The sequence below is a fragment of the Lytechinus pictus genome, chromosome 19 (assembly GCF_037042905.1).
Source record: "Lytechinus pictus isolate F3 Inbred chromosome 19, Lp3.0, whole genome shotgun sequence".
In the NCBI taxonomy this organism is placed as follows: Eukaryota; Metazoa; Echinodermata; class Echinoidea; order Temnopleuroida; family Toxopneustidae; genus Lytechinus; species Lytechinus pictus.
In genome coordinates this window covers 7,145,381-7,217,469 of record NC_087263.1, presented here as the reverse complement: position 1 = coordinate 7,217,469, position 72,089 = coordinate 7,145,381, and the positions used below count along the sequence as shown (strand labels likewise).

Sequence of the window (72,089 nt, the reverse complement as noted above, 5' to 3'; positions counted from 1 at the left end):
ATTTGATGTTGTCTTACTAAAGATTAACAAAAAATTATGACAATAATTTAGTGATATATTATTTTTAAAATGTAGTACATTATTATTCAATCATTTTAGATATTTTTTGTTTTTTTCATTATTTGAATCTACTATTGTTATAATATGTTAGTTTTCCTCTGTTTTGATGTTAATCTCGAGTGTATTGTGTCGGTTCATGGTTTCGTTGGCATGACTACCAAATTGTTCGCGCACTTCAATTGTATTCGCTTATCGAGTGGACCTTCCTAATAGCAACACTGTTGTGTGTTGCTGCCCTCTACGTTCGTTGCTTTATGCCATTATCACTTCATAGGATCATTTTTGGTCGTTGACATGCGACTTGCATGTAATTCATTATGACGTCATGGCGCGTAATTGCGCTCTGTGCATCGCATTATTGTTGTACGCGTTGTATATTTCACGCATTCGCGCACATGCCCTAAAATGTTGAATAAGCTCTCGTATTCAACATAATGGAATAGTCGCGTGCATTTTAGTGTCCGTAAGTCCACACACACAGCTTTAACACAGGGAACAGTGGTTTTCATGAACGTTATATTGCAGAAATCCGGCCATATCCTTATAACTATTAATAATCTCACACAAGATTGATAATAGTGTGACAATTTTATCTAATTCCATTAATTTGATGTAAATATTATTACAATTATTTCACTATTTACGCCTCGCTGTTCATTTGAAAGTGTCCATGTCACAACTCTTGCTATGACAAGCTGTCTAAAACCACCCATATTTTCGAGACACTGGCACTTTTGTTTTCCCTCTGGAATATCCTTAAGGGTAAAAAAGGTCGAGATTGATTGTCATCTCAATGCTGAAAAGATTACCTACAGTTTGATGTATAATATCTTATGACTGGTATAATGGTTACATTTCATTTTTCCCCCAAACTTTGAGATCGAGCAGTCAGAACATGGCATATTTCTGTGTACAACGTCACGGACAACGAACGTAGAGGGCAGCAACACACAAGCGTATTGCTCTAAGGAAGGTCAACTCAATACGCGCATGCAGCTGAGCTGCGCGCACATTTTATTATTCATGCCAACGAAATCAAACGCCGATCAAATACAAGTAGCGATCACGAAAACAATATGAAAGAATATGACTACAACGATATCATAGATAACATTAGAAAATTATGTAGGAGAATATACATACATTTAAAAACATACGTTGATATTTAAAAGTTTTAGAAACTAAAATCATTACCAAATCGGTGATTGTTGTTATCAGCGATTTCACCAGACGGCTGTATGAGGTGATTTGCGTCGAGACGATTTTGTGACCACTCGCAAAGCATTTCGGGATTGAATATGACCACCTTATTTTCTCTGAGCTCTTCGCTGAACCCATCGTCACAGTACAGCTGCAGCGCAGCGCGCAGCCAATGCAATGCATCCGATGCATGTTTTTTTTTTTTTCGCCGTCCATGCCATGGTCTCGGACTCGGAGTTGAAATTTAGACCCGGATTTCGGGGATACAGCGCCTTTATTTCAGATTTATAGACTTAAAAGTCAAATGACATTTAAAATTTGAAATCTAACCTTGAACAATCATCGTTGATAAACATCAGCCCTGAAGCCATTACACTTCAAATCAGGCCAGGCAAATTAGACGTCATTGTCTAAGTTGCTAGAAGATCTATGACGAGTCGCCTGAAGCCCCAGCGCATCATTAACGTCACTAGCTAGCTGCGCGACCGGCCCAGACTCGACGCACCCAGGCCAGAAAAATGACCTCGATTATTATGGTGGTGTCTATGCATTTATTAGTGGTGCAGCGAAATTCAGCAGAAGAAAATAAGAGATATGAGGTATCCTCGTCATAAACTTAATATTCCAAAATGAGGAAAAATGTCAAAATCATGATTATTTAAGCTAAATATTTTCTTTAAAAATAAAAGTAATATTTTTAATATTTATACCCAGAATAACCGATCTAATAATTGTTCATTAAAAAATATTTGAAATTAACAAATGAAAAAAAAATCAACTCGACAAATTTCCCAAAACCCCACCTTATTTTTTAGAGTGGTCACAAAATTCGAGCGGAGTTGACCTTCCTTAGAGCAACACGCTTGTGTGTTGCTGCCCTCTACGTTCGTTGGTCACGGACTAACGTATGATAGTTTCCGTTCCTAGGCCCTTTTTATTTGAAACAATTAATACAGTCCAAACAAACTTAATTAACACATTTAATGTTGAAAGTAACAATGTTCTTGTACTATAAAGCTTTGCCTACTGATATTTATAATATAGGTACAGTTTGAGGAAGCAAATATCGAGTCCGGAATTGATTTTGATTTGGAATAGGGTTTGCGTAAGTATACTATATACTAGCAGGCTATAGCATCGTTTGCTACGTAAACCAAATGAGCGAACATGACCGAAACTAACCATTATGTAGCAAATTTTGTACAGGAGCCTATGGGATATTCGTCGGATTTCGGTCCTTTTTAGGGATACGCTCTGATACTGCACGGGGAATTCGTCGGCGGTCTTCCGAACCGTCGTATCACACATACGACGACGGTGCAAACCCATTTCAGAGAAAATCGACTTCATGGTTTACTATGAATTTTACACTTATTACCCCCGCCGTACAACACATTCATTGCTAGAAAAATACATGGTTGGAAAGAACAAGACAATAATTATTGCTTGACAGTGATATCCTTATTTTTATACAAAAGCAGGGATCAGAGAAAATATCGAAAAAGAGCTACACGCTTGTAATTTTGGTTTGAGCGTTTTAGATTTCCCTCGTACAAAAACGTCATAGGGAATACAACAACCCTGACCGCGATTTCAATGCGCGCGGTCAGTCAAAACGTCGTATCGCTTTCATGTGCAAAGTCAATGGAGAGCAGGGGAGTGTTTCATCAATATTTTCATCCGACAAGTTGTCAGATCTGACATCTTTCTCTGATGTTGATTGGCTGAAAGGTACTGTTACTATGGTAACTGTCGGATAAAATGGTACTTGTCGGATAAAACGTCCGACAAGTCCTTTCATGAAACGCCCCCCTGATGGTCGATACGACAGTTTGGCTGGCGTACCGCGCGCATTGAAATCGCGGTCAGTCAAAACGTCATATCGCTCTGTTACAGTACACGTTTTCAATGGGATTTTCGCATTTCATTTAAAAAATGTATGGTATCGCCGTGAAAATCCTGTCATATCTCAGAAAATAAAATAAATTGCTGCCTACAAATGTTATGAATAGAGTAAGACTTGTACTTTGATTTTCTGCAAAAATCTCAAAATCGATTTAAAAAAAAAAAAAAATTGACTGATACGACGGTTCGGATGACCGCCGACGAATTGATGCAGACCGAAATACGGGTTTTTAATGCATCGTTGGAACACTCAATATAGATGAAAATAAACTATACAGTGCGTATACAAAACGGGACAGTTTTGAAAAGTCTATAAAAAAATTGTTTCAAATTATGATATCTGTATTTTGATGTTAATAGATGCTCTGAAATCTTATCTTTGAAATTCAATTGAAGAAAATAAAAAAATGTTCATGCTTAAGCGAACACAGGACGTTTTTGTCGGGGGTTCAAAAAGAGGCTTGCGCCAGAAGGGCAGAATATGAGTAATATGATGATCAAATTTCTTGCTAATAAGCAGACTTCCTCTTAACCTTTTCATTATCTGTGCCATAATTTTCGAATTATACAGTCAAATTTTATTTACAAATTTATTTATTTATTTGAATTATTTTGTTTTTTTTCATTCAAACTTCTTTTATCTTCATAAGTAAGAAAAGAAGACTTTTTGTCAACCCAAGCAAGAAGATTTGCATTATTAATTGGGAAAACTTGTAATTATTAAAATCCTTTTATTATGTGAAACAAATTATGTTATGGTACCTTTAAAAGACATGAATCCATTTTCAAGGGGTTATTGATTCCTTGACCAAGTTTAATTATATGCTTGACAGGACAAACAGGAAGGGATTCATGTCTTTCAATGGCAATGGTGTATTGAGTCAATTCTGAAGGAGCTAGATATGGCAGATCGGGTAAAATGTATCAAAACGTTGTAAGAAAGCGAAGCGAGCATGCAAATACTCCCACTTCTTTTTATTACAATATCAAATTTTGTGATAGATTTTGACATAATATTCAGAAAATAATATCATATTTTACTTTCTATCTTTCCTTTTATTTCCTTTCTACTTTTTTTTTTCTTGGTCATGATTTTTTTTAATTGAGGGGGGGGGGGGGGCATCACCGAGCCCCCGTCCATCTATATGGCACTGTTCAAAAGGCACCATAACCTTTGTAGCACACAATGAAAGGATGTGAAAAAAAAATACACGCTCTCCCATACTTCGGTCAATAAAAAATTGTTTTTGCTTGAAGAAGGAATATTCAAAGCTAAAAGAGAACATATTAAAAAGAAACAACAACAGGACCATTCAGGCAAATAAATATATTTGAAAATTATTTTTGACTGCATAATTTGAAAATTATGGCAATGATAATGAAAAGGTTAAGGGGATTAGCAATAAGTCCGACGATCATTTTATGCCAATTTGGCGCAAGCCTCCTTTATAACCCCAAACAAAAACATTCCGTGTTCGCTCAAACATGAACGAAACTAAATTTTTAAATGGCATTTGAAAGTTAAGACTTCAGAGCACCTATTTACACCAAAATATAGACATCATCATTTAAAACAAGAATTGTATAGACTTTTCAAATCTGTCCCGTTTTTCTTTGATTCGCACTGTATTACATTATTTTCTGAAAATTGTGTAAAAAAAAATATCCGAAAGCTCAATTTTTGTACTACAGTATTTAATAATTTTGCTCGCTCGCTTTGCTGGCACCTTTTAAGAACTTTGCTACATTTGCTATATCTGGTCCCATCAGAGTTTTTGACTCATACACCACTTCCCTGACATAACTTTTATTTTAATAAAAGGTGGAAATCAAAGAAGGTATGTTAATTAACGTTTAGTGATAATCCTTTAAGAAATGACCAAGTAAAAGCTTAAAAAAAACAGTTTGTGACGTCATGCACCTAAAAGCACCTCCCTACCCTATATGCGATATAAACCCCAAAACCCAAACATATCAAAAAGCCAATTTGTTAATGTCCAATCAATACCTGGCAATACTAAATGAATATAAATTTGACACCAAGGCCGGTATTCTGAAGTCGGGTTTAACTTAGACAACGGTCTAACTCCGTGCTAAAATTATGGCGAGCCAAAATTTCTGTTTATATTGTATCTCTCATGCTTACTATTTTGTTTCCTGTTGCTTTCATAATGAAAAATACTTCAGAATACAATTATGAACAATGAATTAATAAATAGGACGTGTACTATTAGGGATTTGGGCCCCAATTGGCTCTCTATAGTTAAACCACAACTTTAAAACAGAGTTTGATTTAAACCTGACTTGAGATTGATGTTCATGTTATAGAACCAGAGGTCATAGCATGAAATTAAGAAAGCATAGATGCAAATTGCTAATAAAGCAAACTGTTTATTCAATTAAGAGTATAAATATCTGGAATGCTTTACCAGAAATCAGCTATTGAGAGGCATATTAGTAGAGCGGATAAGCTCCAAAAAACACAACAATTGTGCAAATTTTGACTAAAGCATGAAACTTTCACACGTATTTAGTATATGCCGTAAGATTTATTTTAAAGATGGGAAGTAAATTTATAAATGCCATTTTCGGCCGTTGCCATGGCAACGGATTAATTTATCAAAAATAACATACATTCCCATGTAAATGGTAAATAAACATGATATAGATGACCGAAAATGATAATTTTCAGGCTCCCAATTGAATGCATATGACATTTAGAAATATTCAAGATCACCAAGATGGTTCCAATTGGTCCGTTGCCATGGCAACGGCTTGTTTTCCCCAAAAAATTTTGATAAAAAAAAAGTTGTAGAATATGATTTATCTTTAATTTCCCCTAATTTTACAATGGTAAACAAAGATATTTTGGTTGCTAAATGTGTATATTACATCTCAAGCCATTGCCCTGGCAAACAAATAACATCTAATTTACAAAAAATAACATGGTTGACAAAACAATGGACAGGTAGAAAATACAATTGGAATTTACTTATTCTGTATACTTAAGTTTTGACTCCCTCAGTTGAACAAAAAATACAGAGTGTTCTGCAGGAGTTCTTTATAAAGATAAATATTATGTTGCCTTGGCAATGCTTGAATTAAATATAAAAAGAAACAATTTGCAAAGGGCCCGTTGCCATGCCAACAGCTTATTCCCCTCTACAAAGGTAAACAAATAATGATAAAAATGAATAATACATGTACGATCATCATTCTATTTTCCCTAATTTTAAGGTACTAATCGATATATGTTTGTGACTAAATTTAGAAATGTAACATCTTAAGCCATTTCCATGGCAATCAGATAACATCTAATAAAAAAAAAACATGGATGACAAGGTTATCGACAGGTGGAAAATACAATGAAAATTAACTTAATGTACATGCATAAGGTTTGACCTACTCAATTAATGTACGGGAAATAAAGCAGTGAGTGTTCTGCATGAACTAATTAGAATGATAAACATTGATGTTGCCTTGGTAATACTTGAATTCAACGATAAATATCAATGTTGCAAATGGCCTGTTTCCATAGCAACGGCTCATTTACCCAAGAAAAGTACCAGTTTTGATTAAAAAAAGAGGACTGTATAATCTGATTTTTCTTTCATTTCCCCTAATTTTAGGGTAAAAATGGATAGTGAACTGAATGGATTTGTGTGCTGTTAACATGCAAATAACATCTAAAGTCATTGTTATGGCAACCAAATAACAAAAAATTTGAACAAAAATAACATGGTTGACATGATAATGGACAGGTGGAAAATGCAATTTATAACAATTAACTCAAGGTTTGACCCAGTCATTTAATTTTGAACAAAGATTAGTGTTTCGCATTAGTTAATTAGAATAATGAAATTTGAGGTTGCCTTGGTAATGCTTGAGTTTAATGATAAATATCAATGTTGCATATGGCCCATTGCCATGGCAACGCCTTTTTTTTCTCCAAGAAAAGTACCAAATCTGATCGAAAAACAGTTTACAATCTGCATTTTGTCATAGATTTCCCTTAATTTTAGGTTGCAAAGCATAAATATGTTTGCTGTTGATATACACAATATTAAACTTAAGCCATTGCCATGACAACCAACCAACATCTAATTTCAGTGACTTTGGTTTTTTATGCAATGGTTTTAAGGGTGAAGAAGTACATTGGGACTAGTTACAAGGACAGCCAGTGGTCTGATGTGTCCAAAACCCTAAGACGGTTTCCAAAAATGAGTTTCAAATGGCTGTTAAATGGACATAGCTCATTTCATACCCGTCTGGGATATATGAATTTTGTGTCTAGACCATGGTTTCAATGGTCAAATAATACACCATGACAAGTTAAACGGACAGTCAGTTGTCCAGTATATCAAAAAATCAAAGATGGCTTCCAAGAATGGAGTCAAAAATTGCACAACAGGCAGACCCAGAATTGAAAGGCTTGTCACAGAAAGCATGTTCTGAGGCTGAGGCTGATAAGGTACATGTCTGCTTTATGTCAAAGATGACATTTTGATGAGGAAGTGGAGACCTCCCCGAAGACCAGCTGATGAAGTTTGGTGTATAATTCACCAGGTAGTAGTTCCTCCCTGCTTCCGAACAGATATTCTGAAAATGGCTCATGAGTTACCTATGTCAGTTCATGTCGGTATTCGGAAGACAGAAGATGGAATTATGAGGCATTTATATTGGCCTAAGATGCACAAGGATGTGGTGCATTTCTGTAAGACATGTCATACATGTCAGATTATTGGTAAGGCACAGCCTTCTATCAAGCCTGCTCCATTGATACCCATTCCTGCATTTGATGAACCTTTTACTAGGGTTCTTGTTGATTGTGTTGTACCCTTACCCAGAACGAGGTCGGGTCACAGATTTCTCCTGACGATTATGGACCTGTCTACACGTTTTCCAGAGGCGATACCCTTGAGGAGTATCACTACAAAAACAGTGGTACATGCGTTAGTGCAGTTTTTCACTCGGTATGGTCTGCCTAAGGAAATTCAGTCTGACCAAGGGTCAAATTTCATGTCAGGAATATTTCAGCAAGTTATGAAGGAGTTGGAATTAAAGCAGATCAAGTCCTATGCTTATCACCCACAGTCCCAAGGAGCGTTAGAACGCTATCATCAGACCTTGAAGACCATGATTAGGGCTTAATGTGAAGACTATCCCGATGACTGAGATAATAGACGGGTCAATATACGACCCAAAATACCCTTACCCGGAACAAATTGCAACAAATGATTTTTCAACGGTTTTTTGTACTATTTGACCTCAGGAATAACATACTAAAAATCTGCCAAAATCCGCATCCAGTCAAGTGGTTATTTTTAAGATGGCATCCAAGATAGCCGCCATTCACTGAAAATAAAGCGCTTAGAGAAATTTTGTTAGGCGCTATATAAGTATTGAATTATGAATTATTAAATGGATACAACTGACTCATTATCCACCCTAGAATCCTATTTCGGTTCATATTCCATGGTCTAGGGGGTAAAAAAATTGATGATACAGGCTAGAGTTAATTATAAGCCCTCCAGTGTACCTGGCAAATCCAAGATGGCGCCCAAAATGGCTGTCGTAGGCTGAAAAACAACAATTCATATAAGTGGCTTTAATTTGGTTTTTATTCAATTGTTTAAAAGTGAAGTAGTAAATTGGAACAACTTACAAGGACAGTCAGTAGTCCAATCCAAGATGTGTCAAAAAATCCAAGATGGCTTCCAGACATGGAGTTTAAAATGGCTGTTGATAATTAAAATGGACACAGTACATTTCATATCCACCTGGGACATAATGATTTTGGTGTCTTAAATAAGACATTGGGTGATTTTAAGTACGGTGTTGAAATCTGGTGTTGGTGTTGTGACAACACCAACACCAGCCACAACACCGTACTTGAAATCAGGCTGGTGTTGGGATTGACCTCGGAAAATATGACGTATTTCCGGCAGTTCGTGTTGAATGCTGGTGTTGAATGTCGTGTGCTGAACCCAGCACTACGGCTGGTGTTGACGATCTACGTGCAATTTCCCCATTCACCAACACCAACCCCCAGGGATTGGGAAAATCATGATTTCAAGTTCGGTGTTGGTGTTGGTGTTGGCAATCTCAAGCTCGTGAACAGGCGGCGAACACGATGAAACATCCCCGTAAAATTAGCTTTTACAGTTAAGATGAGTACAAATCATTTGAGCTGTATATATTTTGATGAAGAATAATGTTCACTCTTTCGAATTCTTGAATTAATTAAAACATTGGTATTCTGTACGATGAGAATTTAATGCATTCCTCTCCGATTTCATTTTCGTCGTCGAGACTTCTTGCGTGAACTTGAGATGATTTAGCAGCGCAGCGCAGAGGCGTGACGTCATGTGCTTATCATTCCTCTGAACCCAGCTCGGCGTTGGAGCTCGGTTCAGCGGCCTTTTTACGCTCTCAACACCAACACCAACACCGAACTTGAAATCACCCATTGGGACAAGTTACAAGGACAGTCAGTGGTCCAGTATGTTAAAAAATCCAAGATGCCTTCCAAAAATGGAGTCTAATTGCTGTTGCTATTTAAAAAAAACCTGACATAGTTTGCTCTATATCCGGAAATATGATTTCTGTGTCTATACCATGGTTAAATGGCTCAAATAATACATTGGGACAAGTTACATGGAAAGCCAGTGGTCTGGTATGTGAAAAAATCCGCAATGGATTCCAATAATTGATTCTAAAATGGCTGATAATACTTAAAGCGGACTTTGTTCATTCCATTTTGGCCTGGGAGATGTGATTTAAATTAATGTCTAAACCACTGGTTTCAAGGGTCAAATAATATATTAGGATATATTACAAGGACAGTCAGTGATCTGATATGTCAAAAAACCGAAGATGGCTTCCAAAAATTGATCTTAAAATTAGGCTGCTGATACTTAAAGCGGATATAGCTTTTCTCATATCGGCCTGAAAGATGTGATTTTGGTGTCTAAACCACTGGTTTCAGGGGTCAATTAATACATTAGAGCAAGTTACAATGACAGTTAGTGGCCTGGTTGTCAAAAAATCTAAGTTGGCTTCCAAAAATTGATTCTAAATTAACTGCTGTTACTATAAGCGGACAAAGCTTATTTCATATTGGCCTGGGAGATGCGATTTTGGTGTCTAAACCACTGGTTGAAAGGGTCAAATAATACATTAAGACAAGTTTTAAGGACAGTCAGTGGTCTGGTATGACCAAAAATCTAATATGGCTTCCAAAAATTGATTCTAAAATGGCTGCTGATATTAAAAGTGGCATAGCTCATTTTATATATCCGCCTGTGAGATATGATGTCGGTGTCTAAACTATCGTTTCATGGGTCAAATTATATATAAGGACAAGTTACAATGACAGTCAGTGATCTAGTATGTCCAATTCCAAGATGGCTTCCAAAAATGGGGTAAAAAATTTCTGATGTTACTTATAAAAGGACATAGTTTGTTCAATATCTGTCTGGGGAATATGAGTTTGGTGTCTAAACGACGGTTTAAAGGGTCAAATAATACACTAGGGTAAGTTACCAGACCAGTCAGTTGTCTGTATGTTAAAAAATCCAAGATAACTTTTTTTTTAAATGGGGTGTAAATTGACTGTTGTTACTTAAAATTATACACAGTTTATTAGAAATACACTTTGTAGGTATGATTTTGCTGTCTACACTAGGGTTTAAAGGGTCAAGTAATACATTGGGTTAAGTTGAAAGGACAGTCAAGTGTCAGGTACATGTATGTCCAAAAAATCAAAGATGGCTTCAAAAATGGGGGTCTTAAATGACTGTTGTTACTTAAAAGTAGACACAGAACAGTACAAATACACCTTGGGGATATTATTTTGCTGTCTACACTAGGGTTTCAATGGTAAAAAAAAACTTTGGGTCTGGTTACCATGATATGCAGTTATCCATTTTGCCTTAAAATCCAAGTTGGCTTTAAAAAAAATGGGTTCTAAAGTGACTGCTGATACTTAAAAATTGACAAAGTTCATACAATATCCACCTGTGAGAAATAATCTTGGTGTCTACACTTTAATGTATGGGGATAATTTATCATATTGTTTCATGAGTTGGTGAAATTTTAGAATCCGCCATGGATTTTTTTTACCGTGCAATACTAACTATCCTTGTTACTCGATCGTATTATTGACCGAATGTATTATTTGACCCTTCATACCACAATTTAAACACCACCATTATTTCTTACAGATATACATTGTAGAACTCTGACCATTATTGAGTGATACGAGTCATTTTAGATGCCTTTTTTTGAAAACCCTCTTTGATTTTTAGGCAAACTGGTCAACTGCATATCAATGTAACCAGTCCAAACGTATTCTTTTAACCATGAAACCATAGTGTGGACACCGAAATCATATCTCCTTACTGGATTTTAAATGAACTGTGTCCATTTTTAAAGTAACAGCAGTCATTTTAGATTCCGATTGTTTGGAAGCCATCTTGGATTTTCGACAAACTGGACCACTGAATGTCCTTGTAACTAATTTTCTTACTTATAAAACTATGGTATAAACATCAAAATCACATGCCCTTGACGGTTATTACATGAACGATGTCTATTTGTAAATACCAGCGGCTAATTCATACTATTTTGTAAGCCACTATGGACTTTTGTACATACTTGACCACCCATCGTCCTTGTTACTTATCCCAATGTATTATTTGACCCATTTAACCCTGGTATAGACACAGAAATCATATTTTTCGGATATAGAGCAAACTATGTCAGGTTTTTTTTAAATAGCAACAGCAATTAGACTCCATTTTTGGAAGGCATCTTGGATTTTTTAACATACTGGACCACTGACTGTCCTTGTAACTTGTCCCAATGGGTGATTTCAAGTTCGGTGTTCGGTGTTGGTGTTGGTGTTGAGAGCGTAAAAAGGCCGCTGAACCGAGCTCCAACACCGAGCTGGGTTCAGAGGAATGATACCGATTGCGTTATCGATAGCACATGACGTCACGCCTCTGCGCTGCGCTGCTAAATCATCTCAAGTTCACGCGAGAAGCCTCGACCACGAAAATGAAATCGGAGAGGAATGCATTAAATTCTCATCGTACAGAATACCAATGTTTTAATTAATTCAAGAATTCGAAAGAGTGAACATTATTCTTCATCAAAATATATACAGCTCAAATGATTTGTACTCATCTTAACTGTAAAAGCTAATTTTACGGGGATGTTTCATCGTGTTCGCCGCCTGTTCACGAGCTTGAGATTGCCAACACCAACACCGAACTTGAAATCATGATTTTATTTTAGAAGGAACAGCATGTTTTTACTCCATTTTTGGAAGCAATCTTGGATTTTTGAACATACTGGACCACTGACTGTCCTTGTAATTTGTCCCAATGTATTATTTGACCATTGAAAATATGGTCTAGACACAAAAATCATATCTCCCAGGTGGATATGACATGAGCTATGAACATTTTAAGTATCAATAGCCATTTTAAACTCAATTTTTGGAAGCCATCTTGGATTTTTGGACATACCAGACCTCTGGCTGTCCTTGTAAATTTTCCCGATGTACTACTTCACCATTAAAATTTAGTATGTTATTCCTGAGGTCAAATACTACCAGGAACAGTTAAAAATCATTTGTTGCAATTTGTTCCGGGTCAAACCATATATTGACCCGTCTATAAAGGGATCTCATTCCTACTGTTTGCAACTAGGGATTCCCCTAATGAGTCCACAGGTTTCAGTCCATTCGAATTGGTATATGGTCATGAGGTTAGGGGCATCCTAAAGCTTATCAAAGAGAGGTTTATGGTTCAGGATGATGATGTAAACCTTCTAGACTATGTGTCAAAGTTTAGAGAAAGGCGCTCAAAAGCTTGCGATGTGGCTTAGGAACACTTGAAAGTGTCGCAGGGAAAAATGAAAGCTCAAGCTGACAAAAATGCAAAAGAGCGAAGTTTCAAGCCTGGAGACAAAGTGTTGGTGTTGTTGCCTTCGCAAGGTGAGCCATTAAAAGCTAGGTTTAGTGGTCCCTACATAGTAAAAAAGACATTGAATGATGTCAGCTATGTGATCAGTACCCCTGATCGAAGAAAGTCTCAAAGAGTTTGTCATGTAAACATGTTGAAAGAATACTTTGAACGAGAGGCTAGTCAGCCAATAGGTAAACACAGATCAGGTTTTTGTTCAAATGAGGGGGTCAAAACTTAAGCATACAGATTAGGTCAATTCCAATTGAATATTCCACCTGTTCATTGTATTGTCAACCATTTTTTGTTTCGTATTTTTGTAAATTAGAAGTTATTTGGTTGCCATGGCAATAGCGTGAAATGTAATTTATACATTTAGCAACCAAAATATCTTTGTTTAGCACTGTAAAATTAGGGGGAAGTAAAAATAAATCATATTCTACAACGTTTTTTAATCAAAATTTCAATTTTTCTGGGGAAAAAAACATCTTTAAAATAAATCTTACGGCATATACTAATATTTGTGAAAGTTTCATGCTTTAGTCATAATTTGCACAATTGACAGAGACTTTCCAACTTGACTAGCTTTACGTCTCTACATCCAAATAAATCCAAGTTAGTAAATGACGTTTTGATTCTGTATTGAAGTTTACAGGCCGAATATTGACAATGTATCAACTGTTTGTACATGTTTAAGGTATACAAACTTCCGTTTTACACCAAGCAAAGGGAAATGTATTCTGCTTAGGTCTGGATATGCTGGACAGTGGGAGGAGACCTCATGTACTGATACTCGTCGATCTATCTGCCAACGTCCTAAAGGTATTAAAATATGTTTATTTAAAATTTGCATTCAACTTTTGCCAATCATTCTTATGAAGAAAATAGACCAATTACAATTCCTCTAATTCTTTGAATTAAAATGCTTAGGCTATTATATCGCATCGTACCATATTATTATTAAACATTATTAACATCATTATTATTTTTCTTTAATATTATATTATCATTATCGTTATAATGATATTAGTTATTATCATTATTATAATAATGATAAAAATGATAAATAATAATAATTACTATTATTATAATTGTCAGTATTTACATATATGTCAGGTTTCGTTTACATAATCTGTTTAATTTAACTGTTTAATTTATTTACAAAACGGTTTATCGGTTTTGAACTTTAGGCCTAAAGCTTTTTATTTCATAGATCCCCAATGTTTCTGGCATCAGTACGGGCGATCATTCTATCGCTTCATGGGGGATAGTCAAACTTTTGATGCAGCCGAGACTAATTGTATGAGCAGCGGTGGTAGATTGGCAATTATCAGATCAACCGAATTGAATGTAAGTGCAATCATCTCCACACGTGCCCTTATTTCATTATTATAATGGTCTTAAGTTCCTTTGATTTTTAAGAAACAATAAATATATAACCTATGTCAACCAACTTGCTCCTGTTCCATATGCTGTTTTTCACATCGCTGTAAAAAAAATAAAAATGCCTGAGAAAGTACAATAAAATCATGCTGTGTAAAATGTATACGTTACTTTTAATTTGGTGTTCATGTACATCATCACAGACACTCCTCACATCGATTGTATCACCCGCCCTTTCATCTCCTCATTGTTACTGGTTTGGGCTGAGTCGATTATCAGACAACGACCAATTTATATGGAGCGATGGTACGCAATTAAGGTGGGTATACATTTATTTTACAGTATGTTCGTGTGTAACGTCAGAATGATTTGGTGCATTCTGTAGAGAAGATGAATTCGGTTAAATTCAGTTCTATACAACTTCTGTAAAAAAAAAAAATACCCCCCCCCCAAAAAAAAAAAAAAAATAAATAAAATTGAAATCAGTATACACATTTTTATCAGAACCAGTAAAATGCTCGTAGTTACAGTGATATACATAATGATTATTTTTACAAGCAAAGGTATCTGTATGTAGCTTTTACTGCCGATCTCCCCAACATTGTTCACATGGCAAGCTAGACACTGCTGCTGCAATGGTTGACGATGGCAGAATCTTTCTTCCATTAAAACCTATTTTACATTTTTTGTGAATTGATCTTTGAACCATTGTCATTTATTTTGATAATCATTCTTTTATTGGAGAAAAAAAACTAAAACACGTGAACATGTTGGCATCTACATTTTTCATTAAGGCCTTTTTCATGCAAAATAAAAGAGCATTGTGTCAGACAAAAATGCATTGCTCAAGGGCCGTACCGGGAATCGAAGCCCGGACGTCAGCTCGGCCATGGCACCTCGCTATGGCCAAGGTGAAAATTATCAACACACTTGCTAAGATACTAAAGGCGACCGCACACCTTACGATTGGTCTGCGACCCGATTTCAGAATAAAATGTAGTAGAATTTGATGCTAATATTGAGACTTGGAATATCTTACTGTGTAATGTTCTAAATCACCTTACGAATACATATGTTCAAATCTTTGACTATCATCTGGCTATCATCCTTTTAGAATAAAAACGAATTTAATATCTAGTCGTAATGACGTCATAGCAGTCGTACGATTTAAAACTAATTTGGCCTTTACTCCAAAATAAAAGCTCGCAATCTTTCAAAATTGTTATAATAGCATTCTTTTAACTAATTTTAACCTCAAATAAAATGATATGTTCTATTCACATTTTCAGAAAATGATCAAAATTCGATTTGTTCCAAAATCGGATCGCAAACAGTCGTAAAGTGTGCGGTGGCCTTAACACATACCATGGAGCTATTAATAGCTCCATACCCACACCCTCCGGACCTCATGACACGTGCTCGCACACCCACCATTGCATCTACAGTCAGAAGGGAACCGATATGGTAAAATGACACAAACACACTCTGTATAAAATGTGGGGACATTCGTGTGTGTTGAAAATTCACCGGTGACCAGGGAACTTGAGTTTTTTTTAATTTAAAATACGTTTTATAAGGTACTCACTAAAGATGTTTAGGTTTGTCCCCCTTTTGTCTACTTCATCCTGAATGACCGAATAAATTCTGTCATTTCCTTCCTCAAACAATCAAGTAACTCCATGTGGATTCCCGGTGAGCCATCAAGGTTTACAGGACGGTCTTGTGGATGTTTGGGGTCTGATGGAAACAATGCTGACAATCACGGTCGATGGGACAGTCGGACTTGTCTAGACGCACTGCCTTACATCTGCGAAAGACCACAAGGTATAAATTGTAATGATTTTGGTTAAAAGTGGTATCATTTTTTTAAAGATTGCAACAGTAGCGTAATAAGCCAGAAAAGGCGAAAGAATGTCGACCCTTTTAATATTAAAATATAATTCTGCGACAAAGTTAGATGTAATGTTACAAAATAATACATCTCGCCCCTTTTCCTTTTTTTCTTGGTTTTAATTTTTTGGTGGCCCATGACCCCAAACCCCCTTATCTTTACTTCAGTAGAATGTAGCTCTATTAAATCCAGGTTAAATGTAAATAGGTTTACATGAAAAATTGATAAACATTTTGTGATAAATCAATATCGAAACAAAATAGGCCTACATCATGTAAGCGGGTTTATCGCTTATCGTTTAGACGAATTTCACTAGGGTAATATGTTCATGCTTGAATGTTTGTCTACTAAAAACTAATTATGTGAATTAAACAAAAGTTTTGCCAAATTCAGTGTGTTTTGGAACTACTTATACCGCTTTCAGTAACTCGCTGGTCCAGGCCAGCTCCGGGCCTAAGTTGTAAAATTATTAGTTTCTGAATGCTGCGTGCTATAATAGCTAGAGCCAGACCGGTGTTATTTTGATGCTGCTATCAGCAGGGGCGTACGCAAGATTTTTGAAAGGAGGGGGGGGGGGTCAAGTTGAATGAAAATTTGATGAGCAAAAAAAAAGGGTTTCACCAGTCGTTTCGTACCACAAATTTTTGGACAAGCCAAAAAAAGAAAGAAAAGGTTTTCGACCAAAATTGAGGTCGATTCATACCAAAAAAAAAATGTTGGGGGTGGGGGGGGGGGGGGGGGGGTGAACCTCCGTGACCAACTCCCTGCATATAAAATGGGTTTAAAACAAAAAGGGGGGGTTGAACCTCTGTAATACCCCCCCCCCTGCGTACGCCCCTGAATATCAACAGCACGAGACCAGCCCACCATTATCTGTCCAAGTATTTGAATGGGTGACCGTAGCGCCGCTCCTGAATGCTTGTGAGGTGCGGATTATTTTAGCGCGAGCCTGGTACAAACCAAAATGTCGGTTACCAAAAACGATATAAATTGTTCACGCCACAATAGATTATGTCACTCAGTGTGTCCTTCGAAACGTCCTTGGCTTTTAGACCAAAGAAATTAAGAAAGGAGGTTTCATCATGATTTAAAAGACATTTTACAAAGAACGCTTTCACGTGCAGTCAATTTACAAGCATTTGATTTGATTAAGACTGTTGGGTTTTGACCCGGGGTTTTGACTATTTTTTGAGGTTCGAAGTCAAAATAATAACCTTTTTAACAACCAATTTCCCTCTGAATGTCTAAATTGGGTGTAAGCTCACCATAATAATAAAATAAGAAAAAAAAAACATTTACTGCGCAGCAAAAATATTAATGTTTTCTACTGCGCATACATTGTGGGCGCGTTGTGGTCTAGTGGTTCTGACTCTCGCCTTTCTAACAGAAATGACAGAGGGTCGTGAGTTCGAATCCTAGCCATCGCATGTTTTCCTTCAGCAAGAAATTTGTCCCCATTGTGCTGCACTCGACCCAGGTGAGGTGAATGGGTACCCGGTAGGATTTATTCCATGACGCTTTAGCGCCGATATGGCGGCTCAGCTACGACCGGGGTAATAATAATGATACCATCAAAGCGCAGTTGAGTACGTGCACATAGTAACAGCGCTATATAAATGGACATATCATTATTATACAATTTTGCATATCAAAGCTCAACATGGTCATGTATGAAGAAAACAAAAACAATCTTTAGAATCGAAGATTAATATTGATATGCTGGTTTCATCACCTTTCCTGTCAGAATTCATTATTATTTCACTTTCTATTTCGTTTACAGTCCAAATCACAGGCCAATGGATATACTTTCCAGAAATACCAAACGTTCAGTATTACTTTTCAACATTTACAACCAGCTATTTCATCGCAAGTGAATATTGTCAGCAAATAGGTGGACGGCTCGCACAGATAAAAACAAAAGCCATATATGTACGTATTCTACAACTACCGTAGAAATAGTCACGTAAATTTCTACAATGATTATTGTACAGATAGCAATTTTGATAGAATAAGGAAAAGCGTAGAAATTACTACTACGATGTTCCTTATTCTACTAAAATTGCCATTTCTTCAATATCATCTGAACCTCTTCGATTTTTGCTTCTATATTACTACCATTACTTCTACAGTGCGTCTCAAAAAAACTATACACTTTTGAAAGGGCGACCAAACAAAAAATATGTCACTTTTGGGGAATATACCTATATATATGGAAAGCCAATGAAGTCAACTTTCAGATGACACCAAAAAGTTGGAAAATTATTCAAGCTTGAGTGAGCACTACCAGCTTAAACAAAGGGTATGAAAATAAGGGTTGGCAGGAATTAGCCTTTCGATTTCTGTCAGTTTTAGAGAGGCGAGTCCATTGGAACTTGCAAATTCAAATTGATTTAAATTAAGGACGTTCCACAGTTATGTTTGTGCGCATTATGATCTGCGCATAGTTTACACTCCGCGCACTGACGTCACAATGGATGAACAGGTGATTAATTAGCTGCGGGTATGAGCTGATTTGTCTCATCTTCTGCACTTTAACTGCAGATCCGATGCGTTATTTCATGAAGCTAACAAATTGAATAGTTCCATGGACCATTCAAAAAAATTCTCTACAATTTCAAAATACTTTACTCTGCAGTGCTGCCAAGAATCACGAATATTATCCCAAGTTTGAATAAATGGTAGAGTGGTTTTGACTTTTTCTTCACATAGATACAAAGTGTTCGGCGCATTTTTGGTGTTTTAAAAGGCACATTTGCTCTAATAAAAATTATAATAATACCTTGTACCTCTTAGGTATACCTTCCTCTACAACATTGCAAATTTTGGTGAAAATGACATGGATTTTGAATAAAGTGCATCAGTTATTGTACTTTTGTAGTTTGTTACTGAAATTTCACATTTCTTAGTTTGGGATTTTGTTATCTTTTACACCATTTTTAAAATTGACAGTGCTGTTAAACTAAAAATTTCAAACAAATAGCACTATAAATAGATTCTCCATTCTAACAATACAATTATTAACTCACTTGCTAAATTTGATGACTTTTTCATGTAGTTTGACCGAGTAATAAAGGTTTAAACTCATTGTAGTAATCCTGGGTTGTCTAAAAATGCCAAATTCTTTTGAATGCGCAATTCTTAAGAACATCAATTTGGGTGAACTTTGAAGCTCTGTAGCAAAAAACCAAGCACATGGACCTATGTTAATTTTTGCATATTTCGAATTTTAAGGTTCTAAAGTATCTGTGTGCAAAGTTTGGTGAAAATGACATGGATTTCACTTTAACTGTGGAACGTCCTTAAATCAATGGTCATTCATGATCGATTTAAATTGTTGGAGCAAATTTCATTAATTATCAATTTGAAATTTCATCCATAAGTGAGCGTGAATTGCAATCTTTAGTGCAGCATTTTAACTTTACAATGTGGATCTCAGCAGTTTGTTCATTGGAGTCAGGAGAATAGGGGTAAGATAGGACTTCAGTGGGTGAAGTAAGCTGATGGGAAAGGGTCAACAGAAAGTTTAGCCTCCCTCTAGGTCTGCCCCTCCCCCCTCCTGTGAGATTGAGACTGATTGATATTAAATGCACGCATTAAGTCCAGAGTGGACTGTCAATTTGGTTATAAATTCTGAAAATTAGGTCATCAACTTTCACTTATCAATCATTCAATCAACAATTTGTTAGTAAATCAACTCAATCAATGTGATCAATCAAATATTCACCTTTTTCAATAAATTATCAATCAAACATTCTGCGTTTTCAATAAATTATTTCATAAATCACCATAATTAGTCAAGTTCTTAATAATCATTCAATGGAAAATAAAGACCCATCGACCATAAGTCACGAGGCATTTACGTTTTTAATACCATCCAGGAGAAAGAAATGGATGGAGGGCGGGGGTGAGTACATGACATGTAATTTGTAACAGAACACAAAGAAGAATGCCCCTTTAACCCAGTCTTACCCTATCTCACCCCCTTGCATGTATGAGGTACAATCACATTACTCTGACTCTCACAAGCACACTTGCTAAGATCCACATAATAAACTAAAAATGCTACACTAAAATTAAAATTCCTGTTTACTCATGTATTACATTTCCATTTTGTAACTCATGAAATTTGCGTAAGAAACCAAAACTGATCTCAATTCATCAGTAATTTAGCATAACACCCTACCCTTAACTTTGCAAGTTCCAAAGGACTCACCTCAGTAGCGGACCGTGACCCGGAGGAGACAAAGCATTGGGGGGGGGGGCACTGCATTGTCTGTGAACAATGCTGTGCCCCCCCATGCTTTGTCTCCTCCGAGTCACGGTCCGCCACTGACTCACCTCTACAAAAAACCTGGAAGGCTAATTCCTGCCCCCCTAGCAAAGGCTTGTCTCTCAGGAGGGGTGAAAGGGGTAGAGAGAGGGAGGGGGGTTAAGTGATTTGTTGACCCTTATCCCATCCACCTATATCTCCCACCTCAGTCCTATCCCTTCCATGATCACATTGCTGAGATCCAAGTGAAAAAGTAAAAAATTGTATTTCATGTTCTGTCCTGCATTAATTTCAATTTAATTATTCTTGAAATTTGCTCTAAAAACCTAAATTCATAAATGTTTTATCATTGATTTATCAGAACACCCTCAACTTTGCAAGTTCCAAGGGACTCGCATTTCAAAAACTGAAAGAAATTGGAAGGCAAATTCCTGCCCAGCCTAATTTCCATACCCTTTGTTTAAGTAGGTAGTGCTCACTCAAGCATGAATAGTTTTCCGACTTTTTGGTGTCATCTGAAAATTGACTTTATTGGCTTTCCATATATATAGGTATTCTTCCCATTAGTGACATATTTTGTGTTTGGTAGCCATTTCAAAAGTGTAGAGTTTTTTTGAGACGCACTGTACTACTACTACTACTACTACTACTACTACTACTACTACTACTGCTGCTGCTGCTGCTGCTACTGCTGCTGCTACTGCTGCTACTGCTGCTGCTGCACTAGTAGTGGAGGTGGTGGTAGCATGGTAGTAGTACTATTAGTAGTCAGCACTTTATCCCAATTTTAAACTCGGTTTCCTCGTGTCAAAAGTATTTCATAGCAACATTTCAGGGTTACACGAGATATTTTAAAGTTTACATGCCATTGTATCACTTCAGAACTGTTCTTTAGATCTATAAATAAAAGGATAAGCTATTTTTTTCATTTGATTCGATTCTGTGTCATTGCTTGTGTAGACAGCAGTGACGGATCATTTTGTAGTAGCCTATTGGTTTGGCCTTGATGATTTGAGCAAGGAGGGTGATTTTCGATGGAGTGACGGAACATTCTTGCAAGAAACAGGGTAAGATAAAAGCAGTCCATGCAATTTTGCCTTTCTATATTTAATATAGAAAGGCAAAATTGCACTTTCCAAGTGAGAAGAAGTATTTTAAATTCTATACGCTTCCGGATTGGAAACCAATGTAACTTTTGGAGAATTCTATATCCATATAGAACATGAATCAACAACAACAAAAACCTTGTACCTGTACTTAACTATTCTTGTATATCGCCCATGAGACCATTGAATAATTTATTCAATGGTCTCATGGGCGATATACAAGAATAGTTGTTGAGTACAGGTACAAGGTTTTTGTTGTTGATGATTCATGTTCTATATGGATATAGAATTCTCCAAAAGTTACATTGGTTTCCAATCCGGAAGCGTATAGAATTTAAAATACTTCTTCTCACTTGGAAAGTGCTAAATGGTTTGGCACCAAAATATCTACAAGACCTTGTCATGCCTTATACACCAGCTCGTAGCCTAAGATCATCACACCAGCAACTTCTGAAGGCTCCCAAGATACGTGTAGCATATGGTGTGCGAGCTTTCTCTGCCTCAGCACCTTCTCTCTGGAATAATTGGCCGTTAAATTTAAGAATTATACCATCACTGGAGACCTTCAAATCTAAACTGAAGTATTACCTTATCTAACAATATTAGTTATTGGCACTTTGACACTCATCCAAACTTTATCATTCTTTCTTTTCTTGTGCGCCTCGGAATATAATATTTATAGATAGATGGCGCTATATAAATGCCTATTATTATTATTATTATTATTATTATGATCAAGTCCATTCAAGTTCTAATAATAATATGAACATTTGTAATGCGCCGGTATCCATCATAAAAAGATGCTCATGGCGCAATAAAGAAAAGAAAAGAAAAAAAAAGGAAAAAGAAAAAGAAAGGAAGAAAGAAAGAAAACCTACTAAAAAGAGGGGTAGAATAACAATTACCTAAAAGCTTGCGTGAATAACCAGGTTTTAAGAGAACTTTTGAAAGTGGTGAGACAAGAAATATTGCGGATTTTTATTGGCAGTTTATTCCATAGGAAAGGCCCAGCATGTTGAAATGATCGATCCCCCCATGAATTATGAGATTGTGGTACAGCGAGTAAGAATGAACTAGAAGACCTAAGGTTGCGAGAGGGATTGTATGGAGTAATCAAGGAAGAGTTGTATTGAGGTGCAGTTCTGTGAATAGAATGGAAAACAAGTAGGAGGATTGTAAATGTAATGCGCTGTACAACAGGTAACCAGTGAAGAGATTTGAGAATGAGGGTTATGTGATTCCTCTTGGGGGACATGGTGACGATACGGGCAGCATTATGTTGGATTTTCCGAAGGCGATCTAACTGAGATTGTGAAACATTTATACTAAAGCATTGCAAAAATCAAGACGGCTCGTAGAGAGATCTGTGATTCTCCGTCCTGAAAGCCCATGGTACACGGACACCCTCCGTGAGGCCATATGGGTGTTCAAGTACATTCAGCTTGGTTGCCACATTGGCAACCTTGAATATATATTTTATTTTCTTCTAATTAGCCTAATCAGCATAATCATCTAATTAATGTGTTTACTATATGTAATCGACATGGACAAATTTCTCCCGGAGATATTTACTGTGTCTTCTGCTGTGCTTAGTGAGCATCCAGATGTCGACAGCTTTGCTGACATGTTACGCTTGAAACTCCGCGAAACACTCGATGTTCATGCTCCGCTTGTAGAGAGATCTGTGATTCTCCGTCCTGAAAGCCCATGGTACACGGACACCCTCCGTGAGGCCAAACGTGATAGGGGATGCAGTGAAAGAAGGATGCTCAGAAGTGGTCTCCAGATGCATAGGGATGTATTTCGTGCTCACTCAAAGATATCATAAGCTTTTATCGAAGGCAAAGAGAGACTTTTACCTTGAGAAAATTGAAGCTAGCAGTCACCGGGCTTGTATAAGATGGTAAAAACATTGTCATCACCAACAGAGAGCAAGGTTCTTCCACCAGCATCTTCAGTAGAATTAGCCAATTTTTTTGCAGACTACTTCAAGGAGAAGCTTGCTAATTTACGAGCCAAGTTGATGCAAACTCCTGGTGGAAAACTATCCACTGAACTCAATGACCAGTGCCATTCTAATCTAGATACTTACCATGAGGTTTTTGAGAATGAAGTCAATCGTATTATCAAGTCATCATCTTCTTCGACATGCGAATTTGATCCCATGCCAACGGTAGTGACAAAGAGCTACATCAACAAACTACTCCCAGTCATTACTGCTTCGGTAAATACCAGCTTATATTCAGGATTTTTGCCATCTCAATTAAAAAATTCAATTGTTACCCCCCCCCCCCCTTATCAAGAAAGCCGGGTTTTCACAGGAAGATCTTAGGAACTACCGGCTGTATCTCACCTGGGTTTGTTGTCACCAAAAGGTGACAACAACTCAGATTATGGACTATCTAACGTAAAACGATTTGCTTGTTCCTGCCCAGTCAGCCTACAAAAAGCATCATAGTATTGGGACTGCTATTGTCAAGGTGCAGAATGATATCGCGCTTTCCCTAGATCAGCGGAATGAACACTCTTGGTGTTGTTAGATTTCACTTCTGCTTTCGATACCATTGATTATTCGATAATGCTGGACAGATTAAGCAAACGTTATGGATTCAAGAGTTCTGGCTATGAATGGTTGTCATCGTACCTGATGGGAAGATCGCATGCAGTAAAGATTGGAAATGACTACTCCTATGAAGCAGGAGATGACTCTGGTGTGCCTCAGGGTTCGGTAATGGGGCCCATTCTGTTCACCTTGTATAGTGCTCCAATCTATAACATCATCAAGGCTCATGATCTCAACTGCATTATATATGCGGATGATATTCAGGTTTATCTTTCTTTTCCTTCGAATTTACTTCAAGATTTGTCTCCAATACACTACCTGCTCTAAATATCATTGTGGATGTAGTTAACCCACCTGCAGTCCAAAAAGCCCGTAACCTTAATTGATGTTATCATGGACAAGCATCTGTCAATGGTAGATCATATCACCAAGACCTGTCAGTCAGCTATTGGTATTCGTACAATTGGTCAGATGATGCATTTTCTACAGAAATCAGAAATCGGATGGACTACTTGTTCACTCACTAATTATATCTTATGTTGATATATAATTCTCTGTTATGGCGTACCCAAAACCCAGTTGAACCGTCTACAAAGAATCCAGAATACCGATCAGGACCAAAATTCAATTGAAACCAGTTGGATTTCCAACTGGTTTCAATTGGTTTTAACATGGAATATAACAAATTCCAATTGGAACCAGTCTAGCAACTGGAAATCTCAACTGGAACCAGTTGAGTAACTGGAAGTTTCTTCCAACAGGAAATTACTTCTAGCTGGAACCAGTTGGGTAACTGGAAATCCTAACTGGAACCAGTTGGGTATTACTTGAAATGAATTCCTACTTGAAATGACTTGTAACCGGAAAGTTGGGTAACTGGAAATGACTTCTAATTGGAACCAGTGGGATAACTGGAAATCCTTACTGAAACCAGTTGGGTAACTGAAAATCCTACGTGGATCCAGTTGGGTAACTGAAAATCCTACGTGGATCCAGTTGGGTAACTGGAAATTACTTCCATTTGGTTTTCATTTGGATTTTTTTCCAGTTACCCAACTGTATCCAATTGAAACAAGTTGATTTGCATATTATCTTCCAATGTGTACAGATCAATGTTTTATGGGAACCATCATCATTTACAATGTATCTATTCATTTCTTTTCATTCTCAAGTGCCGCACTTGTTAAAGATAAATACTTACCATGTTCATAAATTGTGTAGATTATAATTAAAACAGATTAAAAGATAACTAATACACCACTAACTGTTACTAAATTATATCAAATACAAATACATATATTCGAAGCTCCTCCATATAAATATATACATCTAATTGATTGCAAGGCTACACATTTATAATAATTGAATCAACAGCAAATTTGCTTAATTTTTGAAGATTTGCTACATGGGCTGCCGGAGAACCTAATAATAATGAAGGAGCGGAACACTGTGTAGAATACTGGGATCGATCTGGTGGTTTGAATGAGGAGCTCATTGGTTGGAATGACCGACTGTGCGACTATCCACATCGGTTTATCTGCGAGAAATCAGAAGGTACGTCACATTAAACACAATACAAAACGTCACTTGTGGACGAATCGGCCAGTATGCGTCAACACAGATTTTCATATGACCATCCGTAAAAAACGGATATTAGGTATACATGTATATCGTGTTTGTTAACCAATCAATCTACATGTATGGCAACATCCAAATATTATACAATGCTATCAAATAAGGAAACCTGTTTATTGTCGGCTATATCAAGAAATATGTACAAATGATATTATGAACAAAATAAGGCTTGCCATGCATACACGCTTGATAAGGTCTGAGAATGTACGTGTTTAACGTCTGCAAAAAAAATTAATTACACAAGCATGCTCGCCCACACCCTCACACACACGTTAATATCTTGACACGAGGGGCGTAGATCGATTTTTCAGATAGGGGGCGGGGGGATGGGAACGGAACCATTAATCAACATTCCGAAGGCCGATGACATAAAACAAACACACACATATATAATGTAGGAAAATTGTGAAGTGGATACACATCGCACTTACAATAGATGGTGCGATTTGATTTAAAAAAAATTATCATTTTGACCTAGGACCGGGACATTTAAAGGAAATATGGTCATCATTTTTTTCCATGAAAACTATCTTACTATCCCTCTTCCTAAGCTCGAGATGAAACCTGTCGAAATTTCATCCTGAAAAGGGACAATTTAATAATTAGGAATTCATGGATATGTTATTATCTTTAAGCCTAATGAGAGCGCGGCCTGAAAACTATACATGTTATACACTTTTAATAGTGAATATATTTGTAACAATTAATACGAGTGCAAATTGCGAGGCAAAATTTTAGATAAACTGTCATGAAAAGGGAATTTTAAGTAGTTTGTTAGAATTAATATACTCACTTGGATCCGCCTATGAAAAAAGAGTTTTGCCATTTTCTTGTTTATTCATAGGCAGAAAATAATTTTATATTGAAATTCCTGGGTAAATGTTCTGTTACGATACTGAAACAAATAACAACGAAATTTTATTTTAAATTTTACTTCTTTTTTATTACAGGAAATATATAAATTATACACTAAACAAAATAAAACCAAACATCCTACATGTTTTGAAGAGTTAGATGTGCAATACAAAGTTATGATAGTCCTGTATTAAATCCAGATAAAATCCAAGTTGGTTGGCGTAGATTCCTTACATTAAAGTTCACAATAATGGCGATGACAAAATTGATGTTGAAGCACGATGAATGACAACAGTCACTGTAACGAGTTCAAATGTCTGTGAAGACGATGTTGATGATGATTAACAGTTAATTTCAGCAATCCATGGGTTGAAAAGCGTTCATTAAAATAGGTTGATGATCTCGATGAGAACTGAGAATTCCTTTCTCAAAGTAACTGCAAACGGTTCATTGATGGCGTGCAAACAATTCCACTGAAGATAAATGTTGTATTTCAGTTGGAAATATACTGCTCTGACATAAAGTCTGGTGTGAAACTCCGATTTCTGATCTAATATGAAGAAACTGCCAGCTTTTATATATATATATATACACAACAAAAAAAGTAAGTCCCCCCTAAATCAACTTTTGAACGGAATTATTTTGAGATATGATATTTCGTAGGTGGTTTTCTACACTCATTAAGCAACTCATATGGGAAAATGAGATTGATCGGTTGAGTCATGCATGAGTAATTAAAGATTTAATTAAAAATGACCATTTTTGAAAGTCACAAGAGTCGTTTTTCAGATTGTGCAAATACAAAGTTGGGCAAAAGTTGTTGTTAGGTGAATTTTATGGTGTTAATGCTGTTTTACTATCCATCATTTAGCCACTCCACACACAATTTTGATATCGTATGTTCATGGTTGAGTGAGCACAATATTGCAGGTGCCGCAGAAGCGGGATGGGGGGCTAAGGGCCCCCACTTTTTTTTCCAAAAGCATGTACAAAAATGTAACAATGACCATACGATTGTGATTTTTTTTGCATGGTCAGCCCCCCACTTTTGGCTAAGCCCCTCCCCCACACTTTGAAAACCGTTCCGCGGCCCCTGTATTGTGACGTATCATCATAGGAGTTTTTGGTAGTATCCTCTACAACTTGTTTGGTCATATTAAAATTTGAAAATGTTGGTGGCTCTCCCGATTATAGGCCCCTCCCTCATTTTTAAATTCTGGATCCACCCCTGATTTGTTCATAAATCATACTGATCATGAGAAATTGTTAGGAAAAGAATACATTTATGCAGTATAAAGAGTATTCATTCCTAAGTTTTCGAATGTGCTCGCTCATCCATGAAAATGTAAAAAGTTCGGAAACTTCTAGTATTGTCTTTAAGAAAAAGAACATTATCCTTCTTTCTAGAATCGTCCACTTTTAGAATACTCTTGAATTACCTCAGTGAAATTAACAATGTAAACAACATTAGGTAATTATATTGTTCTTTTCACTGCAGGCAGGCTCTATTGTCTGCATTCCATAAATAACAAAGATTACTCAGCCTATTAAATAGACATGCCCAACAAAGCTTTACTGAGACATTCTGGAATATGCTTAATCATTATATGCTATGAATATCCTTAAAGAGGAAATAACTAAATGAATGTAATTGCTCTTACAATTCTTTCATATAACAGTTCTTTTACAAAAGTTCCAATGATAGATCATTTTCCGCGATGTGCGCGCGTTGGAACTATAACGTACGCCTACTATAGATGTAAGAACTAAAAGTTTATATTGTGTTTGATTAATTTGTCAATTTCTGTGTAAATTCTATATTTCCTTTTTTTGCCCTTCCGGAATTATTATTTCATTGGTGGGCATGGTGGGGCGATCGCCTCCTCCCCCCCCCCCCCTCCTCCAGGATCGACGCCTCTGCTTGACATATAACCAAAACCATAATGCTCTCATTTATTCATTTTGGGTTTTTTTATTCTTCATTTTTAAATCTTGACAGTAAAACCGAAATATCTTCTTGCCATGACTTCCTCCCCTTTCGGGAGTACCGAGACGCCCCCAAGTTTCTCTTGTGTACTCTCACCGGACAACATACAGGATACCATAACCTACACGGAGAGAGAAGTTAGACCAAGCCTCACTACTGAAGGGTATTCACTGGACGTACCGGGGACGAACACGTCTCGGATTGGTGGCTTTACACAGAACCTACCTGGTGGTACGACGTCCGTTGGCGTTTACAAGTGTTCCAGTACATCTACAATCACCGGTACTTCAACATCTGTGGATGTAACGATTCTCTCACAAGGCAGTACGTATACAACATAAATGATTCATTAATGGTGATATCAGTCTTCAAGTAGTAAATGTAGTAGGCCTACGAAGTTCAAGAGCCAAGGCAACATAAGCAATTTCAATAAGTCATTTGCAGACGTTTGTAGCCGGCCTTGACTTTAAGGGTGGCAATTATATCAAAATAAGTCGTTGTCCTCATCAACGCCATTGCTATCACATCATTATTAATCCATTAAATTCTAGGACATTTTCAACCAAGTGACGGTCGCCTCACCAAAACAGTTTATCCCGGTGATGACATCACACTCTCAGTGTCTACCACTGATAGGTATTCATCGGGATCGGATGAAATCCGTTGGAGCACCTTCTCAAACCTTGCTGAAGGATCATTGTCTCCAAATGGAGATGGAACTCTAACCTATACTATTCTTTCAGCAACTAAGAGGAATGCAGATGTCTACGGAACATTCCAAAACAATGCAGTGGACAACCGTCTTTACAGCTTGATTCGCGTCATAGTTAGTGGTAAGATCTGTTTTTTTTTTTTTTTTTTTTTTTTTTGCCTTCCTTTCTTTTTGCTATACAGAAATTACTGGAAACTGTGCCGGACGTTAATATACGTTGTTAGCGCTACAGAGGCCCTGTTACAACCGTCGACCGGTAACACTGGCGTACAGATTGGGTGGGGTCTTGCCCCCTCCCCCAATCTTTCACAACCTAGAAAAAAAAAGGAAAGGGATAAGGGTAAAAATTTTATCAAAATCTATCACAAACCTGTATTTTCGAAATAGAAACGTCGAAATTTTTGCTCTCTTGGAACTTTAAAACTAAAATTTATATTGCGTGATGCGCCAGATCGGGCCCCATAATTTTTTTTTTTAGCTCATTACGCCTCTGACCGATGAGGTCTCAACAACACGTTATGTGATTGGGCCTACTTCGGGGCTCTGTTAGCACTAACAATATTTCTGTGTTTTGACATGACAAAAATCAATCTCGCGAACATATCGCAGGGTTTTTTCGATAAGGGAGCGAGACAACCTAATAAGGATAGTGTATCTTTTTGATTGGGTAGACGTATCGAGTTCTTTTCGAAAGTTGTTTCTGTTATGGTAACTCCCGAAAGAACTTGGCAGGCCAGGGTTTTGGCTCTGCTTGATAACCTACTTTCATATAATATAACTTAATTGAATAATAATATTCTCTGCGTGCTTTTGCTACCTATAAGTTAGACCACACAAAATGTTCTTGTCCTAATTAAATCTTATTAAAGTATTTGTGGCTTATATAGGTATAACACCTAATACATAATGATTCATACATGTATATCATAAATACTCCTGCACATTTTTTCTTAATTTTCAAGCAATAATGTTTTTAAGATTGACTGTATGGTATAGCTTTTTATTTTATTTTTTTCTAAGAGAATTATAAATGCATAAAATGAGGGAACTCCCTTTTCCCACATTTAATCTACTAAAAGACTGTCCCCGTGGCAGATGGAACCTACCGTTATGTGATCGTCTGTGTGATAACTGCTACAATGGAGGAATCTGCCATCCTCAATCAGGAACGTGTATCTGTCCTCCAGGATTCATCGGAAAAAATTGTCTCACCGGTGCGTATTTCCGTTATGGTTTTGTATACGCTTTATAAATCTCCACCTTCACTTTTTCTGTATATGCCATTATGGTCGAGGAACAAATAAACCGATTTTGGTATGGCTTGGTCACAATCCACCGTGCTTCTTCAACGTGTGATCTGCGTAGTATGCATAGGTCCGAATTTTTCATCAAATGCGAAAGAGCACGTAGAACATACAAGGTGGCTTTGACCAAAAAACAGTGCATGTGGTGACCTGTTCTTATAGGGGCAAGTGATACGCACGGTCACCGTGTATTGTAACACAAATTGTCACCCCTGACAATCGGGCGACAATTTGTGCAAAAACTGACACTACAAATTGTCACCCCTGCACAAATTGTCGTCTAATATGTAGGCCACAATTTGTGGAGAAGGGAACACAACAATCGTAACCCAATTTCACTTACACTTAACTTATTTGTCTGAATGAACACACACACACACAAACAAAATGGGTCATTTAGAGTTCGTATGAAACTGTGAATGTTTCTTTGGGTGTGAGTGTGTGTGTGTTAATTAACAACATTTTGACATGTTTGAGTGAAACCGATGGTGGTATCTCACTGAGACGGATTTTGGACTACTTTTAAACGGTTTTAAGACGATTTTGAAACTTGTCGCAGAGCTGTCTTCTTAGGCTCTCAGTAACAAACTCGGAATAGACTAAATATTCATTTTGGCATTATCCGAAAATGCAGTTAGACCATTTGGCTATCAGACGAATCGTTCATTTGACCAAATGAAAATTAGACGTATAATTAGAAGTATATTTTATAACAATTGCAAATTAGACCAAATGGGTTTAGCCCATGTGTTAATAGAAAAAACGGAGTCCAATAATAGTCCAAGTGTTGTTAGACCAAGTGGATAAAAACCGAATTTTCAACGGGCTCTACTGCTGTTCTATATTAACCTCCCCAAAGGTTAATTGCCAGTTTATCTTAACCCGATTTCAGTAAAATCTCACCTCTAACACAACGCACACAACCTTACCACAAACAACGACACACACCAGGACGCACATACACTACACACCAGACTGATGGTTGAAGACAATTTGTGTAATGGGCGACAATGGTTCTAGGTTTCTTTTTGCCGACCCTTACGGGCACAATGTGCTTAAATAATTGAGACCGGCATGTGCAGCACAAATAGGGCGACAATTTATGCAGGGGTGACAATTTGTGGTGTCAGTTTTTGCACAAATTGTCGCGGGGTGACAATTTGTGCAACAGCGTGCATCATGCACGTATGTTTTAAGTGAAAACATCTGAGCAGCCCTAGCTCATGGCTAAAGTTCAAATCGTGACCATGTACTTTAATTAGTTAGTTGCGCGCTGTAAGATCGCTACACGATAAAATGGATCTTTACGGTTGATAAAATGGTTAAGAGTAAACTGAAGTCGCGGACAGGTATACGGTTGGATGTGACCACGACAACGTGGGTGTACGAATCGCCGAGATTTGTTCAGGTTCGAATTATGGCTGCGATGGAGGTTTGTACAAACGCACGCAGACCATCTGTGCCCACAGCATTACACATACAGAATGAATACAGCTTGAAAAATAAAGGTATCCCGTCTAAAAGATCCATTCTTGATTAAATGTTACCCACTTGTAAACCTAATGAAAATAATCGATCTGTGCGCGGCGGGGGGGGGGGGGGGTTGATTGGACCAGAAAACGGGTGATAAAGACTCCATTTGGGGCCTTTTTTCTTACATTTTCGGATAAACGAACCTTCGGATTAACGAACCTCATTTCGTTTTAGGACTAACGAACTATAGAACTGTAAAATGTATACTTATTATTTATTATGAATAATTGTTATTGGCCAGCATGCGGTAAGCATCGTTTTGGATGGGGCTGTGAACTTGAATGTGGTGCTGGTAATGCTCTGGATGCTTGCAGCGAAAGTCAAGTCTGTCTACCCGATCCCTATGGTTGCAACTGTCTCTCTGGTTACACAGGAATATACTGCGATGAACGTAAGAATGATAATTAATTGATACCAATAATCCTACGCTTTAAAATATATTGTTCATCTAATAGCTCAATCGCATTACAGACCTTCACAAACATGACAAATACTACTACTAATAATGATTACAGCTAAAATGTTGAATGCACATGTATATGTTTGTGTGTGGGGGAGCGCGCGCGCGCTTGTTTGAAGTTGTGTATGAGGAAGGAAGCTGATGAAGCAGAGATGTAATATTAATATAGATATATGGGTGGTGTTTTATAAAGCTGTTCGTAGGTTAAGGGTCACTTTAAGAACGACTGGTGATCCTTTATACGCTACCATTTACCATCTACCATCTACCATTCACCACAAGAAAGGATCACCAGTCGTTCTGAAAGTCGCTTTTAACTTACGTCTTTACGAACAGCATTATGAATCGGACCCATTGACTGCTTTGAGAGGCATGGTTGTTTCCAGATGCTCAAGCATAGGTGACCGCAAGGCGAGTGTGCCCGAGGGCATGGTCTGGCCGGGTGCGGTAGGCCCTACCCGCGAGCCGAAAGAAACCATGTCTCGAATATCAAAGCAGTCCATATATATTTCACGAACCGATTCAAACGTTAGATTTAGGGACTAGTCTAAACGGTTAGGCCTAGCCCTGACGTTAGGTCTCAAATATCAAAGCAGTCGGAGCAGTCCATATATACCTGTAGATCTGACAATAGGCCTAGATATTTTAGGAACCAAATTAGGCCAGGTTCTGATAATTAATATATCTAGGGCCTAGGTAACGTTACACTTAACGTTACAGTAGACTACTGCGGAACTAGATCTCCAATAGATAGATCTAACCTTACATTACTAACAGCCCTAGACCCTCGGTTACGTCAGATCAAAGATTAAACGGAACATTAGGTCTAACCTAACTTTATATCTAACGTACGTTACAAATCTAACATTAGAGTCTAGAACCTAGGCCTATGGCTACTCTACTAGACTAAGCTAACGTTTGAAGTAGGTCTAGACTTAGTGACAACATTAATTTTCATTAGGTAGAGCTAGGCTAAAGCCCGGACCTAACGTCGTCGTTTGCCACAGAGTCTTAAGTTAGTCCCTAACTGTTAATTATAAAGTTAATTAGATCTAGATCTAGTTTAGCGACAGTACTCTTATCTTTTTAGCCGACTCACCTTTTGCGAACATGCACTTGAACACCTGTAACAGATTTGATGATTGATTAGATCTACATCCGTCATGTCCTTAACTAAATACGTTAGTCATTTCGATTATGCCTAGATTCTTTAACAGGAATAAACAAGCAAAGTCATAGATCGGCATCGTTTCATGCATTGATATGTCATATCCGCTGCGCACTTTTGCGCATGAATGCGCGTATTGTCTAAACGTTCGATCAAATTGCGCGGATATTTATGGTATCCGCAAACACTGCAGGAAACAACATTTTGCACGCATTTAAATGGGGATATCAGCCAAATATTGCTATGCCCGTCGTTGAGGGGCGGGTCAGGGGCAACGGGCAGAAATCTTGTTAACTATGCCCTGGGTTACCACCTTAGTTTTTTTGTTTTGCAGGCATGGTGGATTACATGAACCCACTTTTGACCAATCAGAGGAACAGATTATTCGATATTCTCAAAGAGAGATTGATAATGTTATTTTGATTCATGAACTTCTCTTCCCCAGAATGTCCTCCAGAAAAGTTTGGTGTTGACTGCCTTCAAGATTGTCACTGTGCCGAAGGGATACCATGTGATGCTTTCACTGGAAGATGTGAAGGAAGCTGCGAGGATGGTTGGTCAGGAGTCGGATGCCAAGGTAATAATGATAAAAACAACAGCAATAATAATGATACTGATAATGAAATAGTTATGATAACAATAGTAATAATAATAATAATATTAATAATGATAATGATGATAATGTACTCAATCGTAAAAAATACAAACGGTAGGGGGGAAAGAAAGTAATGAAAACGCAACAACAAACAAATGAGGTAAAAAGTCTTGTTCTTATTCTTGTTTTCCATATTTCAGAACAATTTCCCCCCCAATCATTAGGAGATACAAAGAACAGTGACATAATATCACTTCATTGAAAATCGTGAATTTTGTTGTTTTTCAGTACCGAGTGTCTGCCCTACTGGTTATACCGGAATTACTTGCACAGAGTTCTGTAATTGCCCAGATCACTCAAAATGTGAGAAGAAATCAGGGTTTTGTACGTCAACACAAGGTCAATGTAAGATTGGATATGTTGCTGAATTTCCAGAAACACCTGACCGATGTTCCACTTGTAAGTCAATATCTGTCGGCTTTTCAACAGTGTTTGTTTTCAGAAAACAACAATATGGAATATAACAAAATTAATGTAATCCGAGTAATTTAAAGTGACTCCAAGAGGTATATATAAATAAATAAATAAATAAATGAATAAATAAATATATATATGTGTGTGTGTGTGTGAGAGAGAGAGAGAGAGAGAGAGAGAGAAAGGGAAATTATACATGTACAGCAGCTTTGGCAACTCTTGTACTTAAATATGTTGTGAAAGAAATGAATGAAGAGAACAGTGGTACATTTAGCTTAAATCAACGTTCCAAGGAGCTTTTTGAAAATATTATATATATATATATATATATATATATATATATATATATATATATATATATATATAATAATTTTTTTTCTTCCAAAAAGCCGTTAGCTGAACGGTTTTTATTATCTTGAATATAATAGTTACGGTGTTTGGTTCGTATCTGGGGTTCGTGTGGTGTCAAATCATTCTCATATTCGAATACCTTACATATTTATTCTTACCTTATTAATTATATAAATATGAATATATATATATATATATATATATATATATATATATATATATATATATATATATATATATATATACATACATACAAATTTTTAGACATAAGACTCCCCGACCTCCCTTGAACCCGCGCCTTCCACATAATTATTTATTCATTTTGGATATTCTCTGCCTACTTCCATCTGGTAGATTCTGGATGTTTTGAGTCATGTTCGAAAACGTGCCATTGTGCTGGTGGTTTTGAAGACTGCGACCAAGAGACCGGGATGTGTTCATCATGCCATCCACGCTGGATGGGAGACAATTGTCAAATAGGTTAGTATGGAATATATATATAAATCGTACCATTTTCTACCTTCATGCCTTGTGTAAATATTCTATGAGAAATCTCTATGAGATATCAAATCAAATTAACATACCTGAACGGTTTTTATTATCTTGAAAATAATAGGTACGATGTTTGGTTCGTATTTAGGGTTCGTTAGGTGTCAAATCATTCTCATATTCGAATACCTTAAAGATTTATTCTTTCCCTTCCTTTTTATTTTTGTGCAAACCTTTTCTGGAATCAATAAGGTAACCCATTTATTTCCATTTGCCATGTCATATATCATTCAACATTCATTTGCAAAATGTTTGATATCTTTTTGAAAGATCGTTTTACCGTCACAAGAGAGAAGGCGAACCCAGGAGTTGCGATCTTTTCCTGTGCATTTACCCCTGATTCACCGGACAGTACCCTCGTCGTCAGAGCTAGTATAGGAGACTTATCTAGCAATAGTTTGATGAACGAACAGGGGGGTCAAACTCCAGCTGAACAGCCTTCAGTACAGTCGAACTTTACCTTGTTCTCTGACGACATTGAAACTCAACCCATATATTGTTTTGTGGGGGATTCAACAAGTGACGGTGGATTCGCTTACGCCAGGTTGTCACCTTCGGGTACATTCGGTATGTCTTTTCATTTCTCTCAATATGATTTCCTTCTTGCAATTGTCGATGTGAAAAGGAAGAAAAAGTGTGATTAATGTCAAATAGAGGACATAAATTTAATATATTGGGCCATCGTCCTTAATTCGTTGATGTGTGATGTGAATGGGGGGTGGGGGTGTAGGGTGTGTAAGAATGTGCGCGTGTTGAGTGTGTGTTACATAACTTCAAAATGATACATAATACTGTCTTTACTCAGCACTTCCAGTGATCAGAAATCAGCCTCGGATTGCAGAGCTGGGTTTTAACCATGCCGCCATTGCTTGGGACCCCTGGAACCCTTCAGTTGATGTCGGTGATGGTCCTGTCGTTGGATACAAAGTATACGTTACTTCTTCTGATGGGAACGAAACAAACACGTTTATAACGGCATCAGGTGTTCCATCAGCATCGCCAGGATCTGTGCCTTCAAGGAAAAGACGAGGGTATGAAGGATCGATTAAATTTTCCTACGAAATGTTTACAACGGTAAGGGAAGGTCGAGACGGAAGGCAGATAAAACAACTTCAGGTGGAACACTTACCCAATGAGACTTCTAGGAAGAAGAGGCAGGGGGACTTAGACATCCTGATGTACAACATCACAGACCTAGACCAAGGTCAGTCGTATGAAATTCGGATTTCAGCAGTTCGTGAAGGGCTAAGCGGTGAAGGAGAAAAGAGTCCTGCTTTGAGTTTGACAACTCGCGAAATATCTGTAGGTGAGTGCATAATGAATGTGACATCTGAGTCATGTAAAGTATGGTGTGTGTGCGCGTGTGCTTGTGCAGGGGTATGTGCACGGGGAGGTGCCGTGACCGAGTGGTCTAAGGCGCCGACTATACATTTGAAAGTCTGCCGGGGTTCGATCCTCAGCCACGGCACCTATGCCCGTGACAAAGCAATTAATCGACATTGCTCTTTTATCCTGTATTCAAATAAATGGAAAATGCTATATGCATTCTTGAAACTAGGTGTGGACTTGTTTTAATAAGCTACATCAATATGACATTTCCCATTAATACAACGATTTTCACATTTTACAACTTTTAATATCTCTAGCTATCTTATTGTTAATCGGATTTATGCAAACTTTAAAAGTGGTCTTTCCCCTTATTTTTCTTCATTTGTTATTGTTGAACGAGATTCGATTTGTTTGAGCTATTTTGAAGTGTCTCCTTGGACTGTGTAGGCAGATTCGAATTTAAATTCCTTGACATTGGAATAATATTTTTTTACGATTCAAAGTAACCCAGGAGTTCAGCTGATCCATAGCAGATAATGTTTCAGTTTATGGGGTGTGAAAAATGAAGGCCTATGTTTAAAGGACAAGTCCACCCCAACAAAAAGTTGATTTGAATAAAAAGAGAAAAATCCCTCAAGCGCAACACTGAAAATTTCATCAAAGTCGGATGTGTAATAAGAGAGTTATGACATTTTAAAGTTTTGCTTAATTTCACAAAACCGTTATATGCACATCCTGATCAGTATGCAAATGAGGAGACTGATGACGTCATCCACACACTATTTCTTTTGTATTTTATTATATGAAATATGAAATATTCAAATTTTCTCCTCATTGTCAAGTGATACAACGATTAATTCCTCCCTGAACATGTGGAATTAGCATTGTTTAATACTATAATGTTCAGTCAAGTTGGTCCTTATTGTCTATAAATCTATAAAAAATGAATATTGTATAATTCAAACAATAAAAAACAAAAGAAATAGTGAGTGAAGGACATCATCGAATTTCTCATTTGAGTTGTGCATATCACTGTTTTGTGAAAAATAAGCGAAACTTTAAAGAGTCATAACTTTCTTATTTTATATCCGATTTTGATGAAATTTCAGCGTTTTGCTAGTTTCATTTGTCTCTATTTATTCAAATCAACATTTTTCTGGGGTGGACTAGACCTTTAACTGGTAAATGCATTTTGGGTTGTTGGGCCCCGACGCAACAAATAGTTGATGAATACAATAATTCGAGAACAAAATGATACACTGTACGTACTGTATATACTTTCCTGATTATGCACATTTCTGTCTTCAATAGATCCGCTTTCTTGCTCTTCTACCATTGGTCGAATCATTGGTGGCGCTATAGGTGGAATAATTATCCTTCTACTGATTGCCGGCCTGGTGATCATGATAGTTAAAAAAAGAAGGTAAGTCAACGGTTTCTATTCCTTTAAATCATACATAAGCAATAAATCCTTCTAAAACAGATCAAAATAAATTCTAAATATCCGGAATCATGATGATTCCTGTCAATGGCGTACCGTGGGTCACGGCATTGTAGCCGCGGAACAAGCAGAAAATTTGAGTCTGACAATGGGCGCGCGAAGCGCACCCAATTGCCAGGTATACTGACCTAATAGAGACATTTTTAGGTTTGTACAACAGACATGTAACATATTGATCAAATAATGCGAAGCGAGAGCTGACTTTTTTTTATATTCAGAACTTAAAATGGAACATTATAAGCAAATTTTTGCAATCATGATGCGTATCTGTCTCATTAAACAATGCGAGCGCGAAGCGCGAGCTGAAATTTTGTATATATTGGCCCTATACAGGGACATTTAAAGAGCTATTTTTTCCAGGAATTCATAAAGAGCACACATATCTCACCATGGTCATCTAATACGAGCGCCAAGCGCTTGCTGATTTTGATAGAATTACACCAAAACACATGAAACATGTTTAGAACTTATAATCATGAACAAAATGCGTATCTCACTAATCAACTATTGCGAGAGCAAAACGCAAGCAAAAAACTTTGGAATTCCGACCTGAAAAAGGTATTTTTTGGGCTTATTTGTATAAGTTCACTAGAACATTCGTATTTCACTAACCAAATTATGCGACATTATGCGAAATTATGAAAACAAAAGTTTCTTACGTAATACAATAACGTAAAATAACACCATGTAATATAATATATCATAATTTCTTCTTCCCCACTACGTTTCTCTTTTTTCTTTCTCCTTCTTTTCTCCTTTACCCCTTTTTTGGCCAGCCGATAGGGGGTGGGGGCACATGCCCCCCCCCCCCCCCGTACATGTAGCTACGCCAGTGATCCCTCTACATCCAAAGTATGAAGACTCAAAAGTATTTTATGATTACGTTGTTTCATCATGGTAAAAGGGGAAGTATTACTAATCACATAAATACCTTTCCTCTTCCAAATAGTGCATGAGACTTGCAGAAGTCAGCGCCTAAGAATTATTTATTTTCAGTCCATATTTCCCCCTTTATTCGGTCCTCCATCGAGCACAGTATATAAGTTTTGTCACACAATGCACAGCTGTCAGCAGCTAATATTTGTGTCATTCAGTCTGCACATACTTGCGTCTTATCTCAATTAACCGATGTCTCTATGATGGGGTGTCGAAACCTTGGAAATTGAAAAAAAATGTTCATCAGGCTAACATTCATTCACAAAAAATATAAGATATTATACCTAGCTGACAAAGAGACTGTAAACTAAACAAATTTGACATTCAAGTAGATCAAGTATGATAATCCCAAAATTAAATCCCAATGTAATTATACAATATTTCATTTTGTACAGATTTTTAAATAAGGACCAAATTGACTGAAATATAACTATTAAACCAAGCTAATTCCACACGTTCAGGGAGAAATTAATCGTTTTTTTCACTTGAAAATGGGGAGAAAATTAGAATATTTCCTTTTTCACAAAATAAAAAACAAAGGAAATAGTGAGTGGGTGACGTCATCCGTCTCCTCATTTGCATACCGACCAGGATGTGCATATAACAATTTTGTGAAATTAAGCGAAATTTCAAAATTCTTATTTTACATCTGATTTTTATGTAATTTTCAGCGTTATGTTTTTTTGATTTTTCTCTTTTTATTTAAATAAACTTTTCGTTAGGGTGGACTTGTCCTTTAAGTTATTTGTTATTTTCACGGTCTATTTTTTTTTTTTTTTTTTTTATCTAGAGGTCGATCCGAAGAAGTTTCCGAATCTGTGACTTACAAAAACGATGGATTTATCGAAGTCATTTCCACTGGTATGTTAACGCTGGGTCAGCTGTTGTTATCAAGATTTTTCGCAATTTGTATTAAGCATCAGTACACCTCACTGTAATATCTCAACCAAAATCACGTCAACTCTATTTAGGTAAAATCCCGGGGGCCACTTACATTGACGAGAGGATATCATGCGCGACCCCAAAACCCGTAAAAAAGATGTCTTTTCAAGGTAGGGCACGTTACGTACGCAACGTAATAAGGGTGTCAAAAACACTAAAATAATGAAAATAGCGGGGTATCTACACTACTCAAAAAAAGTTAAGGACCACTTTTTAAAACGTACATAAAGATTTTATACAAGGTGTTTTATTTCTGGAAATACCTCAGTACAACTGTCCTAAATGTCCTTAAACACGCTGTAATCAATTTCACGCATGGGTGGTATCAGTTGTTGCACAATGTCTCTCGCATCACTGCATATCCTGAAAAGTGGGCCCCGAGGGGTATCAGCTACCGACATGAAGAGGTAAAAACGAATGTCTGAGTGTCTTTCAGGCAGTTCAGTAACGAGTGTGACCACCTCCTGCAGCAATAACGGCTTCACAGCGCTGTCTCATGGAGCTGATGAGGCGATTGATGTCTCTGACGTCCAGTGCATCCCATGCAGCCTCCAGAGCCACACCCAGCTGCTGCAGTCCAAGTGGATGGGCTTCGAGCTGCTCGAGACTCCTCCCCATCATGTCCCAGACGTGCTCTATCGGGTTTAAGTCCGGGGACCTCGCTGGCCACTCCATACGCTCAATCCCCTGGCCCTCAAGGAACTCGGTCACCACCCTAGCTCGGTGGGCACGGGCATTGTCATCCATGAAAATGATGTTTTGTCCCACATTTTCTGCAAATGGCACCACTATAGGTTCAAGGACCTCATCCCTGTACCTCACTCCTGTCATTGCTCCCCCTGGGACCACGTAGAGACGAGTACGGTTGGCGTAGGTGATGCCTCCCCACACCATGACGCTGCCTCCCCCATAACGGTCATGTTCTGCAATACAGGGGTCTGCAAATCTCTCTCCTGGTCGCCTCCAGACTCTCGAACGTCCATCATTGTGGTCAAGGGAAAATCTGCTCTCATCTGTGAACAGAACTCTACGCCATTGCTGTCTGGTCCATCTGACATGCTCCCGGGCCCAGTTGAGACGAATTCTTCTGTGAGCAGGGGTGAGTGGGACACACTGAGCTGGCCGTCTGGCATGCATATTGGCTCTGTGAAGTCGGTTACGGATTGTTTGAGTGGAAACAATCACTCCAGTTGCTGCAGCGAAGTCATTGTTGAGGGCGTGCACTGTGAAAGCGGTTGCAGAGGCTGAGATTCGTCAAGTAGCGATCATCTCTAGGGGTTGTCGAAACTGGTCGGCCACTGCGGGGTCTCTCGGAGTATAGCCCTGTCTCTCGGTGTCTTTGATTTGCTCTGCTAATGACACTGTGTGACACGCCCATCATTCTGGCTACTCTTCGCTGACTGAGGCCAGCTTCCAGCATCCCTAGGGCTCTGGCTGTGGATTCAAATGCATTTTATGTCTTTAGTCTCTACAATCAACAAATTGCTGACAACAGCAATGCCAAGATACAGCTGTCCAGGATGCCATCAAACACAATGAAATCAATTTCACACATGCAGTTCTTTCATGTCTCTTGCATCATTGCAATGTGCCCGTACAAAAGTGGCTTCCAAAGCATTTTCTGTCTTTAGTCTCTACAATCAACAACTTGCTGACAATAGCAATGCCAAGATACAGCTGTCCAGAATGCCATCAAACACAATGACATCAATTTCACACATGCAGTTCTTTCATGATGTCTCTGGCATCATTGCAGTGGGCCATAAGACAAGTGTCTTCCAAAGCATTTTCCGTCTTTAGTCTGTACAATCAACAACTTGCCTACAACAGCAATGCCAAGACACCACCTAAGTGAAACAGATGTAGCCAGAGCCCTAGGGATGCTGGAAGCTGGCCTCAGTCAGCGAAGAGTAGCCAGAATGATGGGCGTGTCACACAGTGTCATTAGCAGAGCAAATCAAAGACACCGAGAGACAGGGCTATACTCCGAGAGACCCCGCAGTGGCCGACCAGTTTCGACAACCCCTAGAGATGATCGCTACTTGACGAATCTCAGCCTCCGCAACCGCTTTCACAGTGCACGCCGCCTCAACAATGACTTCGCTGCAGCAACTGGAGTGATTGTTTCCACTCAAACAATCTGTAACCGACTTCACAGAGCCAATATGCATGCCAGACGGCCAGCTCAGTGTGTCCCACTCACCCCTGCTCACAGAAGAATTCGTCTCAACTGGGCCCGGGAGCATGTCAGATGGACCAGACAGCAATGGCGTAGAGTTCTGTTCACAGATGAGAGCAGATTTTCCCTTGACCACAATGATGGACGTTCGAGAGTCTGGAGGCGACCAGGAGAGAGATTTGCAGACCCCTGTATTGCAGAACATGACCGTTATGGGGGAGGCAGCGTCATGGTGTGGGGAGGCATCACCTACGCCAACCGTACTCGTCTCTACGTGGTCCCAGGGGGAGCAATGACAGGAGTGAGGTACAGGGATGAGGTCCTTGAACCTATAGTGGTGCCATTTGCAGAAAATGTGGGACAAAACATCATTTTCATGGATGAAAATGCCCGTGCCCACCGAGCTAGGGTGGTGACCGAGTTCCTTGAGGGCCAGGGGATTGAGCGTATGGAGTGGCCAGCGAGGTCCCCGGACTTAAACCCGATAGAGCACGTCTGGGACATGATGGGGAGGAGTCTCGAGCAGCTCGAAGCCCATCCACTTGGACTGCAGCAGCTGGGTGTGGCTCTGGAGGCTGCATGGGATGCACTGGACGTCAGAGACATCAATCGCCTCATCAGCTCCATGAGACAGCGCTGTGAAGCCGTTATTGCTGCAGGAGGTGGTCACACTCGTTACTGAACTGCCTGAAAGACACTCAGACATTCGTTTTTACCACTTCATGTCGGTAGCTGATACCCCTCGGGGCCCACTTTTCAGGATGTGCAGTGATGCGAGAGACATTGTGCAACAACTGAAACCACCCATGCGTGAAATTGATTACAGCGTGTTTAAGGACATTTAGGACAGTTGTACTGAGGTATTTCCAGAAATAAAACACATTGTATAAAATCTTTATGTACGTTTTAAAAAGTGGTCCTTAACTTTTTTTGAGTAGTGTATTTCGCTAGGAAAGCTATGTGTTTAAGGTCAAATTTGCAAGGGAATCTTGTTTGGGGTTCAGATCAGAGAATACTTGCCAACAGTATCATTTTGTTTCCAATACTCGTTAAGGGTAGGGTTTCACACGCCAGTACATGTTAACGGGTGCATTTTCAGAATATGGAAAATACTTGTTTAGGTTGCTTTTCGATACCCCATGGTAGCACGGTATCAACTCGTCAATGGAAGCCATTTGTATTTTCTCACCTAAAGATATTAATCATGTTTATGTTGTTTTCATGCTCTCGTTATGGACACCCGGGGGGCCACTTACATTGACGAGTGGATACCATGCGCGACCAAAAAACAAAAAAACACGTAAAAATGATGTCTTTTTCAAGATAGGGCACGTTACGTACGTAGCGTGATAAGGGTGTAAAAAACACTAAAATAATGAAAAAAGGTAGCTATTTTCGCTGGGTAAGCTACGTGTTTAGGGTCAAATTTGCGAGGGTGTAAAAAATTAAGACTGAAATGTTTTATAAAGGATGTACTTTTGCCCAAGAGTCAGCACTACGTGTTTAGAGTACGATTTGGGCGAGATGGGAGGTGGGGCTGTACTGAACCCAATGATGTGGGTGAAGGTGGGCCGACGACCGACGTCCGGGACATAACAATAAAAATATCGCTGTACTTGTTTAGGGGGTCAATTTAGGGAACTTGCCAAGAGTATCGTTTTGTTTCCGATACTTGTTAAGGGTATGGTTTCACACGCCTATACTTGTTAAGGGGTGCATTTTCAGAAAATTGAAAATACGTGTTTAGGGTGCTTTTCGAGACCCCATGGTCGCGCATGGTATCCACTCGTGAATGAAAGTGTCCCCCCCCCCCCGGTATATACAAGAGAGTATAAAGCATCATAACATTTCAATGCGATTAATAACGCGTTGGTTCAATCTTCAAAACATCTTTTTTCTATTCCAATCCCTTTCACGAGATAAAGGACAAGAAACAGACCAACCATCTCAGCGGTATGAAAACCTGGGACATCGGAAACCGATGGACCCTTCAAACCAAATCCCTATGCCCGACCTACCAACTAGGCCTACTCGTTTAGACGAGGGTTGCAAACCTACACAGGTTACAGTAGAGGGATCTCCAAAGGATCGTCGCCTCATACCTGTCTCAAAGTTCGCAACCTTTGTTGACAACATTAAGCACACTGACTCGTTCTATGAGGATTTCCGCGTGAGTAAATGCTTTAGTAATACCTGATCCAGGGAAGGTGGTCCCAGCATCCCTGTTCCATAGCCTACCCATTTTAAGGGAAGGTAGATGTATTATTGTGTTTTCCTTAATCAGCTAGTTGGGCATGTTGGGTAAGCTAGGGCCAACGAGGGGGGGGGGGGGCACTCAAATATATTGGTGGTATGGGGACGTGCCGCTTTGATCACCACCTTTTTCAGACCCAATTTTTGACAAAATATTTATTTTCTTGATATTCAAAATGAAAAGAAATTTATTATTGAACATGCCATGTATCTGGTAAATCCTGTATTTTGATATTTAAAATGGCCACCAAAGGCCATTAAACTATAATTTACGATGTTAGAGAAGACAAAAGCACGCACAAGGTGAGCGCTAAAATGCATGTTTTTGTGGTAAGTTAGTGGAATACTGCCTTAAAATATGATTTTCAACGAAATATATTATTCGGGTTTCATGTTTGTGTTAAATATTGTATTTTGACTCTCAAAATGGCCGCCGAGACATGGACTGTATTATGTACAATCGATCTGGGAAACCAATTTTCACATGAGTCAGCACGCTAAAATGCATCTAATTGTGATCTAAGAGTAAATATTGTCTGAAAACATAATTTCTAACAAGATAAATCATTTATTCTGCCAGGTAGGTGATAAATAATGTATTCTCAAAGTCAAAATGGCCGCTACAGGCCCTAACGGTAGGCCTATTGCACGTATGTACTATGTGAATGGGAACATACATTTTTAACAGAGTTTGGCTTTGCTTGACTAAATGGTGTTGCATGTATGAATGAAATATTTTCTGAAAATATGATTTCTAACGAAATAGATAATTTCTTATGTTCTTCGCAAGGTGATAAATGCTATATTTTAACGTTCAAAACGGCTGCAATATGCTTTTTTGTAGAAATTATCTTTCCCCATTAAAGTCTTACATATTACGATAAAGGACTATGGCGGCCATTTTCAATTTCAAAATGCAGCATTCATCATCTTTAAGCTAGGATATATTTCGCAAGAAATCATTGGGTTTTGACAATATTTTACACTTACATCAAAATTAAGCAATTTTTATAGTAAAAATTCTGTCAAAATTATATGTCCTCAGTTACAATGTGCATACTATTTTTGGGTCCCATGGTAGTCATTTTGAATGTCAAAGTAAGGCATTTATCACCTTCTCGACCAAAATATGATGTATTTAGTTAGCAATCATGTTCAAGACAATATTTTACTTATACATCACACAGTTACGTGCGTTTTGGGTTTTCATTCTGGTGAAAATTAGTTTCCCTAAACGGATGTTACATAATTTAGTACGGGCCTGTAGCGGCCATTTTGAAAGTCAAAATACATTATTTATCACATACATGGGAGAGGAAAGGCTATGTTTCAGACAAATCACGTTTTCAAACAATATTTTCCCCATACAACAGAATTATATGGATTTCATAGTCAGGCAAATCCTAATTCTTACAAAATTATTTGTCCCCACTTTATACATTGTAGATAATACTGCAAGGGCCCATAGGGGCCATTTTGAATTTCACAATACAACATTTATCTCATGCATGACAAAGGAAATCATATGTTACGCTAGGAAACTTGTTTTCAGACAATATTTTACTCGTAGATTACAATTACATTTATTTTATTGCTCTTACTCTTGTGAAAATAAGTTTCTTCATTCGCTTTATTCATAGTAAAGATAGGGCCTATGGCAGCCATTTTTAATGTAAAAAATACAGATACGATTACTGAAATGGTAAGGGAAATGGTGTGTCTCGTTAAAAATGTTGTCAGACATTGTTACCCCAATATTTCGCAATTATTGGCATTTTATTATGAATTCAAATGTGAAAATTATTTGTCCTCTTTTATATATTGTACACAGTGTAAGGGGTCTATGACAGCCATTTTGAATGCAATACATTAGATAGTATACAAATGACATAGTTTTGTTAATAATCATGTTTTCAGACAGTAGTCCACTCGGAGGTCACAATCACATGCAATAATAGACACTTATTTTGTCTGACATGTCTAACAAAATGGGAAACAGAAGTTTGGCGTATTCTTTAGGTCGCAAAACGATCAGTAAACGGTTTCTAATTTTATCTGTATTATTAATTTCAATTGTATAATTTATGCACGATGAAAATGTAGAAATAAGGTAAATTAAAAGAAATCAAAATCAAACTCGGGTGATCTACATTTGTGTTCTTTCCCCATTGCTCTCGTTTATAGACCTTGGCAAGGATTTGCCCTGACCCTCCAGCATCGTTGATAAAAACTGCTTTGAAGAAAGAAAACCGGTCAAAGAGTAGGAGTGCTAACAGCCACCCACGTAATTAAATCTCATATCTATATTGATCTTCATAAGAATACTGTTTTATATAAAGCAAACTAACGCACAGATCGTATATATAATAACAGTATTTTTGTTCAGAGTACATGTATCAGAATTCTATACAGAACAGTTACTGTTGTAAACCCTGAAAAGTGTTAGCCTCGTTCCATGTGTTAAATGATCACTTTTTCTTTTTAAAAGCCCCCTCACACCTGACCGAATGTAGGCGGACGATGGGTGACGAATGGGAAAAATCAACGAAATGCACGCAAATTCAACGAATTCAAATAAAATTTCCGTCAAATCATGCGATCAATCAAATTTTATCAACGACCGGTAAGCAAAGGAAAAATATGCGAAGGGTGTATTTGAGTAAATTGCAGCCGAAGGCGAGCGAAGGGTTGATATAACAAGACGAATGAAATGAGCAATGGTTTGATATGGCGTGCAATTAGAAACAAAGAAAAAGGAATAGATCGGGCGTTCTTGTACGTTTGTGTCATCGAGTCGTTAAGGGTTCTTTCGAGATCGGTCCACTTTGGCAAAAGCGCGATGAGGGACTATGCGCGACAATAACACACGAACGATAAACGACCGATTACAGCATACTAAATAAGAGATGCGAATTCAAACGATGACCAACGATTTTTCAATTCGTCGGGAAATTTTAAACATGTTCAAAATTTCCACGCGAATTTGAATAATCGCAGATGTTAGTTCAGGAAGTGTACGAACCCAAACACGAAGGGTAAATATGATTTACGATCAGTTGCCATTAAAAACGAAAAAAAAAAGTCTTTTGCCAGCCATCGCATATTTCAGGCATTTGGTTATGTATGAGAGGGCCTTTAGTTTGGATGTGAACAAATTCTATGACCATCGTTATGTAACGGGGAAATGTGAGTCTTGCATTTTCCTGTTTATGGTATTGCCTTTTACTCTTCAGTTTTGGCGGCAAGGCATTGTTTGTATGCAATTATCCCTGTAAAATAACATGCCAGCATGTCAGGAGGGTGTATACCACTAGCGTACCTACGGGGGGGAGCCTGCCCCCCTCCCCTGACGAGTCACAACCCATGCAAAGGACGTATCCCTGCCCCCCTGACGAGCTTGAAGACTTTTTTTTTTTTTTTTTTTTTTTTGTCGATTTTTTTTCTTGTACGAAATCTTATATTTGTGTTCGAAGACGGACGAATTTGCGGCCCCTGTGGAAAATCCTAGGTACGCCACTGCACTGGTGTATAAGAAACTAAAAGGCCATAATTTCTTGCTTTGTTTTATTAATAAAAAAGAAGAGAGTGATTTAACAGAATTTCCGAATTCAAGAGGCCTTCTAACTTCAACATTCAAATCGAAAAACTCTCTTTTTATCGTGATATTCCATGACAAAGTAATTTTACCTTCATACAATTTCTCTGATCCACATATTGATAAACTTTCAGTGGATAGGAACCGAGTCATCCTCGAGTCTTTGGGCTCCGTAGATTCAGATTTTATCGATGCCAGCTACGTTAAGGTGAGTTTAACTGTTCAAATCTGTAGTTTTCGGAGAGGACATAAGCAGCTCTCCATCGATTGCGCCTAGTCATGGTTTCAAAAGCTCCTAATTAGGAACCATTAAATTATTCGATGCAATGTCTGCACCACGTTTATTTGGCAAAGTGTACTGTTATACGAGAGCGAGAGGCAATATTTCTGTCAAAGTACTGCGTCATGGAAGTTACTTTACATCTAGAATCCAAAGCCGTTCATCGAATATCAATGGAAACCCGTCGACATGCAACCGTCATGGCCATTGAGCATGTTGAGCGCCACATATGAGAACGCTCTAGATGCAGAGACTTAAATCCAAGATCATTTGATTTATAGTTTTAATTAATGTATATATTAATATATTTATTGAAATACAATTTTAATCATCAAAATCTAGTGATCTTTCATGAGATAAAGCCAAATACTTACATACTTTGCATCCAACAAGAAAAAAAAAACAACAACGTAACAAGAGTCAAAATGAAAACTCTAGGAATACATTACACGGAGTTCTGTCGTTTACATGTTCGAAGGGCCACACCTTTGTCCTAACGTTTCTGAATATATGCATACCTGTGTACGTTCGTTGGCTACCCGGGGTTTCACGCTCTTCTTCGAGGCCATCTTCAGGCAGCCTTAGGTGAAGGGGTTGATAACCGGGCCATATTTGGTATGGGTGTGGTGATTCTTCAGGTGCGTGTGAGACTTTCTTTGAACAGAAGTGTAGATTGTATTGTAACTTTCTTGTTTATTGATTTAACATATAACTTTATAGTGTGGTTTGTGCCACTCCTATACACAGGGCATTCGATACAGGTTTATAACCACACAGATGCCTATGCCTAACACAATCGCTGATTTCTGGAACATGGTGTTTCACAATCAACCCTCCGTGATCATCATGCTGAACGATGATGACAGACGTAACAAGGTGAGAAGTCTGTTGTAAAGAATAAAGTGTCCACAGCTAATCCCAAAGTGTTCACAGTGTGTACACAATTTGTCCTTAGTGTGTTCATAGTGTGTCCACAATGTATCTAAAAGTGTGTCCATAGTGTGGAATAATAAATATGAAATTATACTGGTCAAAAATTAACCCTCACATTTCACGGTGCCAATATTGTGAACACACCCTTGAGAAACTTTAACAAATTAAATCGCTTTCCCCACATATTCCAGTATATATATGAACATACTGTTAGCAAACTTTGAAACACATTTTGTTTACAGCTTTCACAGATGTATGACACTTTTGGAGGTGGTATGTTGTTACGATACTGCAACAAATAACAATAAAATAATATGAAATTTAATTTACCTTTTTTTTATTACAGGAAATAATTAACCATAAAAACAAGTCATAAATGATAATGGTCTTACGTCTCTTGAAATCAGCTCTGGCAATTATTCCAAATGATAGTATCCAGATAAAAGTCCAAGTTGGCTGGCGAAAATTCCTTAAGTTAAAGTTCACATTGATGGCGATGATGAAACTGATGTTGAAGCACGATGAATAACAAGAGTCACTGTATTGAGTTGAAATGTCCGTGAAGACGATGTTGATGATGATAAACAGTCAATTTCAGCAATCCATGGGTTGAAAAGCGTTCATTAAACAGGTTGATGATCTCGATGAGAACTGAGAATTCCTCTCTCAAAATAACTGCAAACACTTCATTGATGGCGTGCAAATAATTCCACAGAAGATAAATATTCCAGGTGGAAAAAAGTCTGCTCTGACATAAAGTCTGGAGTGAAAACTCTGAGTTATGATCTGATATGATGAAGTGATCTGTTATGATATTGAAGAAACTGCAGCTTATATACCAATTTAATTATTCTATAAGTTTCTAGTATTGTCTTTAACCCTAAAATGGCCGGGGGGGGGGTTGAATCAACCCCCCCTCAACATATTCTGCGATCATTCCGCCGCGCAAATTTTTCTCACCGCGCCACTCGCAGAGTTTATACTTTTAAGTCTCGCGCATCTTTTGAGACCAAATTTACGACGCCCGGGTACGCGGTTCCGAAATTACGCATTATTTTGTAAGTGCATGTCAGACTAAAAATTGTTCCAAAACGTGATTTTGTGTACAAAGTCAATGCAAATTGAGTTTTCTCATCTTATTCATAAAGATATTATTATTTTTACTTCAAACAGCTGAAAGCAATTGATTTTTAGCATAATTATGCTTCAAAAAAGGTTGTGCAATAAATCTGGTGAAAAAAACAAAGAAAAACAAAAGGTTGAAAAACAAAGAAATACATAAGAAATTCATAAACCAATAAAATACATAAGAAATTGATTTCCAAACCGAAGTTTTTTTCAATTGCCATTGTTAAAAATGCTACAAAGAATATTTTTACCAAAAATTAGCATTCTAGGAGCTTTATTTAGTGAATTAGAGCAAATGTATGATTTATGCATAAATTAGCACAATTAATTCATAAAAAATAAAATCTCATTATTTTGGACAAGTTTACCATACAGCCTTGTAGATTACATCGCACACTACCAGCGTGCAAATTTTTGCGGCGCTCGCGCGATCGGCGGTCGAGATCTCAGGGGGGGGGGGGTGAATCAACCCCCCCCCCCCCCCGGCCACAGAACAGCCAAAAAAGCCCGGCCTAGTTAGGGTTAAAAAGAACGTTCTCCTTCTTTCTGGAGCAATCACATTCTGGAAGACTCTTGAATGACCTCAGTGAAATTAACATGTCAATAACATAGCTAATCCTATTGTTATTTTCACTGCAGGCTGGCTATTGTGTAGCAATCTATTGTCTGCCTTAAACAACAATATTCATTGGCCTTTAAATAGGAAAGAGGCCTGCATAACAAAAGCTTTTACAAAACGTTCTGGAACGTTCTTGATCATTCTATGTTATAAATATCCTTAAATAGGAAATAACTAAATAAATGAATGTAATTGCTCTTACAATTCGTCTTATACATAAAAATGTCGAAACTCTATGGTATTATCTTATGACGTTACGGTTTTTCCTCAAGGGGCATATCAACTGATGTTAGTTTTGGCACCGCTGTCTTACATTTATTATGGTCTATATTGACTATTTAATAAAGTCGGCCGGTATGTCGATTTATTCAGTTACATATTTTAACTGATGACTGTTCCGATCCCTTTAGAGTTGTGCCCAATACTGGTTGGACAAAGGCGTTGCAACTTTCGGATCCTTTTCTATCACTACGGTATCTGTCTCTGAGAACGAAGGACTGATCGAGAGGGAGATGCAAGTCACGAGAAATAATTCAAAGGTACAAATAATTATATTTGTATAAACAAGTTAAGATAATCAGAATGTAGGGACTGGTAATTGTTAACAAAAACCTTGTTGAAAGCAGCAGCCAACAACGTACAACACAACTTGGTGAATGCCATTGATTGTAAGATTTTACAATCCCCTCTCGGGGTATGAGAGTACAAATTTATTTACAATTCATGAATACATAAAGCATAAGTGATAATATCTACAACCTACATGTCAAGGCGTTTAGGGCGTTTGATTAATCTACCACTGCGTGTAAACAAATTATCATATACTTTCTATAAAACTACTGTCTGTCAATTCAATTCAATTCTTTATTTCATTTTCCATTCAAAACATAATAAAAAGTAATATAAAGTAATACAAATCAAGTACAATTTTACAGTAGGGCATTCTTCTAAAAAAAAAAAGAAAACAGTATAATATAGAGCATAAATGGAAATGAGGGGGGTCCACTAAAAAGCAAAGCTTGTTACGTGTGAATCCCTCTTGGAAATGAAGAAAATATAGTCAACTTATTCATATATGCGTATGAATGTCTTCTTTGGTTTTGAAGAAAAATGAAACGTAATTATTCTAACAAATTTGCCTAGTTTTGAGTCTCGCTTGCATAGCAGAGCGAGACTATAGTCGCCGCTTTTCCGACGACGGCGGAGGCGTCGTCAACATCAAATCTTAACCTAAGGTTAAGTTTTTTAAATGTCATCATAACTTATAAAGTATATGGACCTACTTCATGAAACTTGGACATAAGGATAATCAAGTAATATTCGGCTCGAGTTTAAAGTCACGTGAGCAAGATCAAACGTCATTTAGGGTCAATGAACTTATACCATGTTGGGGGAATCAATATCAAAATCTTAACCGAGGGTTAATTTTTTGAAATGTTGTCATAACCTAGAAAGTATATGAACGTACTTCATAAAACTTGCACATACTGTAAGACCAATCAAGTATCCCTAAAAATCATGTGCAAGTTCCAGGTCACGTGGCCAAATCAATGGACATTTAGGGTCAACAAACTTGGTAATGTTGGAGGTATTTGTGGAATTGTCATCACAACTTTAAAAGTTTATGGATCTAGTTCATGCAACTTTGGCATATAGCGATCAAGTATCACTGAACATCCCGTGTGAGTTTCAGGTCTCATTGCAACGGTTAAATATTATTAAATGGATGCTCCTGGCTGAAAATATATCAAAATAAATAGAATAAAATTCACAAAGCAAAATGCTGAAAATTTCATCAAAATCGGATGAAAAATAATGAAGTTATTGAATTTTTAAGTTAATAAATAGTTTGTAAAAAAAAACAGTTATATGCTCGCCGTCATGAATATTCATTAGGTGAGCTGATGATGTCACATCCCCACTTTCCTTTTTCTTTTGTTATTACATGAAATCATACATGTATAAATGATGTGTCTCCATTTTGATAAAATAAGTTGATACATAACTAATGCACTTAATCAGTTGCCAATCCAATTGTCTTTATGTCTTGGTAGAACATTTTTGAATAAACCCAATTTCATATAATAAAATACAAAAAAGTGGGGATATGACATCATCAGCCAACCTAATGAATATTCATGAAGAAATGCCTAGAACAGTTTTAATGGAATAATTCAAATCTTTAAAATTCATTGTTATTTGTTATCCAATTTTGATCATATTTTCGGCATTTTGCTTTGTGAATTTTACTCTATTTATTGAGATATAAATATCTTCAGCCTGGAGTTAACATAGTATTTCAAATCAATAATATATGAATGGTGCTTTTTGTGAATAATAGCACGTACTGCTGCTATGTTGAATCGCGTAATGCAGGCGTGACAGCCAGAGGCATTCCACTTGTTTCGAGTGGCAAGCATTAGCTGAATTAAAAAGTTTGGCTATATGTGCAATGCATTTTGACCTACTGACCGTTAGATTACTGGGTAAATACACAAAATCTCTTTTTGTGAAAAAAGGGACAAACAAATATGTAACGTCTAGTCAGGTCCAGATTTGAGAAAAGTAGACTGCCTTAGGCAAATCGTGTTAATGCTGAATTGAGAAGTGTTTTAGCATAATTAGAGGACGTTGAGTCCAAATTTGCTGTTTGCCATCCTTGATTTTGATGTTAAAATCCTCAAATTGGCAAAAACAATATGGCCGCCATTCTACACCAATTTTTACTCTATTCTGACCCCCAAAACTTGTAACAAAAATGTTTGTTAACGATTTTTGGTACTATTCGACCTCAGGAGTAACATACTAAAAATCCACCAAAATCCGGATCCGGGAAAGTGGTTATTTTTGAGATGGCGTCTAAGATGGCCGCCATCAACTGAAAATTAAAATAACCGGCATTTTTTCTACCCTAGACACCTTTTTTCGGTGCATACATGTATTCAATGGTGTAGGGGATGAAATGAAAGAGTGAACATAAGCACTCCAGGGTACCTGAAAATCAAAGATTGCGTAAAAATGGCTGCCATGGCCTAAAAATTCACAATTAATCTATTATCTATTTTAGTGTATTTTATTTCGGTTTTATTCATCGGTGATTTTCAAGGGTCAAGAAGTAAACCGGGACAAGTTACAAGGACAGCCAACGGTCCACTATGTCAAAAAATCCAGGATGGCTTTAAAAATTGGAGTCTAAAATAGCTGTTATCTAAAAACCCTAAAACCCGACATAGTTTGTTTAATATCTGCCTTGGGGATATGATGTTGGTGTCTAACCCATCATTTAATGGGTCAATAAATACGTTGGGACAAGTAACAAAGATAGTCTATGGTCCTCCATGTCCAAATATCCAAGATGGTTTGCAAAAATGGAGTATAAAATGTTTGTCGTTAATTACAAACCGACATAGTTTGTTTAATATTTAATCGCCTGGAGAATATGATCTTTTAGTATAAAGCATGGTTTAAAGGGTCAAGTATTAGACTGGGACAAGTTACAAGGCCAGTTAGTGGTTCCAGTATGTCCAAAAATCCATGATGGCTCAAAAAATGGAGTCTATATAGGCCGTTCTTACCGAAAAAATGACATAGTTTGTTTAATATCAGCCTGGGGTATATGATTTTGGGGTTTAACCCATGGTTTAAAGGGTCAAGTAATAAATTAGGACAAGTTACATGGACAGCCAGAGGTCCAGCATGTCCAGGAATTCAAAAAGGCTTCCAAAATTGGAGTCTAAAATGGCTATTGTTACCTAAAAACTGACATAGTTTGTTTAATATCCGCCTGGGGTGTATGATTATGTTGTCTAAACCTTGGTTTAAATGGTCAAGTAATACATAAGGATAAGTTACAAGGGCAATCAATGGTCCCGTATGTCTAAAGATCCAAGATGGCTTCCAATTAAGGAGTCTTAAATGGCTGAGCTGTACTTAAAAATTGACATAATCTATTTAGAATCCATCTGGGAGATATGATTTTGGTGTCTACACTACGGTTTCAAGGGTTAAATAAGTTTTGATTAGTTACAATGGCATGAAGCTGCCTATTTTACCTATTATTTAAAGATCGCTTTCAAAATGAGTCTAAAAAGACTTCCATCACCTAAACATAGTCATAATTAGGTGAACAAAATCTACACATTTGTGGTTTGGAGGCTGAAATAATAAATCGGGACAAATAAAAAGAAGGGTCAGTTTTTCTTTTTGTCGTAAAAAGTCCAAAGCGACTTCTAAAATTGCGTAAAAATGACTTATGTCCCCTAATCTTGAAACCATAGGATGGTCCTAAGCACATAAATGACATGTTTTGAAATACTTATAGTGAATTATGGAACTTTTTAGGCGAAGTGTACCTTAGTTTTTAAGGTTTGTGTTTCGGATGAGTCTTAAAAACAGAGACACCAAAATAGTGGCACTAGATGGGATATGAAGTACTGTCATTTTTGTATTAATGGTGGCCAATTCGAATGTAATTTTTGGAGCGTTCTTCATTTTTTTTTACAAAATGACGGTGTATCCATGTAATTAGTTTTCTCCTATATCATTTGAACTTTGAAACCTTGAGGAAGACACAAAAATGTTTCTAGGTAGATAGTATATGCACTCAGTGCAGCTAGATTTTTAAGATATAACTATTTTTAGGCCATCATCACTTTTTTTGCAAAACTGCACCACTGATAAACCTTGAAAATTTTCCGATGTAATTTTTTCCCTTTGGAACCATGATTTTTTTCATGTTTTATATCATTCTCGGTAGACCCCAAAGGTATTTCTACCAGGTGTATATATTATGAATTTGGACCATTTCAAAGATACAATGTCCAGACGTCCATTATAGACGTCAGTCTGGAAGGTCATCTTGGATTCACTGACACACTCACTATCTTGTAAACCTGTCTTCATTCATTATTTGCCTTGAAAGCTTTTTGGTGGTTTTGATTTTAAGGATTTACTTTATTTTTGGAGTTGATGGTACAACGGCTGCCGTTGTGGACGTCATGCTGGATTTCCATGTAACCTTGACGACCTTTTTTAACTATACTACCTGTCTCAATAGATTATTTTAATCCTAACATGCCTAAGTTTCATGAAAAAGACATCTATACCCTACAAGTTATGACATTTCAAAAACTTAACCCCGGTTAAGATTTGATGTTGATTTCACCGCCGCCATGGTCATCGCCGCCGTCGGAAAAGCGACGTCCATGTCATGATTCTGCTTTGCAGGCAAGGAAAAGATGGCGGACACGTTAAAGATATCACAATGTGAGTATGCCAGCATCGCCCCCAAATTATCAAACATTTGGCCATATTATTTATCAATCAGCAGCTGTGAATCATGGCAGCCATCTTGAAATTAAAGATGGCTGACGAATCATTTAATCGGAACCATTATGTTTGCAACCCTGGGTATTGAAAATTTCGCATAGATCCCAATTTCTGAAATACAATCACCCATAAAAATCGTTTAATATGGGAAATTGCTTTAAAAAATACCGCCATTTTGTTTTTTTGCCGATTTGAGGATGAAAACGTCGGAATCAAGTTTGGCAAACAGCATTTTTGGATTCAGCACCCCTGAATTACCTTAAAACGATTGATAAATCAGCATTAACACAAAATGCCTAAAGCACTTTTTCTGAGCATATTATTTAAAATCTGGACCTGACTAGTCTATAACATATACGTCTATAATTTGTACACATTCTATCTCACGATATTACCCTCCACTAGTGGGTAAACATATAAAGTCTAACTTTAGCAGTGTTTTTTTTAATGTTTATTTTAGTGTGTGTTTATTTATTTCAAAATGGTTAAGAAAACTTGCTTCATTTTTTTTGCCTTGACCACCATGCAATGAAGAGCTTTTCTAGCCTGTGTAACTTGTTTAGAAATAACCCTTTGAAACTACCATAATAATTACCGCTTTCAACCCCAAGGTAACCAGAGTTATCTACAACCTCTTGTGATCACCACCATGAATGAATTCATGAATTCTCCTTACCTTCCCACGGAAGAATATAATTATTTTAGTTTAGCTAGCATTAACATTTAAGTGCCATGTCTGACAATATCTATCCGCAGAATCAAGAGCAAGAAAGATTAAAGGCTATTTTCTCATCATATTTCAGACAGTCAGAAATCTCACTTTCTAAATATTTCAGTCCCCCTTATGAGTTTCCAATGTATTCTTGGAAATCATTAAGATAAATGTCAAATAAAAGTGGGGGAGGTTTCCTCCCTGACGTACACCTGTGTTACAAGTAAAGAAAAATATTACATCTCTCCCTAGACGCTACAAATGATTAGCATTGTTATAAATGTTTTTGATAAAAGTAAGCGCCATCTTCAACAGTTTTACAAAAAAGATGATCTATGAATTAGATCAAATGCTCTTCTAATCAATGACTGCACAGTATGAACTTTTCTTGTATTTCAGATAAAATAAATTATAGTCTTCAAAAAAAAGAATATCAGTTGTAGAATAAGTTAAACGAAAGCATGCCTGTCCTACGCCTAACAAACTTCCAGCTTCGACAACTTCTGATATTTGATAATTCAAAATGGAAATAAAGTTTGCCTAGACAACTGAGAAGTGTATTATTGTCTACACCGTTATAATCCCTATGCATCCTTCAGCTGGAACAATACCACTGTCCAGTACCACATTAAAGAACTTTACCAACACATTAAGCATCTCTACAGGACAACTCTCAAGAAACTCATTTTTTATGACTTGGTGAATGATATTGACACATGACATTCTGAAAATCGAGTCTGTGGAGTTTTGTTTCGTGAACTAAAAATGTCAGTACCAATGATTCCTGATGAATCAAATAGTGCGGAATGCATGTACCTTTCAGATTTACATATATCATGAATATGATTACCCATTCTAGGCTCATCATATCGTGAAGCAATACCAGTTCTTAGACTGGCCAAACGAGACCGAGCAGCAAGAGAATCGAGCTCCTCAACTAATCGATCTGATGACAAAAGTTCAGGAAACTTTGAAACGATCCCCAGAAGGGTTCCCAGTTCTTGTTCATTGCATGTGAGTAAGGGAAGATAAGAGAGATATGCCTGCGCATCGTCGTAATACGACTGTATTCCTCGTTCCTTAAAAGTATTTTACCACTGTACTGCTTTCCCTGTACTTGTATCGGTGTATGGTGATTTTTTTTAAATATCAAATTATCAATTGAGTGGATCCGATAAATGGGTTGTCTAATCTCACATGTGTGCATTGTTTACGCTAATGTATGCAATCACCCTAACGACAATCTCGTTTTTTTCTTAGGATAGCCAGGGAAATAAGTAAAACATTAAAATCGTATTCATAGTCCTTGCTTGTAATCTGAGCAATCTTTGAAGACCAGATTACAGTACGATTAATTCTGGTAAAATTTGAACAAATGCAGGCTAGGTATAACTTTTTAAAAACACATTTACATATTCATAGGAATGGAGTCGGCCGAACAGGTGTGTTCTGTAGCACGCTTGAGTGCATCGCACAAGTAAACGAAGAGGACGCTGTTGATGTATTTCACGTGGTGAAGATGCTTAGGAACGAAAGGATGAATTTCGTGCAAACCGAGGTAACATTCAGCAGTAATATGCGTATGCATTTCGATGTATATATGTGTGGAAGTGTGGTTCAGTGTTTTTTTTTTTTTATAGCTAGGGTGCATATTGAGGGTGTGTTTGTACGTCTGCCTGTGTGAGAACGTATACGTAGGTACATGCAAACGTGAAACGTAGTCGCAATAATATGGTCATATGCCCAGCGGTTGCGAGGTCCATGTGAGTGGGCCCACTATGACTGGCTTTCTTGATTGTTTGTGAAAGTTGCCGCCATTTGATGCTCGTTTCCTTTTTTACGTCTGGTAATACAGGAAGAATATTCGTTCATCCATGAGCTGATCAAAGAATATATTCGAGAACATGAGTACGAGGAACCGCTGCCTGAGGTCTCGCCGAACGATCACACTTACACGTACGTATGCTGAATCACCTCTGGCCCCAGGTTCCGGTGAGAGCGAGCATGTCTATACGCACAACTCGTCGGCGGTCTTCCGAACCGTCGTATCACACATACGACGGTGCGAACCCATTTCAGAGAAAATCGACTTCAAAGTTTACTATAATTTTCACATCTAGTTCCCCAGCCGTAAAACATATTCATTGCTCGAAAAATACATGGTTGGAAAGACCAAGACAATAACTTTTTTGATTTTGATTTGAATTTATTTTTCTTCTACATAACAATATAATATAACATAAATGTAACAAACATACATTGACAATAAATCAGGTATAAATCATTTAGCATAAAATTAATAGCAGAAGATGGATTGCCATAGTAAGCAAAAAAATGCTTGAAAATTATGACAAACCGAAACATATTTTAACCATATAATCATATTATGAGCAGAATGGACAATAACAAATTATTAAAGTATCAATTAAGTATAATATAAAAAGAGAAGAACAAAATCTAACAAGCCAAAACTTGCTATAATATATATAATCAAGTAAAAAAAAATAAAAAATAATAATGATAATGACAAATGAAGATGATGATGATGATGATGATGATGATGATAGTGGTGACGGTGGTGGTGGTGGTGGAAATAATGTTAATGATGATGGAAACGGAATATTAGAACATGATTATGACACAAGAAATTTTATTTTACATATTCCGATAGTAACATGACCTTAACTTTAGCTTTGAATGAGTGTAGGGAGCAAGAGGATTTAATTGAGTCTGGGAGAGGATTCCAAAGATCAGGACCATGATGTCTTACGGATCTCTGGGCAATACGTAGTTTTGGATTGACTAAATGTAAATTAGAGGAAATACGGGTGGGGTAATCATGAATGGTTTTATTCAAAGTGTAAAAATTTTGAAATGAATTTGGTAGCATCCCATTTAAATACTTGAAAATGAACAATAAACTTTGTAGTGTATTAATGTCAAATACTGTCAGAGTTTTTAATTGGTAAAATAATGGTTTGGAGTGAGATAAATATTGTGAACCGGTACAAATGCGAAGCGCTTTCTTTTGCAATAAGTGAATAGAATTTATTTTTGTTTTGTTTGTTGTGGCCCATACTAAATTGCTATACGTTATATACGGTAAAATCAATGAATTATAAAGCAACGCAAGTGTTTTGCAAGGAATACATTTCTTTAATTTATATAGTATACCAACATTCCTAGAAATAGAAGTTATTATATGGCGTATATGTTCGTTCCAATTTAAATTTTCGTCAATGACGACACCCAAAAACTTCGTTTGATGCTTTCTATCAAGAGGAACATTATCTATAAATATGTTGTAATGTACGTCATTTATATGAGATTGTATGTGTTTAAAATACATGAAATTAGTTTTGTTGATATTGAGAGACAATTTGTTACATTTAAACCATAATGATAATTTCAGTAACTCATTATTTAGTGTGTCAACTAGAGTGTTAAGGTTGTAATGTGAGTAAAATATGTTAGTATCATCTGCAAATAATATAAACGATAGAAGAGAAGTTGTATTAGTTAAGTCATTGATATATAATAAAAAAAGTAATGGGCCTAATATCGATCCTTGTGGGACACCGCATCGGATTGGTAGAAAAGTTGAAGAAACATCATTAAATACAACATATTGTTTTCTATTGGTTAAATAGCTTTGAAACCAGGAAAGAGCAACACCACGAATTCCATAAGAGTAAAGTTTTTGAAGTAAAATTTGGTGGTCAATGGTATCAAAGGCCTTTGATAGATCCATAAATACCCCTATTACATGTTCTTTATTGGCTATAGAATCTGTTATTTTATCATATAATCTAATCAGCGCAAGGTCAGTTGAATGACTTTTTCTGAAACCATATTGATTTGAATTTAATAAATTATGTGTATCCAAAAACTTGTATAGCCTCTTGTAAATAATCTTTTCAATGATTTTAGATATACTAGGGAGAATCGATATAGGTCTATAATTACTTATTTCATGAGGGTTTTCTTTCTTAAAAATAGGATTTACTTTAGCAATTTTTAAGCACTCTGGACATTTCCCAGTATTGAGTGAGAGATTAAAAATATGAGTCAGAGGGGGTGCAATAAAATGTATAATTTGTTTAAGGAGAAAATTACTAATTCTATCGTGGCCCTGTGCTTTACTGGACTTAAGAGTTTTTGTTATTTCTATTATTTCATTATCATTTGTGGGATTCAAAAACAGTGAAGCTATTGCAGGTTCCGGGAGAAACTTAGTAAAGCTTTCATTTGGTTTACTAAGGTTTTTTGCTAATTTAGGTCCGATATTTACAAAAAAAGAATTAAAAGAGTGAGCTATGTCTTGGGAATTTATATTCACATTATCCAATGTAAAATTATCAGTGAGTGATTCTTTTCTTTTCTTACCAATTATATCATTTATAACCCCCCATGTAGACTTCATATTTGATTTTACTCTGTCAATTTTTTCAGAATAATAGCTTTTACGAGAGGAGCGAATTATATTAGTTAATCTATTTCGGTATGTTTTATATTTATTTTTATTATCATCAGTTGGGTTTCTCAAATATTTTTTATATAGCTTATTCCTTTTATGTATAGATCGTAATATCGATTTCGATATCCATGGCATTTTACCAGTCTTATTATTTTCATTTATAGGTACAAGAGGGAAATTTTTCTCGTAATACTTCTGTAATTTTTTATGAAAATTTTCATACGAAATATTTGCATCTAATTCACTAAAAACATCCAACCATTCTTCATTCGTTAGATCACTTTTAAAAGATTCAATATTTTGGGCTGTTACTTTTCTGTACATATTCGATTTGTCTGACTTCTTAATTGATATATCATTATTACACATTACAAAAATTGGAAGATGGTCAGATATATCAGAGTATAGAAGTCCACTGGTAACTTCTTTATCGAAAATATTGGAAAAAATATTGTCTATAAGAGTAGAAGAATGACTATCAATCCTTGTTGGTTTATTTATATGTGGATAACAGCTATTAGCATATATAGTGTGAAGAAGGGTATCATGATAATTACTTTGCGATAACAAATCAATATTGAAATCACCCATTAAATATAAATGTTTACCTTCCCCCGTAAAAGAATGTAGGCATTTATCAAGATCTTCGCAAAAGGAATTAATAGCACAATGAGGTGGTCTGTAAATTAATCCAATTATTATGTTTTTGTTATTGGAATTGATGATTTCTAAAAATAAGGATTCAGATTGTTCTAATGATATTTCTTTACGGAGTTTGAATTGCAATTGATCATTAATATAAAACGCAATGCCCCCTCCTCTCTTTTCTTCACGATCTTTCCTAATTAATGTATAGTTTTTCAAGTTGAATAGATTAGGCGAGGTATTATGAAGCCATGTTTCCGAAACACCAATAACTGAAAAGGGGAAATCATTGAGGGTAAAAATCATTGTTTCGAGAGAATCAAAATTTTTACTAAGACTTCTAGAATTCACATGAAGTAAACTAAATCTTTGGTCAGTTTTATGAAAATTAGAGTTAAATTCAGAAGCGGAATAATAGTTACTATCAGATGATAAATTGTTGGTATTGTAAATCGAAAACAAGTCGAGGTCAGTATTCACAGAAAATTTGTACTAAAACCAATATTTTGTGATTAAACGCATAACAAATATTACGCAAACAAATCATCTGTGTCATTATAGTATAGTGATAATGTTCATGAGATGAAAGGAGAATGGAGCAAAGATATAATGGTGAAGAATGACATGGTGGTGAGGGGGAATGAAGATGGGGATGATGAAAATGATAAAAAGCTTTTAAGGAGTACATTGAAATATTATTTGGCATAACGTCAAAATCAATGCTTTTGAGCATCTCAACCATAGAAAAAAAAGAAACTGTTGGAACCCTTTTACATACAAATACTATGTCTCAGCACGGCTGTATCACATCATGGCATGAAAATGTATTGTTTATTTTGAATCTATATATAATTGATTGATAGTGTCATAATTAATATATTAAGATTTAACATGTCTATTGGATTTTTTTACAAGAAATGAATTTAACCCGGCATTAGAGGGAGGCTGATAATGATAACGAAAGAGAGCAGTGCAGAGACAAAGATTGTACATGTTATGTATGAAGGATATAATAAATACATGGCATAAAGTAATATCCTACTATACATAACATAATCAGCTATAGCAACATAATCGTATTAAACAGGAGAAAAATCCATTCAGAGCAGTATATCGATTCATGATGAAATAATTATTATTGCATGCTAGGCAATTGTCATAGGCAAAATGTAATAAGCTCCTATTTTGTTCATATAAAGTATTGTAGGACAATCTGTGCTAGTTGCAGTAAGAGACTATATATGTTGTAAGAATGTTTTTATAATCATATGCAATGTCTTTTGATAATATATTTGCAATATATTTTTTTTAACATTAATAAAATTAATGGTTCAAAAATCAATTGTATATTAAAGAAAAATCAAGTTTTTATTACTCATGTGATATAAAATGTTAAAAAATACATTTTCTATACGCTATCAACATGCACTAGAAGAAAACAAGTAGTTATATCATCATAGCAATATAAACACTTGTGAAAGTAAAGAAAAAATGTCAATAATCGATTCATACTGAATCCATAAAGACTCATCAAAAAGAAAAATAAATTTAAAAATATTGTTCTAACAGCTTACACCTTACAATCGATATTATACTTCGAATCAATATATTCCTTCTTCTTTAAAAGAAAAAAAAAACAGCAACAACAAATGATAAATACTATCGGAGCAAGAAAACTCAACATCACCTGTACACGGCGTCAAATCGTACATTGGATTCATTAAGTAAGATTGTATTTAATGAATCGATGTAATATGGAGAAAAAAAATGATTTGATGCAATAAAATAGAAATTATTTTTTTCTTTCGGGTCCAATATTCAAATATTGTATGTATATCTAAGTCCAATTTCCAACATTTATATTTTTATCCAAAAAAGTGTAATTTGGAACATACATTGAGTGTAATTACACTTATTCATTTTTAATCGTTTTTTATTTTCTTACCATGCTTGAAAGTTGATGTTGTCAAGCGAAAATCTTTGATGAAAAAATAGTAAAATCGAACAAATTTTGCTTTAAATTATTTTAATTATCTTTAAAAAAATTAAAATTTCACTATTTCAAGTACCTAAATTGTACTTTTTATTCATATTTTTTTTTTCTATCATGTACGATTTTCCTAGCACAAAAATGATATTTTCATCTTAAAAAGGACGAAAAGAAAAAAAAAAAAACCCCGAACAAACAAATAAATATATACGTACACATATACACATACATATTCATTATGTATGCATGTACATGGATATACATTTGTATTCCGATGTATGATCGGTTCAAACTGAGCTACATCATAGGCAGAATGGATAGAAAAATATGTTTTTGTTTTTCTTTAAATAATAATGATACATTATAATATACATGTGACATACATTAGTGCTGATTGAGAATAGAAAATTCCAAAAGAAAAACAAAATGCATTGCAGTATAGCATTTGACTTACACTATGAAGCAAGTCATTAATGTTCAACCTGAATAATAATTACATCTAAAATTACATAATTGATATCGATCCAGAAAAATAACATGTGCCCACCTCTTTTAAAATAAACTCTATATGAACTCTATGCCATAGAGGATAGGAAAAGAAAAGAAAAAAAAAATCTCAATTTGCTGTTATCAAACATTTAAAGGATATGCATGTATGATATACGACTCTGAAAAAAACAAACTTTTGAACGACGGTTCGAGGTGGGAATCGATAATATAATCATGCACCTTAAACTTGAACATTCATCATCATTTTTTTATTAAGTGTTCAGCAGGTTGAGGGATGAAAAGAGACTCACTTTTGATGTACCACAGCTCAAATTGAGTTGGGAAAAAATTATTTTAACTGGCGTTTATTTATTTCTATTTCTTTCTTTTTTCTCTCTCTCTCTCCTTTACAATTATTTTTTTTTTTTTTTTGGGGGGGGAGACTATCGATTAACAAGAAATTCTAAGAAACAAGCATCTTTCAGTCAGCAGCTGTATATGAAAAATAAAATCATACGGGTAGGATGAAGAATCACCGAGATTCTTATTCCAGTTATAATAGACTAAGTTTTTCCTCTTTTCTTTGTAGCGTTGTCATTCATTTGAAAATTCTGGCTTAATGTGAAAGATTACCTTTCAATTGACAACAACAATTTATTTCTACGCGACATAAGACATAAATATTTAAACTGGCTGAGCTACATTTGAAAGTGTGAAAAAAAAAGGATTGCTATCAATCCAGAGAGCATAAACAAATATATTAAATAAATATCTCACTCTCGATACACTATCATTATTGGGTTTTCACACGTGGCTCACTAAAGACTTGACCGATAGCAGCTAGCCATTCTAATCGATAGTTGTGGAAAACGTAGGAAAATATTTTAGTTTGAAAGATAAGAATAACGCAAATATCTTGCAATTTTTACAAGAATAAAAACAATAGGTCGCCACATTTCTTCAATTGAATCTCCAGATCTCTGGGTGATTTCGTTACATATATAGGGAACTAAGATCAAAACTAAAGTGCGTTGCGAAGTTTCATACAGGTTAGTTGAAGTTTTTGGTTGGTAACCACACAGAAATTATATGCTAAGTGTAAATAAATGTCGGATAAATTTACTTCATCACAATGGGGAGGGGTATAAAGGAAAAATGGGTGATTCTCTCTTTCAAGTATCGTTCAGTCAGCAGCTGGGTAAGATGAATAATGTAGATCTATTTATGAGATTAAAGAAAATCAGCGAATTCTTCATCAAAGTAATATTTGACTTACTTTCCATTTATTCCTTGTAGCGTTGCCATTCGGTGGAATCTTTTCGCTTAGTGTAAATGATCACCTTTGTACCGACAACAACAATTTTGGTTGATAAGTTATCCTCCTTTCTAAATTTGTATGCTATCGTTGCCAAGACGCCTCTTTGGGCTTTCAGTATCGGGGGCAGGTCGGTGCGTACGCTGATCCTTGCGTGGGGTTGATCTGAGCTGGAGCGTTGATGTCTTCGTTCAAAGGCCGCTAGTAATCGATTCCGCTGAGCCATATAAACAAATTTGGCAATAATCGGTTCAGGGGCATTTCCACTAGCTGAGGTTTGACGCTTCGATGGAAGGCGATGTGCATTTATAATGGCTACAGATTCGGCTTCTTCATGGGTTAAACCAAGTGACACAAAAGCAGCTCGTAAAACATCACTGACATTCTCATTTTCCTTTTTTTCCAAGCCATAGAACAGAAGATTGGATTTCCTTTGGTATATCTCAGATAATAACAGCTTTTCTTTAAGGGCATCTATTTCATCTTGGAGGCGTTTTTCCATTTGCGGCAGCTTTTCCTTTTCTATATTGAGCATTCTGGCGGAGTTATCCTCTGCGGTAGCTTCTAAGTCGGACATTTTCTTTTTCATAGCCGAAATATCTGAATGTATCACATCAAGCTTGGCACATACCTTATTGGAGAAATCGCTGAAAGATTTTTGAAGATCCTTGATACTAGTGGCGGTTGGGTCCTGCATAGCTGAAGTTGTTTGCTGAAAACCTTGCGTAGAATCCGGGTTCGGTGTGAAATGGTCGCCCGATGTGAAAGGGTCTACCGATGATGGGCGTTGGCTTGGTACACTGGTATCTACAGTACGCAGATTACGGCTTTGCCGGCTTTTACTTCTAAGCTCATAAGAGTTATTCATTAGGAGGAAAATTTCACTTTGAAGGCCTCAGGTGATTCACAAAACTTTCATTATTTACCAGAAGATGTCCATTTCCTGAAATATTGGTTCCAGACGGCAAAAGTGTGATTTTAATAACCTATGGTGAGAGCTCAAAAAAATGGCGTTACCAATCCATTCGGCTACGCATGCGCATTCTTCTTGACAATGGTATCCTTATTTTTACACAAAAGCAAGGATCAGAGAAAATATCGCAAAAGAGCTACATGCTTGTAATTTCGGTTTGAGCGGTTTAGATTTCCCTCGTACAAAAACGCCATAGGGAATTCAACAACCCTGACCGCGATTTCAATGCGCGCGGTCAGTCAAAACGTCGTATCGCTCTGTTACGGTACACGTTTCCAATGGGATTTTCGCATTTTATTTTAAAAATGTATGGCATCGTCGTGAAAATCCTGTCATATCTCAGAAAATAAAATAAATTGCTGCCTAGAAATTTAGTTATGAATAGAGTAGGACTTGTACTTTAATTTTCTGCAAAAATCTCGAAATCGTTTTTTTTTTAAACCAAAATTGATTGATACGACGGTTCGGATGACCGCCGACGAACTGTAAGAGGGTTCCTCCGATAAACGAGTGTATACGTACCCCATTGATGACAGATATTTCCGAATGAGCATTAAAGACTCTTCCAGCTAACGAATCCAAGTAGCCTACTAGGGAATGGTTTAAAAAGGAATGACGCACTTGCGTTCACTGAACACATAAAATGGTCTCCTTGATAAAGTTAGAGTTTGTCCATGCAAACGAAGCGTCAAGTTATTCAAAACAGTCCGTCTAACAAGACGGAACAGCTTTAAATTATCTTTAACGTGTGTTGGTCATTAATTCACATGCTCCACCAACTACTAGGGTAAGAACTACTCGACCACTTTGTCCGTGGTATAATGATGAGATTAGAGATGCCCGTCGGGTTCGGCGTAGGTTAGAACGAAAGCATAACTCGGATGAAACTCGTAATTAAGGCTTATAAAGAACAACATATCTAAGTAAACAAGCAAAAATTAGTGCTAAGGAGACTTTCTACAAGACTAAATTAACAACTGCTGACAGTAAGACCATGTTTAAAATTTTGAATAGCTTGCTTACTAAAGGGAAGAAAGTCTTACCTGTTTGTGACGATTGTGACAAATTGAGCAACTCTTTTGCTGACTTTTTTCAGGAAAAAATTGCGAAGATTAGACAGTCACTTGATGGTCAAAATTTTGAGTTCGACACACACAGTCAAGTTAATGTTGATACTCTTAATGAGGATGCAGTTATGACAAAATTCAGACTTGTGTCAGAGGAAGATGTTAGAAAAATAATCTGTATACTTCCAAATAAATCATGTTCGTTTGATGTTATTCCAACATGGTTCTTATAACAATGTATATCACCTATACTTCCACCACTAACAGCTATAATTAATTTATCTCTCACTTTTGGTGAGTTCCCTGTATCTTTGAAACAAGCAATTATTACACCTGTCATTAAAAAAGCATCTCTTGATATGAATCACTTAAATAATTATAGACCAGTTTTCAATCTCAAATCCTTCTAAAAAATTATGGAAAAGTGTGCAATGTCTCAATTACGCACTTATATGTCAAACAATAAATTACTGGATCCATATCAGTTCGCATACAAACCACAACATGGCACTGAAACTGCTCTACTGAGAGTAAAAAAAATTACATTTTGTGTGCTTTGGATAACCGCAAAGCTGTATTTGTAATTTTGTTAGATCTTAGTGCCGCTTTTGACACGATTGATTTTGATATTTTTGACAAAGACTCGCACAATGTTTCGGAATTCATGGAAATGTTAAAAGCTGGATTTTATTTTATTTTAAAGACCGTAAAAGTCAAGTTTTTTTGCTGGGCATACTTCATCTGAACATACCTTAGAGTTTGGTGTGCCACAAGGATCTGTGGTTGGCCCAGGAATGTTTACATACTATACCTATCCACTTGGTAAAATAATCGAGAGTCACAACCTAACATACCATATCTATGCAGATGACACTCAGATTTATATTGAACTCGATCCAAAATACCTGGTGACAATAAACTGGAGTTAAATGAGGGAAAAACAGAGTTCTTTATAGCAGCTTCTACCCATAATATGAATTATCTTAATAATGTTTCCTTTGATGTTTGTGGTACACAAATAAAGCCATCCAATTATGTTCGTAATCTTGGTGTCTATTTTGATAATAACATCATTATGTCAAATCATATTTCCTCTCTTGCATGCTCCTTGAATTTTAATTTGTACAATATTGGACGCATACGTCGCTATATCGATAAAAATACGTGTAATCATGTAGTTAGATCACTTGTTCTCTCACGTCTTGACTATTGTAATTCACTCCTATACTGCATTACTGTTAAATACATGAAAAAAATTGCAGACCATTTAAAAAAGATCAGCTAGACTTATTTTCAAGGTAAATCGTAAGGAACATAATTCACCATTATTACTGCAGTTGCATTGGCTTCCAGTTTTTGATTTTCATTTTGTTAATCATTGTCAAGCTTTTAATAAGTGTGGAGAAACAAGTATTGAATGAAAAGTGAAATGTAAACCCACTTTACATGATAAAACCTTAGTGAAAAATGCTGGAGATGTCTGATATAAACTTTTGTGCAGATTCAGTCATGTCTTCAGATCCAGCTGGCACAAAAATGGTAAAGGTTGTGCTTACTAAGTGTTGAAATTTCAATTTGGGTGCATCCGTTTTATTCAATTGACTAAAAAAGCAAGGGAAATGTATGAGAAATGTTTCGCAGTGAAAGTTTGATTTCGCCCTTTGCCCTTGACACAGCGTGAAAACGAGCATTTCTGCGCAAACAGATTTCTGCGAGCTTTACGAAAATTGACAGTGCTCACTCAAGTGTAACATTTTGTCAAAACTTTTACTTTCATTGGATAGATGAGACCCAAACCCAAGATTATATGTGAAAAAATTACCCACATGTTGTATATTTTTTTATTCCCAGGGCTTTTTCAAAGGGTAAACTTTTTTTTGATACGCACTGTATAAGTACATGTTATGTATGTATGTGTATATGTATGTATGTATGTTGCACCACGAATTGCCCCGCGACAATGTGCAAAATTTGACACCACAAATTTTCGCCCATGCACAAATAGGCGACAATTTGTGGAGTACGAGGGGACACCACAAAGTGTCACCCCATTTCACTTAACACTTAACAAACAAAATAGGTCATGTAGAATTGCAAATGCAATTAGACCATTTGGCTATTAGACGAATTAATAGTCATAAGACCTAGTACATATTAGATCAATTGCAAATTAGACCAAATTATTAGTAGACCAAATGGGTTATGCCCATGTTTTATTAGACAAACGGAGAATAAGTAAAACTGTTGTTAGACCATGTGGATTTCACAGTCTCTGCAGCTGTTCTCTATATCCACCCCAAAGGTAAATTGCCAGTTGGTGTAAGCCCGACCTGACTATATGGCTGTTTAGCCTCATCCTATACAAGGTATAATTCCATTTCGTCTACAACCAGTTTACCTTTTGGTCTAATTGTCATTTTTCCTGTTAACCATTCCGTCTTATTAACATTTGGTCTAATTTCTATTTTGTCTAATATCTAATTGGTCCAACACCTCCTGGTTAATTCCTGTAACATACTGACCATATCTCTTTGGATTTAGACGAAAAGGCGATTAGATCATTTGGCTATACGACGATTCGGCATTTAAACTGACTGATTATATTCGACCAGGGGTCCGTTAGAGAGAGTTGCGTTTAAACGCAAGTAAAAAAAATCAATCGCAAGTCCCAAATGCGTGCTGTTGATCGGTTGAAAATCAAGTTGCGCATGATTTTTAGAGTTGCGATTGATTGCAACTCCTTATGCAACGGACCCCAAATGATACCAAGTGGAAGTTATACTTTTACTAGAGCAAGTGGGTTTAGGTCATATGGTATTAGACGATCAGAGAGTTGACCAACTGCTACTGCTAGACTAAGTGGATATAACCCCCCCAAAAAAAAAAAAAAAAAAAATAAAAATAAAAATAAAATGAAATAAAATGAAATAAAAAAAATTCGAAGAAATAAATAATAATACACCCATCCACACACACCCTCCTCTAACACAACGCACACAACCTTACCACAAACAACGACACACACCAGGTGGGTGTTTCATGAAAGTTGTCAGCACTGACTAAATTGTCAGTGCTGACAATTTCAGTGAAATCCTTGGTTTTGATTGGCTGAAAGGCACTGGCCTCTGACTGTTACTATGGTAACTGTCGGAGAAAGACAACTTGTCAGTGCTGACAACTTTCGTGAAACGGCCCCCAGGACGCACATATCATACACACCAGGGGAGCGTTTCATGAAAGGACTTGTCAGACGTTTTATCCGACAGTTACCATGGTAACAGTGCTTCTGAGCCAATCAAAAGAAAGGAAAGTTGTCAGATCCGACAACTTGTCGGACAAAAATATTGATGAAACGCTACCCTGACTAGGTTTGTGTAACATGGGCGACAATTTGGGGTTCTAGTCTTCTTTTTGCCGACACAAATT

The 72,089-nt window shown here is 36.8% G+C and overlaps 1 protein-coding gene across 2 annotated transcripts; it reads left to right on the top strand.

Moving 5' to 3' along the window:
* Positions 1-13,838: 13,838 nt before the first annotated feature.
* LOC129282660 (uncharacterized) lies at positions 13,839-60,203 on the top strand. 2 transcript variants are annotated; one of them, XM_064113881.1, is made up of 26 exons: positions 13,839-13,958; positions 14,350-14,486; positions 14,723-14,838; positions 16,192-16,343; positions 18,191-18,339; positions 21,641-21,747; positions 25,746-25,903; positions 28,839-29,150; positions 29,378-29,659; positions 30,618-30,752; positions 32,617-32,766; positions 34,449-34,580; positions 34,887-35,057; positions 35,778-35,903; positions 36,243-36,539; positions 36,778-37,278; positions 38,613-38,724; positions 40,529-40,599; positions 44,785-45,029; positions 47,297-47,396; positions 48,842-48,915; positions 49,735-49,863; positions 52,078-52,206; positions 58,567-58,721; positions 59,130-59,265; positions 59,563-60,203. In XM_064113881.1, exons 2-26 carry the CDS (start codon positions 14,397-14,399, stop codon positions 59,674-59,676), a joined length of 4,143 nt encoding a protein of 1,380 aa, XP_063969951.1. In that variant the 5' UTR covers positions 13,839-13,958; positions 14,350-14,396; the 3' UTR covers positions 59,677-60,203. The 2 variants fall into 2 exon arrangements, with proteins under 2 accessions (XP_063969951.1, XP_063969950.1); XM_064113880.1 differs by having other exon boundaries at positions 44,779-45,029.
* Positions 60,204-72,089: the final 11,886 nt, after the last annotated feature.

Coding starts and splice junctions, on each gene's coding strand:
- LOC129282660 (XM_064113880.1), top strand. CDS start 14,397: ATGGGGGATAGTCAAACTTTTGATGCAGCCGAGACTAATTGTATGAGC. Junction 14,487..14,722: donor TCAGATCAACCGAATTGAAT/GTAAGTGCAATC, acceptor ACATCATCACAG/ACACTCCTCACATCGATTGT. Junction 30,753..32,616: donor CGGAAAAAATTGTCTCACCG/GTGCGTATTTCC, acceptor GTTATTGGCCAG/CATGCGGTAAGCATCGTTTT.